The following is a 72,089-nucleotide window of genomic DNA, read 5'->3' on the forward strand; positions in this document are numbered from 1 at the left end:
ATATATTCACCCAAGTACAGAGATCTGGGTCTAAATCCATAGTTTTTTTGCTCATCATGTAATTCCATTTTGAACCCATCCATATGCAAATCAGTCTTGACCCTGTGCCTCATGGGAACTGTCCAGCCCGAACTGCCAAGCCAGGTCCTCCCTGGACTGGAAACAAGCATCGTAGGACTGGTTTCGGGGTTTCACCCTTCTTTAGCCAGGATAGCTTTATTCCAGTGGCATGGAAAGCAAGGGACCCACGTCTGGGCATAACCTTCCCACTCGGGGTGACAAATGCAAAAACAAAAGTTGATGGACAGAATGCAGAACAATGTCATACATTCACCCCAGTACAGAGATCGGGGCCTAAATCCATTTCTTTTTGCTCACCATGCCTTTTCAGTTTGAACCCAGCCATATGTAAATCAGTCCTGACCCTGTGCCTCGTGGGAACAGTCCAGCTCGAACTGCCAAGCCCGGTCCTCCCTGGACTGGAAACAATCTTCCAAGGACCGGTTTCGGGGTTTCACCCCTCTTCAGGCAGGATAGCTTGATTCTAGTGGCATGGAGAGCAAGGGACCCACGTCTGGACATAACCTTCCCACTTGGGGTGACAAATACAAAAAACACAGTTGATGGACAGAATGGAGAACAATGTCACACATTCACCCCAGTACAGAGATCTGGGCCTAAATCCATTTCTTTTTGCTCACCATGCCTTTTCAGTTTGAACCCAGCCATATGCAAATCAGTCCTGACCCTGTGCCTCGTGGGAACAGTCCAGCCCGAACTGCCAAACCAGGTCCTCCCTGGACTGGAAACAAGCATCCTAGGACCGATTTTGGGGTTTCACCCCTCTTCTGCCAGGATATCTTGATTCCAGTGGCATGGAGAGCACGGGACCACGTCTGGGCATACCCTTCCCACTCGGGGTGACAAATGGAAAAACAACAGTTGATGGACAGAATGCAGAACAATGTCATACATTCACCCCAGTACAGAGATCTGTGCCTAAATCCATTTCTTTTTGCTCACCATGCCTTTTCAGTTTGATCCCAGCCATATGCAAATCAGTCTTGACCCTGCGCCTCATGGGAACAGTCCAGCCCGAACTGCCAAGCCTGGTCCTCCCTGGATTGGAAGCAAGATTCCTAGGACCGGTTTTGGGGTTTCTCCCCTCTTCAGCGAATGGCTAGCTTGATTCCAGTGGCATGGAGAGCACGGGACCCACGTCTGGGCATACACCTCCCACTCGGGGTGACAAATGCAAAAACAAAAGTTGATGAACAGAATGCAGAACAATGTCATGCATTCACCCCAGTACAGAGATCTGGGCCTAAATCCATCTTTTTTTGCTCACAATGCCATTCCAGTTTGAACCCAGCCATATGCAAATCAGTCTTGACTCTGTGCCTCATGGGAACAGTCCAGCCCGAACTGCCAAGCCAGGTCCTCCCTGGACTGTAAACAAGCATCCTAGGAAAGGTTTTGGGGTTTCTCCCTCTTCAGCAGGTGGCTGGCTTGATTCCAGTGGCATGGAGAGCACGGGACCCATGTCTGGGCATACACCTCCCACTCTGGGTGACAAATGCAAAAACAGAAGTTGATGAACAGAATGCAGAACAATGTCATGCATTCACCCCAGTACAGAGATCTGGGCCTAAATCCATCTTTTTTTTCTCACCATGCCATTCCAGTTTGAACCCAGCCATATGCAAATCGGTCTTGACCCTGTGCCTCATGCGAACAGTCCAGCCCGGACTACCAAGCCAGGTCCTCCCTGGACTGGAAACAAGCATACTAGGACCGGTTTCGGGTTTGACCCATCTTCAGCCAGGATAGCTTTATTCCAGTGGCATGGAGAGCACGGGACCCACGTCTGGGCATACCCTTCCCACTCGGGGTGACAAATGCAAAAACAAAAGTTAATGGACAGAATGCAGAACAATGTCATACATTCACCCCAGTACAGAGATCTGGGCCTAAATCCATAGTTTTTTTGCTACCATGCCATTCCAGTTTGAACGTAGCCATATGCAAATCAGTCTTGACCCTGTGCCTCATGGTAACAGTCCAGCCCGAACTGCCAAGCCAGGTCCTCCCTGTACTAGAAACAAGCATCCTAGGACCGGTTTCGGGGTTTCACTCCTCTTCAGCCAGGATAGCTTGATTCCAGTGGCATGGAGAGCAAGGGACCCACATCTAGGCATAACCTTCCCACTCGGGGTGACAAATGCAAAAACAAAAGTTGATGGACAGAATGCAGAACAATGTCATAAATTCACCCCAGTACAGAGATCTGGGCCTACATCAATCGTTTTTGTACTCACCATGCCTTTCCAGTTTGAACTTAGCCATATGCAAATCAGTCTTCACCCTGTGCCTCATGGCAACAGTCCAGACTGAACAGCCAAGCCAGGTCCTCCCTGGACTGGAAACAAGCATCCTAGGACCGGTTTCGGCGTTTCACTCCTCTTCAGCCAGGATAGCTTGATTCCAGTGGCATGGAGAGCACGGGACCCACGTCTGGGCATACACTTTCCACTCGGGGTGACAAATGCAAAAACAAAAGTTGATGGACAGAATGCAGAACAATGTCATAAATTCACCCCAGTACAGAGATCTGGGCCTACATCAATCGTTTTTGTACTCACTATGCCACTCCAGTTTGAACCCAGCCATATGCAAAGCAGTCTTGACCCTGTGCCTCATGCGAACAGTCCAGCCCGGACTACCAAGCCAAGTCCTCCCTGGACTGGAAACAAGCATACTAGGACCGGTTTCGGGTTTGACCCATCTTCAGCCAGGATAGCTTTATTCCAGTGGCATGGAGAGCACGGGACCCACGTCTGGGCATACTCTTCCCACTCGGGTTGACAAATGCAAAAACAAAAGTTAATGGACAGAATGCAGAACAATGTCATACATTCACCCCAGTACAGAGATCTGGGCCTAAATCCATAGTTTTTTTGCTACCATGCCATTCCAGTTTGAACTTAGCCACATGCAAATCAGTCTTGACCCTGTGCCTCATGGTAACAGTCCAGGCCGAACTGCCAAGCCAGGTCCTCCCTGGACTGGAAACAAGCATCCTAGGACCGTTTTCGGGGTTTCACCCCTCTTCAGCAAGAATAGCTTGATTCCAGTGGCATGGAGAGCACGGGACCGACGTCTGGGCATACCCTTCCCACTCGCGGTGACAAATGCAAAAACAACAGTTGATGGACAGAATGCAGAACAATGTCATACATTCACCCCAGTATTGAGATCTGGGCCTAAATCCATCGTTTTTTTGCTTTACTATGCCATTCCAGTTTGATCCCAGCCATATGCAAAACAGTCTTGACACTGCGCCTCATGGAAACAGTCCAGCCCGAACTGCCAAGCCAGGTCATCCTTGGACTGGAAACAAACATCCTAGGACCAGTTTCGGGGTTTCACCCCGCTTCAGCCAGGATAGCTTGATTCCAGTGGCATGGAGAGCACGGGACCACGTGTGGGCATACCCTTCCCACTCGGGGTGACAAATACAAAAACAAAAGTTGATGGACAGAATGCATAACAATGTCATTTTCACCCCAGTACAGAGATCTGGGCCTAAATCCATCGTTTTTTTGCTCACCATGCCATTCCAGTTTGAACCCAGCCATATGCAAATCAGTCTTGACCCTGTGCCTCATGGGAACAGTCCAGCCCGAAATGCCAAGCCAGGTCCTCCCTGGACTGGAAACAAGCATTCTAGGACCGGTATTGGGGTTTCACCCCTCTTCACCCAGGATAGCTTGATTCCAGTGGAATGGAGAGCACGGGACCCACGTCTGGGCATAACCTTCCTACTCGGGGTGACAAATGCAAAAACAAAAGTTGATGTACAGAATGCAGAACAATGTCATACATTCACCCAAGTACAGAGATCTCGGCCTAAATCCATCGTTTTTTTGCTCACCATGCCATTCCAGTATGAACCCTGCCATATGCAAATCAGTCTTGACCCTGTGCCTCATGGGAACTGTCCAGCCTGAATTGCCAAGCCAGGTCCTCCCTGGACTGTAAACAAGCATCCTAGGACCGGTTTCGCGGTTTCACCCCTCTTCAGCTAGGATAGCTTTATTACAGTGGCATGGAGAGCAAGGGACCCACGTCTGGGCATAACCTTCCCACTCGGGGTGACAAATGCAAAAACAAAAGTTGATGTACAGAATGCAGAACAATGTCATATATTCACCCAAGTACAGAGATCTGGGTCTAAATCCATCGTTTATTTGCTCACCATGCCATTCCATTTTGAACCCAGCCATATGCAAATCAGTCTTGATCCTGTGCCTCATGGGAACAGTCCAGCCCGAACTCCAAAGCCAGGTCCTCCCTGGACTGGAAACAAGCATCCTATGACCGGTTTTGGGTTTTTACCCCTCTTCAGCCAGGGTAGCTTGATTCCCGTGGCATGGAGAGAACGGGACCCATGTCTGAGGATACCCTTCCCACTCGGGGTGACAAATGCAAAAACAACAGTTGATGTACAGAATGCAGAACAATGTCATACATTCACCCCAGTACAGAGATCTGGGCCTAAATCCATCCTTTTTATGCTCACCGTGCCATTCCAGTTTGAAACCAACCATATGCAAATCAGTCTTGACCCTGCGCCTCATGGGAACAGTCCAGCCCGAACTCCAAAGCCAGGTCCTCCCTGGACTGGAAACAAGCATCCTATGACCGGTTTTGGGTTTTCACCCCTCTTCAGCCAGGGTAGCTTGATTCCCGTGGCATGGAGAGAACGGGACCCACGTCTGGGCATACCCTTCCCACTCGGGGTGACAAATGCAAAAACAAAAGTTGATGGACAGTATGCAGAACAATGTCATGCATTCACCCCAGTACAGAGATCTGGGCCTAAATCCATTGCTTATTGCTCACCATACCTTTCCAGTTTGAACCCAGCCATATGCAAATCAGTCCTGACCCTGTGCCTCATGTGAACAGTCCAGCCCGAACTGCCAAGCCCGGTCGTCTCTGGACTGGAAACAATCTTCCGAGGACCGGTTTCGGGGTTTCACCCCTCTTCAGGCAGGATAGCTTGATTCCAGTGGCATGGAGAGCACGGGACCTACTTCCGGGCATACCCTTCCCACTCAGGGTGACAAATGCAAAAACAACAGGTGATGGACAGAATGCAGTACAATGTCATACATTCACCCCAGGTCTGAGATCTGGGCCTAAATCCATCGTTTTTTTGCTCACCATGCCCTTCCAGTTTGAACCCAGCCATATGCAAATCAGTCTTCACCCTGTGCCTCATGGAAACAGACCAGCCCGAATAGCCAAGCCAGGTCCCCACTGGACTGAAAACAAGCATCCTAGGACCGGTTCTGGGGTTTCATCCCTCTTCAGCCAGGATAGCTTGATTCCAGTGGCATGGAGAGCACGGGACCAACGTCTGGGCATACCCTTCCCACTCCGGGTCAGAAATGCAAAAACAAAAGTTGATGGACAGAATGCAGAACAATGTCATACATTCACCCCAGTACAGAGATCTGTGCCTAAATCCATCGTTTTTTTGCTCACCATGTCACTCAAGTTTGAACCCAGCCACATGCAAATCGGTCTTAACCCTGTGACTCATGGGAACAGTCCAGCCCGAACTGCCAAGCCAGGTCCTCCCTGGACAGGAAACAAGCATCCTAGGCCCGGTTTTGGGGTTTCACCCCTCTTCAGCCAGGATAGCTTGATTCCAGTGGAATGGAGATTACGGGACCCACGTCTGGGCATAACCTTCCCACTCGGGGTGACAAATGCAAAAACAAAAGTTGATGTACAGAATGCAGGACAATGTCATACATTCACCCAAGTACAGAGATCTGGGCCTAAATCCATTGTTTTTTTGCTCACCATGCCATTCCAGTTTGAACCCATCCATATGCAAATCAGTCTTGACCCTTTGCCTCATGGGAACTGTCCAGCCTGAACTGCCAAGCCAGGTCCTCCCTGGCCTGAAAACAAGCATCGTAGGACCGGTTTCGGGGTGTCACCCCTCTTCAGCCAGGATAGCTTGATTCTAGTGGCATGGAGATCAAGGGACTCACATCTAGGCATAACCTTCCCACTCGGGGTGACAAATGCAAAAACAAAAGTTGATGGAAAGAATGCAGAACAATTTCATACATTCACCCCAGTACAGAGATCTGGACCTAAATCCATTGTTTGTTTGCTCACCTTGCCATTCCAGTTTGAACCCAGCCATATGCAAATCAGTCTTGACCCTGTGCCTCATGGGAACAGTCGAGTCCGAACTGCCAAGCCAGGTCCTCCCTGGACTGGAAACAAGCATCCTAGGAACGGTTTCGGGATTTAACCCCTCTTGAGCCAGGATAGCTTGATTCCAGTGGCATGTAGAGTAGGGGACTCACGTATGAGGATACCCTTCCCACTCGGGGTGACATATGCAACAACAACAGTTGATGGACAGAATGCAGAACAATGTCATACATTCACCCCAGTACAGAGATCTGGGCCTAAATCCATCCTTTTTATGCTCACTGTGCCATTCCAGTTAGAAACCAGCCATGTGCACATCAGTCTTGACCCGGTGCCTCATGGGAACAGTCCTGCCCAAACTGCCAAACCAGGTCCTCCCTGGACTGGAAACAAGCATCCTAGGACCGGTTTTGGGGTTTCACCCCTCTTCAGCCAGGATAGCTTGATTCCAGTGGCATGGAGAGCACTGGACCCACGTCTGGGCATACCCTTCCCACTCGGGGTGACAAATGCAAAAACAAAAGTTGATGGACAGAATGCAGAACAATGTCATACATTCACCCCAGTACATCGATCTGGGCCTAAATCCATAGTTTTTTTGCTCACTATGCCACTCCAGTTTGAACCCAGGCATATGCAAATCAGTCTTGACCCTGTGCCTCATGGGAACAGTCCGGCCTGAACTGCCAAACCAGGTCCTCCCTGGACTGTAAACAAGCATCCTAGGACCGGTTTTGGGGTTTCACCCCTCTTCAGCTAGGATATCTTGATTCCAGTGGCATTGAGAGCAGGGGATGAGGATACCCTTCCCACTCGGGGTGACAAATGCAACAACAACAGTTGATGGACAGAATGCAGAACAATGTTATACCTTCACCCCAGTACAGAGTTCTGGGCCTAAATCCATCATTTTTTTGCTCACTATGCCACTCCAGTTTGAACCCAGCCATATGCGAATCAGTCTTGTCCCAGTGCCTCATGGGAACAGTCCGGCCTGAACTGCCAAGTCAGGTCCTCCCTGGACTGTAAACAAGCATCCTAGGACCGGTTTCGGGGTTTCACCCCTCTTCAGCCAGGATAGCTTGATTCCAGTGCCATTGAGAGCAGGGGACCCACGTTTGAGGATACCCTTCCCACTCGGGGTGACAAATTCAACAACAACAGTTGATGGACAGAATGCAGAACAATGTTATACATTCACCCCAGTACAGAGATCTGGGCCTAAATCCATAGCTTTTTGCTCACTATGCCTTTCCAGTTTGAACCCAGCCATATGCAAATCAGTCCTGACCCTGAGCCTCATGGGAACAGTCCAGCCTGAACTGCCAAGCCCGGTCCTCCCTGGACTGGAAACAAGCTTCCGAGGACCGGTTTCAGGGTTTCACCCCTCTTTAGGCAGGATAGCTTGATTCCAGTGGCATGGAGAGCACGGGACCCACGTCTGGGCATACCCTTCCCACTCGGGGTGACAAATGCAAAAACAACAGTTGATGAACAGAATGCAGAACACTGTCATACATTCACCCCAGTACAGAGATCTGGGCCTAAATCCATCGTTTTTTTGCTCACCATGCCATTCCAGTTTGAACCCAGCCACATGCAAATCGGTCTTAACCCTGTGCCTCATGGTAACAGTCCAGCCCGAACTGCCAATCCCGGTCCTCCCTGGACTGGAAGCAAGCATCCTAGGACCGGTTTCGGGGTTTCACCCCTCTTCCGCCAGGATAGCTTGATTCCAGTGGCATGGAGAGCACAGGACCCACGTCTGGGCATAACCTTCCCACTCGGGGTGACAAATGCAAAAACAAAAGTTGATGTACAGAATGCAGAACAATGTCATACATTCACCAAAGTACAGAGATCTGGGCCTAAATCCATCGTTTTTTTGCTCACCATGCCACTCCAGTTTGAACCCAGTCATATGCAAATCAGTCTTGACCCTGTGCCTCATGGGAACTGTCCAGACTGAATTGCCAAGCCAGGTCCTCCCTGGACTGGAAACAAGCATCGTAGGACCGGTTTCGGGGTTTCACCCATCTTCAGCCAGGATAGCTTGATTCCAGTGGCATGGAGAGCAAGGGACCCACGTCTGGGCACAACCTTTCCACTCGGAGTAACAAATACAAAAACAAAAGTTGATGGACAGAATGCAGAACAATGTCATACATTCACCCCAGTACAGAGATCTGGAACTAAATCCATCCTTTTTATGCTCACCATGCCATTCCAGTTTGAAACCAGCCATATGCAAATCAGTCTTGACCCTGTGCCTCATGGGAACAGTCGAGCCCGAACTGCCAAGCCAGGTCCTCCCTGGACTGGAAACAAGCATCCTAGGAACGGTTTTGGGATTTCACCCCTCTTGAGCCAGGATAGCTTGATTCCAGTGGCATGGAGAGCAGGGGACCCACGTCTGAGGATACCCTTCCCACTTGGGGTGACAAATGCAAAAACAAAAGTTGATGCAGAGAATGCAGAACAATGTCATACATTTCTCCCAGTATAGAGATCTGGGAATAAATCCATCCTTTTTATGCTCACCGTGCCATTCCAGTTTGAAACCAGTCATATGCAAATCAGTCTTGACCCTGTGCCTCATGGGAACAGTTCAGCCCAAACTGCCAAGCCAGGTCCTCCCTGGACTGTAGACAAGCATCCTAGGACCGGTTTAGGGGTTTCACCCCTCTTCAGTAAAGGATAGCTTAATTCGAGTGGCATGGAGAGCACTGGACCCACGTCTGGGTATACCCTTCCCACTCGGGGTGACAAATGCAAAAACAAAGTATGATGAACAGAATGTAGAACAATGTCATACATTCACCCCAGTACAGAGACTTGTGCCTAAATACATTGCTTTTTGCTCACCATGCCTTTCCAGTTTGAACTCAGCTATATGCAAATCAGCCATGACCCTGTGCCTCATGGGAACAGTCCAGCCTGAACTGCCAAGCCCGATCCTCCCTGGACTGGAAACAAGCTTCCGAGGACCGGTTTTGGGGTTTCACCCCTCTTCAGGCAGGATAGCTTGATTCCAGTGGCATAGAGGGCACGGGACCCACGTCTGGGCATACCCTTCCCAATCAGGTGACAAATGCAAAAACAAAAGTTGATGGACAGAATGCAGAACAATGTCATCAATTTACCCCAGTACAGAGATCTGGGCCTACATCAATCGTTTTTGTGCTCACCATGCCTTTCCAGTTTGAACCCAGCCATATGCAAATCAGTCCTGACCCTGTGCCTCATGGGAACAGTCCAGCCCGAACTGCAAAGCCAGGTCCTCCCTGGACTGGAAACAAGCATCCTAGGACCGGTTTTGGGGTTTCACCCCGCTTCAGCCAGGATAGCTTGATTCCACTGGCATGGAGAGCACGGGACCCACGTGTGGGCATACCCTTCCCACTCGGGGTGACAAATACAAAAACAAAAGTTGATGGACAGAATGTAGAACAATGTAAAACATTCACCCCAGTACAGAGATCTGGGCCTGAATCCATAGTTTTTTTGCTCAACATACCATTCTAGTTTGAACTCAGCCATATGCAAATCAGTCTTGACCCTGTGCCTCATGTGAACAGTCCGGCCTGAACTGCCAAGCCAGGTCCTCCCTGGACTGGAAACAAGCATCCTAGAACCAGTTTTGGGGTTTCACCTCTCTTCAGCCAGGGTAGCTTGATTCCAATGGCACGGAGAGCACGGGACCCACGTCTGGGCATACCCTTCCCACTCGGGGTGACTAATGCAAAAACAACAGTTGATGGACAAAATGCAGAACAATGTCATACATTCACCACAGTACAGAGATCTGGGCCTAAATCCATCTTTTTTTGCTCACCATATCATTCCAGTTTGAACCCAGCCATATGCAAATCAGTCTTGACCCTGTGCCTCATGGGAACAGTCTAGCCCAAACTGCCAAGCCAGGTCCTCCCTGGACTGGAAACAAGCATCCTAGGACCAGTTTCGGGGTTTCACCCCTCTTCAGCCAGGATAGCTTGATTCCAGTGGCATGGAGAGCACGGGACCCACGTCTGGGCATACCTTCCACACTCGGTGTGACAAATGCAAAAACAACAGTTGATGGACAGAATGCAGAACAATGTCATACATTCACCCCAGTACAGAGATCGGGGCCTAAATCCATCGTTTTTTTGCTCACTATGCCACTCCAGTTTGAACCCAGCCATATGCAAAAAAGTATTGACCCTGTGCCTCATGGGAACAGTCTAGCCCGAACTGCCAAGCCAGGTCTTCCCTGGACTGTAAACAAGCATTATAGGACCGGTTTTGGGGGTTCACCCCTCTTCAGCCAGGATAGCTTGATTCCAGTGGCATGGAGAGCACGGGACCACGTCTGGGCATACCATTCCCACTCGGGGTGACAAATGGAAAAACAACAGTTGATGGACAGAATGCATAACAATGTCATACATTCACCCCAGTACAGAGATCTGGGCCTAAATCCATTGCTTTTTGCTCACCATGCCTTTTCAGTTTGAACCCAGCCATATGCAAATCAGTCCTGACCCTGTGCCTCATGGGAACAGTCCATCCTGAACTGCCATACCCGGTCCTCCCTGGACTGAAAACAAGCATCCTTGGACCGGTTTCGGGGTTTCATACCTCTTCAGCCAGGATAGCTTGATTCCAGTGGCATGGAGAGCACGGGACCAACGTCTGGAAATACCCTTCCCACTCCGGGTGAGAAATGCAAAAACAAAAGTTGATGGACAGAATGCAGAACAATGTCCTACATTCAACCCAGTACAGAGATCTGTGCCTAAATCCATCGTTTTTTTGCTCACCATGCCACTCCAGTTTGAACCCAGCCATATGCAAATCAGTCTTGACCCTGTGCCTCATGGGAACAGTCCAGCCCGAACTGCCAAGCCAGGTCCTCCCTGGACTGTAAACAAGCCTCCTAGGACCAGTTTTGTGGTTTCATACCTCTTCAGCCCGGATAGCTTGATTCCAGTGGCATGGAGAGCACGGGACCAACGTCTGGAAATACCCTTCCCACTCCGGGTGAGAAATGCAAAAACAAACGTTGATGTACAGAATGCAGAACAATGTCATATATTCACCCAAGTACAGAGATCTGGGCATAAATCCATCGTTTTTTTGCATACCATGCCATTCCAGGTTGAACCCAGCCATATGCAAATCAGTTCTGACCCTGTGCCTCATGGGAACAGTCCAGCCCGAACTGCCAAGCCCGGTCCTCCCTGGACTGGAAACAAGCTTCCAAGGACCGGTTTTGAGGTTTCAACCCTCTTCAGCCAGGATAGCTTGATTCCAGTGGCATGGAGAGCACGGGACCCAATTCTGGGCATACCCTTCCCACTCGGGGTGACAAATGCAAAAACAAAAGTTGATGGACAGAATGCAGAACAATGTCATACATTCACCCCAGTACAGAGATCTGGGCCTAAATCCATCGTTTTTTTGCTCACTATGCCACTCCAGTTTGAACCTAGCCATATGCACATCAGCCTTGACCTTGTGCCTCATGGGAACAGTCCAGCCCGAACTGTCAAGCCAGGCCTCCCTGGACTGGAAGCAAGAATCCTAGGACCGGTTTCAGGGTTTCACCCCTCTTCAGCAAGTGGCTAGCTTGATTCCAGTGGCATGGAGAGCACGGGACCCACGTCTGGGCATACCCCTCCCACTCGGGGTGACAAATGCAAAAACAAAAGTTGATGAACAGAATGCAGAACAATGTCATGCATTCACCCCAGTACAGAGATCTGGGCCTAAATCCATCTTTTTTTGCTCACCATACTATTCCAGTTTGAACCCAGCCATATGCAAATCAGTCTTTAACCTGTGCCTCATGGGAACAGTCCAGCCCGAACTGCCAATCCAGGTCCTCCCTGGACTGTAAACAAGCATCCTAGGACCAGTTTTGGGGTTTCACCTCTCTTCAGCCAGGGTAGCTTGATTGCAGTGGCATGGAGAGCACGGGACCTACGTCTGGGCATACCCTTCCCACTCGGGGTGACAAATGCAAAAACAAAATTTGATGGACAGAATGTAGAACAATGTCATACATTCACCCCAGTACAGAGACTTGTGCCTAAATCCATTGCTTTTTGCTCACCATGCCATTCCAGTTTGAACCCAGCCATATGCAAATCAGTCTTGACCCTGTGCCTCATGGGAACTGTCCAGCCCGAACTGCCAAGCCAGGTCCTCCCTGGACTGGAAACAAGCATCCTAGGACCAGTTTTGGGGTTTCACCTCTCTTCAGCCAGGGTAGCTTGATTGCGGTGGCATGGAGAGCACGGGACCTACGTCTGGGCATACCCTTCCCACTCGGGGTGACAAATGCAAAAACAAAATTTGATGGACAGAATGTAGAACAATGTCATACATTCACCCCAGTACAGAGACTTGTACCTAAATCCATTGCTTTTTGCTCACCATGCCATTCCAGTTTGAACCCAGCCATATGCAAATCAGTCTTGACCCTGTGCCTCATGGGAACTGTCCAGCCCGAACTGCCAAGCCAGGTCCTCCCTGGACTGGAAACAAGCATCGTAGGACCGGTTTTTGGATTTCACCCCTCTTCAGCCAGGATAGCTTGATTCCAGTGGCATGGAGAGCACGGGACCCACGTCTGGGCATACCCTTCCCACTCGGGGTGACAAATGCAAAAACAAGAGTTGATAGACAGAATGCAGAACAATGTCATATATTCACCCCAGTACAGAGATTTGGGCCTAAATCCATTGTTTGTTTGCCAACCATGCCATTCCACTTTGAACCCAGCCATATGCAAATCAGTGTTGACCCTGTGCCTCATGGGAACAGTCCAGCCCGAACTGCCAAGCCAGGTCCTCCCTGGACTGGAAACAAATATCCTAGGAAGGTTTCAGGGTTTCACCCCTCTTCAGCCAGGATAGCGTTATTCCAGTTGAATGGAGAGCATGGGACCCATGTCTGGGCATACCCTTCCCACTCGGGGTGACAAATGCAAAAACAAAAGTTGATGGACAGAATGCAGAACAATGTCATAAATTCACCCCAGTACAGAGATCTGGGCCTACATGAATCGTTTTTGTACTCACCATGCCTTTCCAGTTTGAACTTAGCCATATGCAAATCATTCTTGACCCTGTGCCTCATGGGAACAGTCCAGCCCGAACTGCAAAGTCAGGTCCTCCCTGGATTGGAAACAAGCATCCTAGGACCGTTTTCGGGGTTATGCCCCTCTTCAGCCAGGATAGCTTGATTCCAGTGGCATAGAGAGCACAGGAACCACATCTGGGCATACCCTTCCCACTAGGGGTGACAAATGCAAAAACAAAAGTTGATGAACAGAATGGAGAACAATGTCATACATTCACCCCTGTACAGAGATCTGGGCCTAAATCCATCGTTTTTTGCTCACAATGCCATTCCAGAACGATCCCAGCCATATGCAAATCAGTCTTGACCCAGCGCCTCATGGGAACAGTCCAGCCCGAACTGCCAAGCCAGATCCTCCCTGGACTGGAAGCAAGAATCCTAGGACCGGTTTCAGGGTTTCACCCTTCTTCAGCAAGTGGCTAGCTCGATTCCAGTGGCTTGGAGAGCACGGGACCCACGTCTGGGCATACCCCTCCCACTCGGGGTGACAAATGCAAAAACAAAAGTTGATGAACAGAATGCAGAACAATGTCATGCATTCACCCCAGTACAGAGATCTGGGCCTAAATCCATCTTTTTTTGCTCACCATGCTATTCCAGTTTGAACCCAGCCATATGTAAATCAGTCTTCACCCTGTGCCTCATGGGAACAGTCCAGCCCGAACTGCCAATCCAGGTCCTCCCTGGACTGTAAACAAGCATCCTAAAACCGGTTTTAGGGTTTCACCCCTCTTCAGCCAGGATAGCTTGATTCCAGTGGAATGGAGAGTACGGGACCCACGTCTGGGCATAACCTTCCCACTCGGGGTGAAAAATGCAAAAACAAAATTTGATGGACAGAATGTAGAACAATGTCATACATTCACCCCAGTACAGAGACTTGTGCCTAAATCCATTGCTTTTTGCTCACCATGCCATTCCAGTTTGAACCCAGCCATATGCAAATCAGCCTTGACCTTGTGCCTCATGGGAACAGTCCAGCCCGAACTGTCAAGCCAGGCCTCCCTGGACTGGAAGCAAGAATCCTAGGACCGGTTTCAGGGTTTCACCCCTCTTCAGCAAGTGGCTAGCTTGATTCCAGTGGCATGGAGAGCACGGGACCCACGTCTGGGCATACCCCTCCCACTCGGGGTGACAAATGCAAAAACAAAAGTTGATGAACAGAATGCAGAACAATGTCATGCATTCACCCCAGTACAGAGATCTGGGCCTAAATCCATCTTTTTTTGCTCACCATACTATTCCAGTTTGAACCCAGCCATATGCAAATCAGTCTTTAACCTGTGCCTCATGGGAACAGTCCAGCCCGAACTGCCAATCCAGGTCCTCCCTGGACTGTAAACAAGCATCCTAGGACCAGTTTTGGGGTTTCACCTCTCTTCAGCCAGGGTAGCTTGATTGCAGTGGCATGGAGAGCACGGGACCTACGTCTGGGCATACCCTTCCCACTCGGGGTGACAAATGCAAAAACAAAATTTGATGGACAGAATGTAGAACAATGTCATACATTCACCCCAGTACAGAGACTTGTGCCTAAATCCATTGCTTTTTGCTCACCATGCCATTCCAGTTTGAACCCAGCCATATGCAAATCAGTCTTGACCCTGTGCCTCATGGGAACTGTCCAGCCCGAACTGCCAAGCCAGGTCCTCCCTGGACTGGAAACAAGCATCCTAGGACCAGTTTTGGGGTTTCACCTCTCTTCAGCCAGGGTAGCTTGATTGCGGTGGCATGGAGAGCACGGGACCTACGTCTGGGCATACCCTTCCCACTCGGGGTGACAAATGCAAAAACAAAATTTGATGGACAGAATGTAGAACAATGTCATACATTCACCCCAGTACAGAGACTTGTACCTAAATCCATTGCTTTTTGCTCACCATGCCATTCCAGTTTGAACCCAGCCATATGCAAATCAGTCTTGACCCTGTGCCTCATGGGAACTGTCCAGCCCGAACTGCCAAGCCAGGTCCTCCCTGGACTGGAAACAAATATCCTAGGAAGGTTTCAGGGTTTCACCCCTCTTCAGCCAGGATAGCGTTATTCCAGTTGAATGGAGAGCATGGGACCCATGTCTGGGCATACCCTTCCCACTCGGGGTGACAAATGCAAAAACAAAAGTTGATGGACAGAATGCAGCACAATGTCATAAATTCACCCCAGTACAGAGATCTGGGCCTACATGAATCGTTTTTGTACTCACCATGCCTTTCCAGTTTGAACTTAGCCATATGCAAATCATTCTTGACCCTGTGCCTCATGGGAACAGTCCAGCCCGAACTGCAAAGTCAGGTCCTCCCTGGATTGGAAACAAGCATCCTAGGACCGTTTTCGGGGTTATGCCCCTCTTCAGCCAGGATAGCTTGATTCCAGTGGCATAGAGAGCACAGGAACCACATCTGGGCATACCCTTCCCACTAGGGGTGACAAATGCAAAAACAAAAGTTGATGAACAGAATGGAGAACAATGTCATACATTCACCCCTGTACAGAGATCTGGGCCTAAATCCATCGTTTTTTGCTCACAATGCCATTCCAGAACGATCCCAGCCATATGCAAATCAGTCTTGACCCAGCGCCTCATGGGAACAGTCCAGCCCGAACTGCCAAGCCAGATCCTCCCTGGACTGGAAGCAAGAATCCTAGGACCGGTTTCAGGGTTTCACCCTTCTTCAGCAAGTGGCTAGCTCGATTCCAGTGGCATGGAGAGCACGGGACCCACGTCTGGGCATACCCCTCCCACTCGGGGTGACAAATGCAAAAACAAAAGTTGATGAACAGAATGCAGAACAATGTCATGCATTCACCCCAGTACAGAGATCTGGGCCTAAATCCATCTTTTTTTGCTCACCATGCTATTCCAGTTTGAACCCAGCCATATGTAAATCAGTCTTCACCCTGTGCCTCATGGGAACAGTCCAGCCCGAACTGCCAATCCAGGTCCTCCCTGGACTGTAAACAAGCATCCTAAAACCGGTTTTAGGGTTTCACCCCTCTTCAGCCAGGATAGCTTGATTCCAGTGGAATGGAGAGTACGGGACCCACGTCTGGGCATAACCTTCCCACTCGGGGTGAAAAATGCAAAAACAAAATTTGATGTACAGAATTCAGAACAATGTCATATATTCACCCAAGTACAGAGATCTGGGCGTAAATCCATTGTTTTTTTGCTCACCATGCCATTCCAGTTTGAACCCAGCCATATGCAAATCAGTCTTGACCCTGTGCCTCATGGGAACTGTCCAGCCCGAACTGCCAAGCCAGGCTTCCCTGGACTGTAAACAAGCATCCTAGGACCGGTTTTGGGGTTTCTCCCCTCTTCAGCCAGGATAGCTTGATTGCAGTGGCATGGAGAGCACGGGACCCCCGTCTGGGCATACCCTTCCCACTCGGGGTGACAAATGCAAAAACAAAGATTGATGGACAGAATGTAGAACAATGTCATACATTCACCCCAGTACTGAGACCTGGGCCTAAATCCATCGTTTTTTTGCTCACCATGCCATTCCAGTTTGAACCCAGCCATATGCAAATCAGTCTTGACCCTGTGCCTCATGGGAACAGTCCAGCCCGAACAGCCAAGCCAGGTCCTCACTGGACTGAAAACAAGCATCCTAGGACCGGTTTCAGGGTTTCATGCCTCTTCAGCCAGGATAGCTTGATTCCAGTGGCATGGAGAGCACAGGACCAATGTCTGGGCATACCCTTCCCACTCGGGGTGAGAAATGCAAAAACAAAAGTTGATGGACAGAATGCAGAACAATGTCATACATTCACCCCAGTACAGAGATATGTACCTACATCCATCGTTTTTTTGCTCACCATGCCACTCCAATTTGAACCCAGCCATATGCAAATCAGTCTTGACCCTGTGCCTCATGGGAACTGCCCAGCCCGAACTGCCAAGCCAGGTCCTCCCTGGACTGGAAACAAGCATCGTAGGACCGGTTTTGGGGTTTCACCCCTCTTCAGCCTGGATAGCGTTATTCCAGTTGCATGGAGAGGACGGGACCCACGTCTGGGCATACCCTTCCCACTCGGTGTGACAAATGCAAAAACAAAAGTTGATGGACAGAATGCAGAACAATGTCAAAAATTCACCCCAGTACCGAGATCTGGGCCTACATCAATCGTTTTTGTGCTCACCATGCCTTTCCAGTTTTAACCCAGCCATATGCAAATCAGTCCAGACCCTGTGCCTCATGGGAACAATCCAGCCCGAACTGCCAAGCCAGGTTCTCCCTGAACTGGAAACAAGCATCCTAGAACTGGTTTCGGGGTTTCACCCCTCTTCTGCCAGGATAGCTTGATGCCAGTGGCATGGAGAGCATGAGATTCACGTCTGGGCATACCCTTCACACTCAGGGTGACAAATGCAAAAACAAAAGTTAATGGACAGAATGCAGAACAATGTCATACATTCACCCCAGTACAGAGATCTGGGCCTAAATCTATCGTTTTTTTGCTTACCATGCTATTCCAGTTTGAACTTAGCCAAATGCCAATCAGTTTTGACCCTGTGCCTCATGGGAAATGTCCAGCCGGAACTGCAAAGCCAGTTCCTCCCTGGACTGGAAGCATGCATCCTAGGACCGGTTTCGTGGTTTCACCCCGCTTCAGCCAGGATAGCTTGATTCCAGTGGCACGGAGAGCATGGGACCCACGTCTGGGCATACCCTTCCCACTCGGGGTGACAAATGCAAAAACAACAGTTGATGGACAGAATGCAGAACAATGTCATACATTCACCCCAGTACAGAGATCTGGGCCTAAATCCATCGTTGTTTTGCTCTCTCTGCCATTCCAGGTTGAACCCAGCCATATGCAAATCAGTCTTGACCCTGTGCCTCATGGGAACAGTCCAGCCCGAACTGCCAAGCCATGTCCTCCCTGGACTGTAAACAAGCATCCTAGGACCGGTTTTGGGGTTTCACCCCTCTTCAGCCAGGATAGCTTGATTCCAGTGGAATGGAGAGTACGGGACCCACGTCTGGGTATAACCTTCCCACTCGGGGTAACAAATGCAAAAACAAAAGTTGATGTACCAAATGCAGAACAATGTCATATATTCACCCAAGTACAGAGATCTGGGTCTAAATTCATTGTTTTTTTGCTCACCATACCATTCCAGTTTGAACCCAGCCATATGCAAATCAGTCTTGACCCTGTGCCTCATGGGAACTGTCCAGCCCGAACTGCCAAGCCATGTCCTCCCTGGACTGGAAACAAGCATTGTAGAACCGGTTTCGGGGTTTCACCCCTCTTCAGCCAGGATAGCTTGATTCCAGTGGCATGGACAGCAAGGGACCCACGTCTGGGCATAACCTTCCCACTCGGGGTGAAAAATGCAAAAACAAAATTTGATGGACAGAATGCAGAACAATGTCATACATTAACCCCAGTACAGATATCTGGGCCTAAATCCATTGTTTGTTTGCCCACCATGCTATTCCAGTTTGAACCCAGCCATATGCAAATCAGTCTTGACCCTGTGCCTGATGGGAACAGTCGAGCCCGAACTGCCAAGCCAGGTCCTCCCTGGACTGGATACAAGCATCCTAGGAACGGTTTCGGGATTTCACCTCTCTTCAGCCAGAATAGCTTGATTCCAGTAGCATGGAGAGCAGGGGACCTACGTCTGAGGATACCCTTCCCACTCGGGGTGACAAATGCAAAAACAACAGTTGATCTACAGAATGCAGAACAATGTTATACATTCACCCCAGTACAGAGATCTGGGCCTAAATCCATCCTTTTTATGCTCACCGTGCCATTCCAGTTTGAAACCAGCCATATGCAAATCAGTCTTGACCCTGTGCCTCATGGGAACAGTCCAGTCCGAACTGCCAAACCTGGTCCTCCCTGGACTGGAAACAAGCATCCTAGGACAGGTTTTGGGGTTTCACCCCTCTTCTGCCAGGATAGCTTGATTCCAGTGGCATGGAGAGCACGGGACCCACGTCTGGGCATACCCTTCCCACTCTGGGTGACAAATGCAAAACAAAAAGTTGATGGACAGAATGCAGAACAATATCATACATTCACCCCAGTACAGAGATCTGAGCCTAAATAAATTCCTTTTTGCTCATCATGCCTTTCCAGTTTGAACCCAGATATATGCTAATCAGTCCTGACCCTGTGCCTCATGGGAACAGTCCAGCTCGAACTGCCAAGCCCGGTCCTCCCTGGACTGGAAACAAGCTTCCTAGGACCAGTTTCGGGGCTTCATCCCTCTTCAGCCAGGATAGCTTGATTCCAGTGGCATGGAGAGCATGGGACCAACGTCTGGGCATACCCTTCCCACTCGGGGTGACAAATGCAAAAACAAAAGTTGATGGACAGAATTCAGAACAATGTCATACATTCTACCCAGGCCAGAGATCTGGGCCTACATCCATCGTTTTTTTGCTCACCATGCCGCTCCCGTTTGAACCCAGCCATATGCAAATCAGTCTTGACCCTGTGCCTCATGGGAACAGTCCAGCCCGAACTGCCAGGCCAGGTCCTCCCTGGACTAGAAACAAGCATCGTAGGACCGGTTTTGGGGTTTCACCCCTCTTCAGCCAGGATAGCTTGGTTCCTGTGGCATGGAGAGCAAGGGACCTATGTCTGGGCATAACCTTCCCACTCGGGTGACAAATGCAAAAACAAAAGGTGATGGACAGAATGCAGAACAATGTCATATATTCACCCCAGTACAGAGATCTGGGCCTAAATCCATCGTTGTTTTGCCCACCATGCCATTCCAGTTTGAACCCAGCCATATGCAAATCAGTCTTGACCCTGTGCCTCATTGGAACAGTCCAGCCCGAACTGCCAAGCCAGGTCCTCCCTGGACTGAAAACAAGCATCCTAGGACCGGTTTTGGGGTTTCACCCCTCTTCAGCCAGGATAGCTTGTTTCCAGTGGCATGGAGAGCACTGGACCCACGTCTGGGCATACCCTTCCCACTCGGGGTGACAAATGCAAAAACAAAAGTTGATGGACAGAATGCAGAACAATGTCATACATTCACCCCAGTACAGAGATCTGAGCCTAAATCCATTGCTTTTTGCTCATCATGCCTTTCCAGTTTGAACCAAGCTATATGCTCATCAGTCCTGACCCTGTGCCTCATGGGAACAGTCCAGCTCGAACTGCCAAGCCCGGTCCTCCCTGGACTGGAAACAAGCTTCCTAGGACCGGTTTCGGGGCTTCATCCCTCTTCAGCCAGGATAGCTTGATTCCAGTGGCATGGAGAGCATGGGACCAACATCTGGGCATACCCTTCCCACTCGGGGTGACAAATGCAAAAACAAAAGTTGATGGACAGAATGCAGAACAATGTCATATATTCACCCCAGTACAGAGATCTGGGCCTAAATCCATCGTTGTTTTGCTCACCATGCCTTTCCAGTTTGAACCTAGCCATATGCAAATCAGTCCTGACCCTGTGCCTCATGGGAACAGTCCATTCCGAACTGCCAAACCTTGTCCTCCCTGGACTGGAAACAAGCATCCTAGGACCGGTTTTGGGGTTTCACCCCTCTTCTGCCAAGATAGCTTGATTCCAGTGGCATGGAGAGCATGGGACCCACGTCTGGGCATACCCTTCCCACTCGGGGTGACAAATGCAAAAACAAAAGTTGATGGACAGAATGCAGAACAATGTCATACATTCATCCCAGTACAGAGATCTGGGCCTAAATTCATCATTGTTTTGCTCACTATGCCACTCCAGTTTGAACCCAGCCATATGCAAATCAGTCTTGACCCTGTGCCTCATTGGAACAGTCCAGCCCGAACTGTCAAGCCAGGTCCTCCCTGGACTGTAAACAAGCATCCTAGGACCGGTTTTGGGGTTTCACCCCTCTTCAGCCAGGGTAGCTTGTTTCCAGTGGCATGGAGAGCACTGGACCCACGTCTGGGCATACCCTTCCCACTCGGGGTGACAAATGCAAAAACAAAAGTTGATGGACAGAATGCAGAACAATGTCATACATTCACCCCAGTACAGATATCTGGGCCTAAATCCATTGCTTTTTGCTCATCATGCCTTTCCAGTTTGAACCCAGTTATATGCAAATCAGTCCTGACCCTGTGCCTCATGGGAACAGTCCAGCTCGACCTGCCAAGCCCGGTCCTCCCTGGACTGGAAACAAGCTTCCGAGGACTGGTTTCGGGGCTTCATCCCTCTTCAGCCAGGATAGCTTGATTCCAGTGGCATGGAGAGCACGGGACCAACGTCTGGGCATACCCTTCCCACTCAGGGTGACAAATGCAAAAACAAAAGTTGATGAACAGAATGCTGAACAATGTCATACATTCACCCCAGGCCAGAGATCTGGGCCTAAATCCATCGTTTTTTTGCTCACCATGCCGCTCCAGTTTGAACCCAGCCATATGCAAATCAGTCTTGACCCTGTGCCTCATAGGAATAGTCCAGCCCGAACTGCCAGGCCAGGTCCTCCCTGGACTGGAAACAAGCATCGTTGGACCGGTTTTGGGGTTTCACCCCTCTTCAACCAGGATAGCTTGCTTCCAGTGGCATGGAGACCAAGGGACCCACGTCTGGGCATAACCTTCCCACTCGGGTGACAAATGCAAAAACAAAAGTTGATGGACAGAATGCAGAACAATGTCATATATTCACCCCAGTACAGAGATCTGGGCCTAAATCCATCGTTGTTTTGCTCACCATGCCTTTCCAATTTGAACCCAGCCATATGCAAATCAGTCCTGACCCTGTGCCTCATGGGAACAGTTCAGCCAAATCTGCCAAGCCAGGTCCTCCCTGGACTGTTAACAAGCATCCTAGTACCTGTTTTGAGGTTTCACCCCTCTTCAGCCAGGATAGCTTGATTCCAGTGGAATGGAGAGTACAGGCCCCACGTCTGGGCATAACCTTCCCACTCGGGGTGACAAATGCAAAAACAAAAGTTGAAGTACAGAAAGCAGAACAATGTCATATTTTGACCCAAGTACAGAGATCTGGACCTAAATCCATCGTTATTTTGCTCACCATGCCATTCCAGTTTGAACCCAGCGATATGCAAATCAGTCTTGACCCTGTGCCTCATGGGAACTGTCCAGCCCGAAATGCCAAGCCAGGTCCTGCCTGGACTGGAAACAAATATCCTAGGACCAGTTTCGGGGCTTCACCCCTCTTCAGCCAGGATAGCATTATTCCAGTTGCATGGAGAGGACGGGACCCACGTCTGGGCATACCCTTCCAACTCGGTGTGACAAATGCAAAAATAAAAGTTGATGGACAGAATGCAGAACAATGTCATAAATTCACCCCAGTACAGAGATATGGGCCTATATCAATCATTTTTGTGCTCACCATGCCTTTCCAGTTTGAACCCAGCCATATGCAAATCAGTCCTGACCCTGTGCCTCATGGGAACAGTCCAGCCCGAACTGCCAAGCCAGGTTCTCCCTGGACTGGAAACAAGCATCCTAGAACTGCTTTCGGGGTTTCACCCCTCTTCTGCCAGAATAGCTTTATTCAAGTGGCATGGAAAGCATGGGATTCACATCTGGGAATACCCTTCACACTCAGAGTGACAAATGCAAAAACAACAGTTGATGGACAGAATGGAGAACAATGTCATACATTCACCCCAGTACAAAGATCTGATCCTAAATCCATCGCTTTTTTGCTTACCATGCCATTCCAGTTTGAACTTAGCCATATGCAAATCAGTCTTGACCCTGTGCCTCATGGGAACAGTCCGACCCGAACTGCCAAGCCAGGTCCTCCCTGGACTGGAAGCATGCATCCTAGGACCGGTTTCATGGTATCACCCCGCTTCAGCCAGGATAGCTTGATTCCAGTGGCACGGAGAGCACGGGACCCACGTCTGGGCATACCCTTCCCACTCGGGGTGACAAATGCAAAAACAAAAGTTGATGTACCGAATGCAGAACAATGTCATATATTCACCCAAGTACAGAGATCTGGGTCTAAATTCATCGTTTTTTGCTCACCATGCCATTCCAATTTGAACCCAGTCATAGGCAAATCAGTCTTGACCCTGTGCCTCATGGGAACTGTCCAGCCCGAACTGCCAAGCCAGGTCCTCCCTGGACTGGAAACAAGCATTGTAGGACCGGTTTCGGGGTTTCACCCCTCTTCAGCCAGGATAGCTTGATTCCAATGGCATGGAGAGCAAGGGACCCACGTCTGGGCATACCCTTCCCACTCAGGGTGAAAAATGCAAAAACAAAGGTTGATGAACAGAATGCAGAACAATGTCATACATTAACCCCAGTACAGAGATCTGAACCTAAATCCATTGTTTGTTTGCCCACCATGCCATTCCAGTTTGAACCCAGCCATATGCAAATCACTCTTGACCCTGTGACTCATGGGAACAGTCGAGCCCGAACTGCCAAGCCAGGTCCTCCCTGGACTGGATACAAGCATCCTAGAAACGGTTTCAGGATTTCACCCCTCTTCAGCCAGGATAGCTTGATTCCAGTGACATGGAGAGCAGGGGACCCACGTCTGAGGATACCCTTCCCACTCGGGGTGACAAATGCAAAAACAACAGTTGATGTACAGAATGCAGAACAATGTTATACATTCAGCCCAGTACAGAGATCTGGGCCTAAATCCATCCTTTTTATGCTCACCGTGCCATTCCATATTGAAACCAGCCATATGCAAATCAGTCTTGACCCTGTGCCTCATGGGAACAGTCCAGTCAGAACTGCCAAACCAGGTCCTCCCTGGACTGGAAACAAGCATCCTATTACCAGTTTTGGGGTTTCACCCCTCTTCAGCCAGGATAGCTTGATTCCAGAGGAATGGAGAGCACGGGACCCACGTCTGGGCATAACCTTCCCACTCGGGGTGACAAATGCAAAAACAAAAGTTGATGTACCAAATGCAGAACAATGTCATATATTCATCCAAGTACAGAGATCTGGGTCTAAATTCATCGTTTTTTTTGCTCACCATGCCATTCCAGTTTGAACCCAGCCATATGCAAATCAGTCTTGACCCTGTGCCTCATGGGAACAGTCCAGCCCGAACTGCCAAGCCATGTCCTCCCTGGACTGTAAACAAGCATACTAGTACCGGTTTTGGGGTTTCACCCCTCTTCAGCCAGGATAGCTTGATTCCAGTGGAATGGAGAGCACGGGACCCACGTCTGGGCATAACCTTCCCACTCGGGGTGACAAATGCAAAAACAAAAGTTGATGTACCAAATGCAGAACAATGTCATATATTCATCCAAGTACAGAGATCTGGGTCTAAATTCATCGTTTTTTTTGCTCACCATGCCATTCCAGTTTGAACCCAGCCATATGCAAATCAGTCTTGACCCTGTGCCTCATGGAAACTGTCCAGCCCGAACTGCCACGCCAGGTCCTCCCTGGACTGGAAACAAGCATTGTAGGACCGGTTTCGGGGTTTCACCCCTCTTCAGCCAGGATAGCTTGATTCCAGTGGCATGGAGAGCAAGGGACCCACGTCTGGGCATAACCTTCCCACTCAGAGTGAAAAATGCAAAAACAAAGGTTGATGGACAGAATGCAGAAAAATGTCATACATTAACCCCAGTACAGAGATCTGGACCTAAATCCATTGTTTGTTTGCCAACCATGCCATTCCAGTTTGAACCCAGCCATATGCAAATCACTCCTGACCCTGTGACTCATGGGAACAGTCGAGCCCGAACTGCCAAGCCAGGTCCACCCTGGACTGGATACCAGCATCCTAGAAACGGTTTCGGGGTTTCACCCCTCTTCAATCAGGATAGCTTGATTCCAGTGGCATGGAGAGCAGGGTACCCACGTCTGAGCATACCCTTCCCACTCGGGGTGACAAATGCAAAAACAACAGTTGATGTACAGAATGCAGAACAATGTTATACATTCACCCCAGTACAGAGATCTGGGCCTAAATCCATCCTTTTTATGCTCACCGTGCCATTCCATATTGAAACCAGCCATATTCAAATCAGTCTTGACCCTGTGCCTCATGGGAACAGTCCAGTCCGAACTGCCAAACCAGGTCCTCCATGGACTGGAAACAAGCATCCTAGGACCGGTTTGGGGCTTCACCCCTCTTCAGCCAGGATAGCTTGTTTCCAGTGGCATGGAGAGCACTGGACCCACGTCTGGGCATACCCTTCCCACTCGGGGTGACAGTTGATGGACAGAATGCAGATCAATGTCATACATTCACCCAGTACAGAGATCTGGGCCTAAATTCATCATCGTTTTGCTCACTATGCCACTCCAGTTTGAACCCAGCCATATGCAAATCAGTCTTGACCCTGTGCCTCATGGGAACAGTCCAGCCCGAACTGCCAAGCCCAGTCCTCCCTGGACTGGAAACAAGCTTCCAAGGACCGGTTTCGGGGTTTCACCCCTCTTCAGGCAGGATAGCTTGATTCCAGTGGCATGGAGAGCACGGGACCCACGTTTGGGCATGCCCTTCCCACTCGGGTGACAAATGCAAAAACAACAGTTGATGGAGAGAATGCAGTACAATGTCATACATTCACCCCAGGCCAGAGATCTGGGCCTAAATCCATCGTTTTTTTGCTCACCATGCCGCTCCAGTTTGAACCCAGCCATATGCAAATCAGTCTTGACCCTGTGCCTTATGGGAACAGTCCAGCCCGAACTGCCAGGCCAGGTCCTCCCTGGACTGGAAACAAGCATCGTAGGACCGGTTTTGGGGTTTCACCCCTCTTCAGCCAGGATAGCTTGATTCCAGTGGCATGGAGAGCAAGGGAACCACGTCTGGGAATAACCTTCCCACTCGGGTGACAAATGCAAAAACAAAAGTTGATGGACAGACTGCAGAACAATGTCATATATTCACCCAAGTACAGAGATCTGGGCCTAAATCAATTGTTATTTTGCTCACCATGCCATTCCAGTTTGAACCCAGCGATATGCAAATCAGTCTTGACCCTGTGCCTCATGGGAACTGTCCAGCCCGAAATGCCAAGCCAGGTCCTGCCTGGACTGGAAACAAATATCCTAGGACCAGTTTCGGGGTTTCACCCCTCTTCAGCCAGGATAGCGTTATTCCAGTTGCATGGAGAGGACGGGACCCACGTCTGGGCATAGCCTTCCCACTCGGTGTGACAAATGCAAAAACAAAAGTTGATGGACAGAATGCAGAACAATGTCATATATTCACACAAGTACAGAGATCTGGGCCTAAATCAATTGTTTTTGTGTGCACCATGGCTTTCCAGTTTGAACCCAGCCATATGAAAATCAGTCCTGACCCTGTGCCTCATGGGAACAGTCCAGCCCGAACTGCCAAGCCAGGTTCTCCCTAGACTGGAAACAAGCATCCTAGAACTCGTTTCGGGGTTTCACCCCTCTTCTGCCAGGATAGCTTGATTCCAGTGGCATGGAGAGCATGGGATTCACGTCTGGGCATACCCTTCACACTCAGGGTGACAAATGAAAAAACAAAAGTTAATGGACAGAATGCAGAATAATGTCATACATTCACCCCAGTACAGAGATCTGGGCCTAAATCCATCGTTTTTTTGCTTACCATGCCATTCCAGTTTGAACTTACCCATATGCAAATCTGTTTTGACCCTGTGCCTCATGGGAACAGTCCAGCCGGAACTGTAAAGCCAGTTCCTCCCTGGACTGGAAACAAGCATCCTAGGACCGTTTTCAGGGTTTCACCCCTCTTCAATCAGGATAGCTTGATTCCAGTTGCATGGAGAGCAGGGGACCCACGTCTGAGGATACCCTTCCCACTCGGGGTGACAAATGCAAAAACAACAGTTGATGTACAGAATGCAGAACAATGTTATACATTCACCCCAGTACAGAGATCTGGGCCTAAATCCATCCTTTTTATGCTCACCGTGCCATTCCATATTGAAACCAGCCATATGCAAATCAGTCTTGACCCTGTGCCTCATGGGAACAGTCCAGTCCGAACTGCCAAACCAGGTCCTCCCTGGACTGGAAACAAGCATCCTAGGACCGGTTTGGGGCTTCACCCCTCTTCAGCCAGGATAGCTTGTTTCCAGTGGCATGGAGAGCACTGGACCCACGTCTGGGCATACCCTTCCCACTCGGGGTGACAAATGCAAAAACAAAAGTTGATGGACAGAATGCAGATCAATGTCATACATTCACCCAGTACAGAGATCTGGGCCTAAATTCATCATCGTTTTGCTCACTATGCCACTCCAGTTTGAACCCAGCCATATGCAAATCAGTCTTGACCCTGTGCCTCATGGGAACAGTCCAGCCCGAACTGCCAAGCCCAGTCCTCCCTGGACTGGAAACAAGCTTCCAAGGACCGGTTTCGGGGTATCACCCATCTTCAGGCAGGATAGCTTGATTCCAGTGGCATGGAGAGCACGGGACCCACGTTTGGGCATGCCCTTCCCACTCGGGTGACAAATGCAAAAACAACGGTTGATGGAGAGAATGCAGTACAATGTCATACATTCACCCCAGGCCAGAGATCTGGGCCTAAATCCATCGTTTTTTTGCTCACCATGCCGCTCCAGTTTGAACCCAGCCATATGCAAATAAGTCTTGACCCTGTGCCTCGTGGGAACAGTCCAGCCCGAACTGCCAGGCCAGGTCCTCCCTGGACTGGAAACAAGCATCGTAGGACCGGTTTTGGGGTTTCACCCCTCTTCAGCCAGGATTGCTTGATTCCAGTGGCATGGAGAGCAAGGGAACCACGTCTGGGAATAACCTTCCCACTCGGGTGACAAATGCAAAAACAAAAGTTGATGGACAGAATGTAGAACAATGTCATATATTCACCCAAGTACAGAGATCTGGGCCTAAATCAATCGTTATTTTGCTCACCCTGCCATTCCAGTTTGAACCCAGCGATATGCAAATCAGTCTTGACCCTGTGCCTCATGGGAACTGTCCAGCCGGAAATGCCAAGCCAGGTCCTGCCTGGACTGGAAACAAATATCCTAGGACCAGTTTCGGGGTTTCACCCCTCTTCAGCGAGGATAGCGTTATTCCAGTTGCATGGAGAGGACGGGACCCACGTCTGGGCATAGCCTTCCCACTCGGTGTGACAAATGCAAAAACAAAAGTTGATGGACAGAATGCAGAACAATGTCATATATTCACACAAGTACAGAGATCTGGGCCTAAATCAATCGTTTTTGTGCGCACCATGCCTTTCCAGTTTGAACCCAGCCATATGAAAATCAGTCCTGACCCTGTGCCTCATGGGAACAGTCCAGCCCGAACTGCCAAGCCAGGTTCTCCCTAGACTGGAAACAAGCATCCTAGAACTCGTTTCGGGGTTTCACACGTCTTCTGCCAGGATAGCTTGATTCCAGTGGCATGGAGAGCATGGGATTCACGTCTGGGCATACCCTTCACACTCAGGGTGACAAATCAAAAAACAAAAGTTAATGGACAGAATGCACAATAATGTCATACATTCATCCCAGTACAGAGATCTGGGCCTAAATCCATCGTTTTTTTGCTTACCATGCCATTCCAGTTTGAACTTACCCATATGCAAATCAGTTTTGACCCTGTGCCTCATGGGAACAGTCCAGCCGGAACTGTAAAGCCAGTTCCTCCCTGGACTGGAAACAAGCATCCTAGGACCGTTTTCGGGGTTTCACCCCTCTTCAATCAGGATAGCTTGATTCCAGTGGCATGGAGAGCAGGGGACCCACGTCTGAGGATACCCTTCCCACTAGGGGTGACAAATGCAAAAACAACAGTTGATGTACAGAATGCATAACAATGTTATACATTCACCCCAGTACAGAGATCTGGGCCTAAATCCATCCTTTTTATGCTCACCGTGCCATTCCATATTGAAACCAGCCATATGCAAATCAGTCTTGACCCTGTGCCTCATGGGAACAGTCCAGTCCGAACTGCCAAACCAGGTCCTCCCTGGACTGGAAACAAGCATCCTAGGACCGGTTTGGGGCTTCACCCCTCTTCAGCCAGGATAGCTTGTTTCCAGTGGCATGGAGAGCACTGGACCCACGTCTGGGCATACCCTTCCCACTCGGGGTGACAAATGCAAAAACAAAAGTTGATGGACAGAATGCAGATCAATGTCATACATTCACCCAGTACAGAGATCTGGGCCTAAATTCATCATCGTTTTGCTCACTATGCCACTCCAGTTTGAACCCAGCCTTATGCAAATCAGTCTTGACCCTGTGCCTCATGGGAACAATCCTGCCCGAACTGCCAAGCCAGGTTCTCCCTGGACTGGAAACAAGCATCCTAGAACTGGTTTCGGGGTTTCACCATTCTTCTGCCAGGATAGCAATATTCCAGTGGCATGGAGAGCATGAGATTCACGTCTGGGCATACCCTTCACACTCAGGGTGACAAATGCAAAAACTAAAGTTAATGGACAGAATGCAGAACAATGTCATACATTCACCCCAGTACAGAGATCTGGGCCTAAATCCATCGTTTTTTTGCTTACCATGCCATTCCAGTTTGAACTTAGCCAAATGCCAATAGATTTTGACCCTGTGCCTCATGGGAAACGTCCAGCCGGAACTGCAAAGCCAGTTCCTCCCTGGACTGGAAACAAGCATCCTAGGGCCGTTTTTGGGGTTTCACCCCTCTTCAGCCTTTATAGCTTGATTCCAGTGGCATGGAGAGCACAGGAACCACGTCTGGGCATACCCTTCCCACTTGGGGTGACAAATACAAAAACAACAGTTGATGGACAGAATGGAGAACAATGTCATACATTCACCCTAAAACAAAGATCTGGTCCTAAATACATCGTTTTTTTGCTTACCATGCCATTCCAGTTTGAACTTAGCCATATGCAAATCAGTCTTGACCCTGTGCCTCATGGGAACAGTCCAGCCCGAACTGCCAAGCCAGGTCCTCCCTGGACTGGAAGCATGCATCCTAGGACCGGTTTCGTGGTTTCACCCCGCTTTAGCCAGGATAGCTTGATTCCAGTGGCACGGAGAGCATGGGACCCACGTCTGGGCATACCCTTCCCACTCGGGGTGACAAATGCAAAAACAAAAGTTGATGGACAGAATGCAGAACAATGTCATATATTCACCCCAGTACAGAGATCTGGGCCTAAATCCATCGTTGTTTTGCTCTCTCTGCCATTCCAGGTTGAACCCAGCCATATGCAAATCAGTCTTGACCCTGTGCCTCATGGGAACAGTCCAGCCCGAACTGCCAAGCCATGTCCTCCCTGGACTGTAAACAAGCATCCTAGGACCGGTTTTGGGGTTTCAGCCCTCTTCAGCCAGGATAGCTTGATTCCAGTGGAATGGAGAATACGGGACCCACGTCTGGGTATAACCTTCCCACTCGGGGTAACAAATGCAAAAACAAAAGTTGATGTACCAAATGCAGAGCAATGTCAAATATTCACCCAAGTACAGAGATCTGGGTCTAAATTCATTGTTTTTTTGCTCACCGTGCCATTCCAGTTTGAACCCAGCCATATGCAAATCAGTCGTGACCCTGTGCCTCATGGGAACTGTCCAGCCCGAACTGCCAAGCCATGTCCTCCCTGGACTGGAAACAAGCATTGTAGAACCGGTTTCCGGGTTTCACCCCTCTTCAGCCAGGATAGCTTGATTCCAGTGGCATGGAGAGCAAGGGACCCACGTCTGGGCATAACCTTCCCACTCGGGGTGAAAAATGCAAAAACAAAAGTTGATGGACAGAATGCAGAACAATGTCATACATTAACCCCAGTACAGAGATCTGGACCTAAATCCATTGTTTGTTTGCCCACCATGCCATTCCAGTTTGAACCCAGCCATATGCAAATCAGTCTTGACCCTGTGCCTCATGGGAACAGTCGAGCCCGAACTGCCAAGCCAGGTCCTCCCTGGACTGGATACAAGCATCCTAGGAACGGTTTCGGGATTTCACCCCTCTTCAGCCAGGATAGCTTGATTCCAGCAGCATGGAGAGCAGGGGACCCACGTCTGAGGATACCCTTCCCACTCCGGGTGACAAATGCAAAAACAACAGTTGATCTACAGAATGCAGAACAATGTTATACATTCACCCCAGTACAGAGATCTGGGCCTAAATCCATCGTTTTTATGCTCACCGTGCCATTCCAGTTTGAAACCAGCCATATGCAAATCAGTCTTGACCCTGTGCCTCATGGGAACAGTCCAGTCCGAACTGCCAAACCTGGTCCTCCCTGGACTGGAAACAAGCATCCTAGGACCGGTTTGGGGGTTTCACCCCTCTTCTGCCAGGATAGCTTGATTCCAGTGGCATGGAGAGCACGGGACCCACGTCTGGGCATACCCTTCCCACTCGGGGTGACAAATGCAAAACCAAAAGTTGATGGACAGAATGCAGAACAATGTCATACATTCACCCCAGTACAGAGATCTGGGCCTAAATTCATCATTGTTTTGCTCACTATGCCACTCCAGTTTGAACCCAGCCATATGCAAATCAGTCTTGACCCTTTGCCTCATTGGAACACTCCAGCCCGAACTGCCAAGCCAGGTCCTCCCTGGACTGTAAACAAGCATCCTAGGACCGGTTTTGGGTTTCACCCCTCTTCAGCCAGGATAGCTTGTTTCCAGTGGCATGGAGAGCACTGGACCCACGTCTGGGCATACCCTTCCCTCTCGGGATGACAAATGAAAAAACAAAAGTTGATGGACAGAATGCAGAACAATGTCATACATTCTACCCAGGCCAGATATCTGGGCCTAAATCCATCGTTTTTTTGCTCACCATGCCGCTCCTGTTTGAACCCAGCCATATGCAAATCAGTCTTGACCCTGTGCCTCATGGTAACAGTCCAGCCCGAACTGCCAGGCCAGGTCCTCCCTGGACTAGAAACAAGCATCGTAGGACCGGTTTTGGGGTTTCACCCCTCTACAGCCAGGATAGCTTGATTCCAGTGGCATGGAGAGCAAGGGACCTACGTCTGAGCATAACCTTCCCACTCGGGTGACAAATGCAAAAACAAAAGTTGATGGACAGAATGCAGAACAATGTCATATATTCACCCCAGTACAGAGATCTGGGCCTAAATCCATCGTTGTTTTGCTCACCATGCCTTTCCAGTTTGAACCCAGCCATATGCAAATCAGTCCTGACCCTGTGCCTCATGGGAACAGTCCAGTCCGAACTGCCAAACCTTGTCCTCCCTGGACTGGAAACAAGCATCCTAGGACCGGTTTTGGGGTTTCACCCCTCTTCAGCCAGGATAGCTTGATTCCAGTGGCATGGAGAGCACTGGACCCACGTCTGGGCATACCCTTCCCACTCGGTGTGACAAATGCAAAAACAAAAGTTGATGGACAGAATGCAGATCAATGTCATACATTCACCCAGTACAGAGATCTGGGCCTAAATTCATCATCATTTTGCTCACTATGCCACTCCAGTTTGAACCCAGCCATATGCAAATCAGTCTTGACCCTGTGCCTCATGGGAACAGTCCAGCCCGAACTGCCAAGCCCGGTCCTCCCTGGACTGGAAACAAGCTTCCGAAGACCGGTTTCGTGGTTTCACCCCTCTTCAGGCAGGATAGCTTGATTCCAGTGGCATGGAGAGCACGGGACCCACGTTTGGGCATGCCCTTCCCACTCGGGTGACAAATGCAAAAACAACAGTTGATGGACAGAATGCAGTACAATTTCATACATTCACCCCAGGCCAGAGATCTGGGCCTAAATCCATCGTTTTTTTGCTCACCATGCCGCTCCAGTTTGAACCCAGCCATATGCAAATCAGTCTTGACCCTGTGCCTCATGGGAACAGTCCAGCCCGAACTGCCAGGCCAGGTCCTCCCTGGACTGGAAACAAGCACCGTAGGACCGATTTTGGGGTTTCACCCCTCTTCAGCCAGGATAGCTTGATTGCAGTGGCATGGAGAGCAAGGGAACCACGTCTGGGAATAACCTTCCCTCTCGGGTGACAAATGCAAAAACAAAAGTTGATGGACAGAATGCAGAACAATGTCATATATTCACCCCAGTACTGATATCTGGGCCTAAATCCATTGTTGATTTGCTCACCATGCCTTTCCAGTTTGAACCCAGTCATATGCAAATCAGTCCCGACCCTGTGCCTCATGGGAACTGTCCAGCCCGAACTGCCAAGCCAGGTCCTTCCTGGACTGGAAACAAGCATCATAGGACCGGTTTTCGGGTTTCACCCCTCTTCAGCCAGGATAGCTTGATTCCAGTGGCATGGAGAGCAAGGGACCTACATCTGGGCATAACCTTCCCACTCGGGGTGAAAAATGCAAAAACAAAAGTTGATGTACAGAATGCAGAACAATGTCATATATTCACCCAAGTACAGAGATCTGGGCCTAAATCAATCGTTATTTTGCTCACCATGCCATTCCAGTTTGAACCCAGCGATATGCAAATCAGTCTTGACCCTGTGCCTCATGGGAAATTGTCCAGCCCGAAAGGCCAAGCCAGGTCCTGCCTGGACTGGAAACAAATATCCTAGGACCAGTTTCGGGGTTTCACCCCTCTTCAGCCAGGATAGCGTTATTCCAGTTGCATGGAGAGGACGGGACCCACGTCTGGGCATACCCTTCCCACTCGGTGACAAATGCAAAAACAAAAGTTGATGGACAGAATGCAGAACAATGTCATATATTCACACAAGTACAGAGATCTGGGCCTAAATCAATCGTTTTTGTGCGCACCATGCCTTTCCAGTTTGAACCCAGCCATATGAAAATCAGTCCTGACCCTGTGCCTCATGGGAACAGTCCAGCCCAAACTGCCAAGCCAGGTTCTCCCTGGACTGGAAACAAGCATCCTAGAACTGGTTTCGGGGTTTCACCCCTCTTCTGCCAGGATAGCTTGATTCCAGTGGCATGGAGAGCATGGGATTCACGTCTGGGCATACCCTTCACACTCAGGGTGACAAATGCAAAAACAAAAGTTAATGGACAGAATGCAGAATAATGTCATACATTCACCCCAGTACAGAGATCTGGGCCTAAATCCATCCTTTTTATGCTCACCTTGCCATTCCATATTGAAACCAGCCATATGCAAATCAGTCTTGACCCTGTGCCTCATGGGAACAGTCCAGTCCGAACTGCCAAACCAGGTCCTCCCTGGACTGGAAACAAGCATCCTAGGACCGGTTTGGGGCTTCACCCCTCTTCAGCCAAGATAGCTTGTTTCCAGTGGCATGGAGAGCATGAGATTCACGTCTGGGCATACCCTTCACACTCAGGGTGACAAATGCAAAAACTAAAGTTAATGGACAGAATGCAGAACAATGTCATACATTCACCCCAGTACAGAGATCAGGGCCTAAATCCATCGTTTTTTTGCTTACCATGCCATTCCAGTTTGAACTTAGCCAAATGCCAATCGGTTTTGACCCTGTGCCTCATGGGAAAAGTCCCGCCGGAACTGCAAAGCCAGTTCTTCCCTGGACTGGAAACAAGCGTCCTAGGGCCGTTTTTGGGGTTTCACCCCTCTTCAGCCTTTATAGCTTGATTCCAGTGGCATGGAGACCACAGGAACCACGTCTGTGCATAACCTTCCCACTTGGGGTGACAAATGCAAAAACAACAGTTGATGGACAGAATGGAGAACAATGTCATACATTCACCCCAAAACAAAGATCTGGTCCTAAATCCATCGTTTTTTTGCTTACCATGCCATTCCAGTTTGAACTTAGCCATATGCAAATCAGTCTTGACCCTGTGCCTCATGGGAACAGTCCAGCCCGAACTGCCAAGCCAGGTCCTCCCTGGACTGGAAGCATGCATCCTAGGACCGGTTTTGGGGTTTCACCCCTCTTCTGCCAGGATAGCTTAATTCCAGTGGCATGGAGAGCACGGGACCCACGTCTGGGCATACCCTTCCCACTCGGGGTGACAAATGCAAAAACAAAAGTTGATGGACAGAATGCAGAACAATGTCATACATTCACCCAGTACAGAGATCTGGGCCTAAATCCATTGCTTTTTGCTCATCATGCCTTTCCAGTTTGAACCCAGCTATATGCAAATCAGTCCTGACCCTGCGCCTCATGGGAACAGTCCAGCTCGAACTGCCAAGCCCAGTCCTCCCTGGACTGGAAACAAGCTTTCGAGGACTGGTTTCAGGGCTTCATCCCTCTTCAGCCAGGATAGCTTGATTCCAGTGGCATAGAGAGCACGGGACCAACGTCTGGGCATACCCTTCCCACTCGGCGTGACAAATGCAAAAACAAAAGTTGATGGACAGAATGCTGAACAATGTCATACATTCACCCCAGGCCAGAGATCTGGGCCTAAATCCATCGTTTTTTTGCTCACCATGCCGCTCCAGTTTGAACCCAGCCATATGCAAATCAGTCTTGACCCTGTGCCTCATGGGAACAGTCCAGCCCGAACTGCCAGGCCAGGTCCTCCCTGGACTGGAAACAAGCATCGTAGGACCGGTTTTGGGGTTTCACCCCTCTTCAGCCAGGATAGCTTGATTCCAGTGGCATGGAGAGCAAGGGAACCACGTCTGGGAATAACCTTCCCACTCGGGTGACAAATGCAAAAACAAAAGTTGATGGACAGACTGCAGAACAATGTCATATATTCACCCAAGTACAGAGATCTGGGCCTAAATCAATTGTTATTTTGCTCACCATGCCATTCCAGTTTGAACCCAGCGATATGCAAATCAGTCTTGACCCTGTGCCTCATGGGAACTGTCCAGCCCGAAATGCCAAGCCAGGTCCTGCCTGGACTGGAAACAAATATCCTAGGACCAGTTTCGGGGTTTCACCCCTCTTCAGCCAGGATAGCGTTATTCCAGTTGCATGGAGAGGACGGGACCCACGTCTGGGCATAGCCTTCCCACTCGGTGTGACAAATGCAAAAACAAAAGTTGATGGACAGAATGCAGAACAATGTCATAAATTCACACAAGTACAGAGATCTGGGCCTAAATCAATTGTTTTTGTGTGCACCATGCCTTTCCAGTTTGAACCCAGCCATATGAAAATCAGTCCTGACCCTGTGCCTCATGGGAACAGTCCAGCCCGAACTGCCAAGCCAGGTTCTCCCTAGACTGGAAACAAGCATCCTAGAACTCGTTTCGGGGTTTCACCCCTCTTCTGCCAGGATAGCTTGATTCCAGTGGCATGGAGAGCATGGGATTCACGTCTGGGCATACCCTTCACACTCAGGGTGACAAATGAAAAAACAAAAGTTAATGGACAGAATGCAGAATAATGTCATACATTCACCCCAGTACAGAGATCTGGGCCTAAATCCATCGTTTTTTTGCTTACCATGCCATTCCAGTTTGAACTTACCCATATGCAAATCAGTTTTGACCCTGTGCCTCATGGGAACAGTCCAGCCGGAACTGTAAAGCCAGTTCCTCCCTGGACTGGAAACAAGCATCCTAGGACCGTTTTCAGGGTTTCACCCCTCTTCAATCAGGATAGCTTGATTCCAGTTGCATGGAGAGCAGGGGACCCACGTCTGAGGATACCCTTCCCACTCGGGGTGACAAATGCAAAAACAACAGTTGATGTACAGAATGCAGAACAATGTTATACATTCACCCCAGTACAGAGATCTGGGCCTAAATCCATCCTTTTTATGCTCACCGTGCCATTCCATATTGAAACCAGCCATATGCAAATCAGTCTTGACCCTGTGCCTCATGGGAACAGTCCACTCCGAACTGCCAAACCAGGTCCTCCCTGGACTGGAAACAAGCATCCTAGGACCGGTTTGGGGCTTCACCCCTCTTCAGCCAGGATAGCTTGTTTCCAGTGGCATGGAGAGCACTGGACCCACGTCTGGGCATACCCTTCCCACTCGGGGTGACAAATGCAAAAACAAAAGTTGATGGACAGAATGCAGATCAATGTCATACATTCACCCAGTACAGAGATCTGGGCCTAAATTCATCATCGTTTTGCTCACTATGCCACTCCAGTTTGAACCCAGCCATATGCAAATCAGTCTTGACCCTGTGCCTCATGGGAACAGTCCAGCCCGAACTGCCAAGCCCAGTCCTCCCTGGACTGGAAACAAGCTTCCAAGGACCGGTTTCGGGGTATCACCCATCTTCAGGCAGGATAGCTTGATTCCAGTGGCATGGAGAGCACAGGACCCACGTTTGGGCATGCCCTTCCCACTCGGGTGACAAATGCAAAAACAACGGTTGATGGAGAGAATGCAGTACAATGTCATACATTCACCCCAGGCCAGAGATCTGGGCCTAAATCCATCGTTTTTTTGCTCACCATGCCGCTCCAGTTTGAACCCAGCCATATGCAAATCAGTCTTGACCCTGTGCCTCATGGGAAAAGTCCCGCCGGAACTGCAAAGCCAGTTCTTCCCTGGACTGGAAACAAGCATCCTAGGGCCGTTTTTGGGGTTTCACCCCTCTTCAGCCTTTATAGCTTGATTCCAGTGGCATGGAGACCACAGGAACCACGTCTGTGCATAACCTTCCCACTTGGGGTGACAAATGCAAAAACAACAGTTGATGGACAGAATGGAGAACAATGTCATACATTCACCCCAAAACAAAGATCTGGTCCTAAATCCATCGTTTTTTTGCTTACCATGCCATTCCAGTTTGAACTTAGCCATATGCAAATCAGTCTTGACCCTGTGCCTCATGGGAACAGTCCAGCCCGAACTGCCAAGCCAGGTCCTCCCTGGACTGGAAGCATGCATCCTAGGACCGGTTTTGGGGTTTCACCCCTCTTCTGCCAGGATAGCTTAATTCCAGTGGCATGGAGAGCACGGGACCCACGTCTGGGCATACCCTTCCCACTCGGGGTGACAAATGCAAAAACAAAAGTTGATGGACAGAATGCAGAACAATGTCATACATTCACCCAGTACAGAGATCTGGGCCTAAATCCATTGCTTTTTGCTCATCATGCCTTTCCAGTTTGAACCCAGCTATATGCAAATCAGTCCTGACCCTGCGCCTCATGGGAACAGTCCAGCTCGAACTGCCAAGCCCAGTCCTCCCTGGACTGGAAACAAGCTTTCGAGGACTGGTTTCAGGGCTTCATCCCTCTTCAGCCAGGATAGCTTGATTCCAGTGGCATGGAGAGCACTGGACCCACGTCTGGGCATACCCTTCCCACTCGGTGTGACAAATGCAAAAACAAAAGTTGATGGACAGAATGCAGATCAATGTCATACATTCACCCAGTACAGAGATCTGGGCCTAAATTCATCATCATTTTGCTCACTATGCCACTCCAGTTTGAACCCAGCCATATGCAAATCAGTCTTGACCCTGTGCCTCATGGGAACAGTCCAGCCCGAACTGCCAAGCCCGGTCCTCCCTGGACTGGAAACAAGCTTCCGAAGACCGGTTTCGTGGTTTCACCCCTCTTCAGGCAGGATAGCTTGATTCCAGTGGCATGGAGAGCACGGGACCCACGTTTGGGCATGCCCTTCCCACTCGGGTGACAAATGCAAAAACAACAGTTGATGGACAGAATGCAGTACAATTTCATACATTCACCCCAGGCCAGAGATCTGGGCCTAAATCCATCGTTTTTTTGCTCACCATGCCGCTCCAGTTTGAACCCAGCCATATGCAAATCAGTCTTGACCCTGTGCCTCATGGGAACAGTCCAGCCCGAACTGCCAGGCCAGGTCCTCCCTGGACTGGAAACAAGCACCGTAGGACCGATTTTGGGGTTTCACCCCTCTTCAGCCAGGATAGCTTGATTGCAGTGGCATGGAGAGCAAGGGAACCACGTCTGGGAATAACCTTCCCTCTCGGGTGACAAATGCAAAAACAAAAGTTGATGGACAGAATGCAGAACAATGTCATATATTCACCCCAGTACTGATATCTGGGCCTAAATCCATTGTTGATTTGCTCACCATGCCTTTCCAGTTTGAACCCAGTCATATGCAAATCAGTCCCGACCCTGTGCCTCATGGGAACTGTCCAGCCCGAACTGCCAAGCCAGGTCCTTCCTGGACTGGAAACAAGCATCATAGGACCGGTTTTCGGGTTTCACCCCTCTTCAGCCAGGATAGCTTGATTCCAGTGGCATGGAGAGCAAGGGACCTACATCTGGGCATAACCTTCCCACTCGGGGTGAAAAATGCAAAAACAAAAGTTGATGTACAGAATGCAGAACAATGTCATATATTCACCCAAGTACAGAGATCTGGGCCTAAATCAATCGTTATTTTGCTCACCATGCCATTCCAGTTTGAACCCAGCGATATGCAAATCAGTCTTGACCCTGTGCCTCATGGGAAATTGTCCAGCCCGAAATGCCAAACCAGGTCCTGCCTGGACTGGAAACAAATATCCTAGGGCCAGTTTCGGGGTTTCACCCCTCTTCAGCCAGGATAGCGTTATTCCAGTTGCATGGAGAGGACGGGACCCACGTCTGGGCATACCCTTCCCACTCGGTGTGACAAATGCAAAAACAAAAGTTGATGGACAGAATGCAGAACAATGTCATATATTCACACAAGTACAGAGATCTGGGCCTAAATCAATCGTTTTTGTGCGCACCATGCCTTTCCAGTTTGAACCCAGCCATATGAAAATCAGTCCTGACCCTGTGCCTTATGGGAACAGTCCAGCCCAAACTGCCAAGCCAGGTTCTCCCTGGACTGGAAACAAGCATCCTAGAACTGGTTTCGGGGTTTCACCCCTCTTCTGCCAGGATAGCTTGATTCCAGTGGCATGGAGAGCATGGGATTCACGTCTGGGCATACCCTTCACACTCAGGGTGACAAATGCAAAAACAAAAGTTGATGGACAGAATGCAGAACAATGTCATACATTCACCCAGTACAGAGATCTGGGCCTAAATCCATTGCTTTTTGCTCATCATGCCTTTCCAGTTTGAACCCAGCTATATGCAAATCAGTCCTGACCCTGCGCCTCATGGGAACAGTCCAGCTCGAACTGCCAAGCCCAGTCCTCCCTGGACTGGAAACAAGCTTTCGAGGACTGGTTTCAGGGCTTCATCCCTCTTCAGCCAGGATAGCTTGATTCCAGTGGCATGGAGAGCACTGGACCCACGTCTGGGCATACCCTTCCCACTCGGTGTGACAAATGCAAAAACAAAAGTTGATGGACAGAATGCAGATCAATGTCATACATTCACCCAGTACAGAGATCTGGGCCTAAATTCATCATCATTTTGCTCACTATGCCACTCCAGTTTGAACCCAGCCATATGCAAATCAGTCTTGACCCTGTGCCTCATGGGAACAGTCCAGCCCGAACTGCCAAGCCCGGTCCTCCCTGGACTGGAAACAAGCTTCCGAAGACCGGTTTCGTGGTTTCACCCCTCTTCAGGCAGGATAGCTTGATTCCAGTGGCATGGAGAGCACGGGACCCACGTTTGGGCATGCCCTTCCCACTCGGGTGACAAATGCAAAAACAACAGTTGATGGACAGAATGCAGTACAATTTCATACATTCACCCCAGGCCAGAGATCTGGGCCTAAATCCATCGTTTTTTTGCTCACCATGCCGCTCCAGTTTGAACCCAGCCATATGCAAATCAGTCTTGACCCTGTGCCTCATGGGAACAGTCCAGCCCGAACTGCCAGGCCAGGTCCTCCCTGGACTGGAAACAAGCACCGTAGGACCGATTTTGGGGTTTCACCCCTCTTCAGCCAGGATAGCTTGATTGCAGTGGCATGGAGAGCAAGGGAACCACGTCTGGGAATAACCTTCCCTCTCGGGTGACAAATGCAAAAACAAAAGTTGATGGACAGAATGCAGAACAATGTCATATATTCACCCCAGTACTGATATCTGGGCCTAAATCCATTGTTGATTTGCTCACCATGCCTTTCCAGTTTGAACCCAGTCATATGCAAATCAGTCCCGACCCTGTGCCTCATGGGAACTGTCCAGCCCGAACTGCCAAGCCAGGTCCTTCCTGGACTGGAAACAAGCATCATAGGACCGGTTTTCGGGTTTCACCCCTCTTCAGCCAGGATAGCTTGATTCCAGTGGCATGGAGAGCAAGGGACCTACATCTGGGCATAACCTTCCCACTCGGGGTGAAAAATGCAAAAACAAAAGTTGATGTACAGAATGCAGAACAATGTCATATATTCACCCAAGTACAGAGATCTGGGCCTAAATCAATCGTTATTTTGCTCACCATGCCATTCCAGTTTGAACCCAGCGATATGCAAATCAGTCTTGACCCTGTGCCTCATGGGAAATTGTCCAGCCCGAAATGCCAAACCAGGTCCTGCCTGGACTGGAAACAAATATCCTAGGGCCAGTTTCGGGGTTTCACCCCTCTTCAGCCAGGATAGCGTTATTCCAGTTGCATGGAGAGGATGGGACCCACGTCTGGGCATACCCTTCCCACTCGGTGTGACAAATGCAAAAACAAAAGTTGATGGACAGAATGCAGAACAATGTCATATATTCACACAAGTACAGAGATCTGGGCCTAAATCAATCGTTTTTGTGCGCACCATGCCTTTCCAGTTTGAACCCAGCCATATGAAAATCAGTCCTGACCCTGTGCCTTATGGGAACAGTCCAGCCCAAACTGCCAAGCCAGGTTCTCCCTGGACTGGAAACAAGCATCCTAGAACTGGTTTCGGGGTTTCACCCCTCTTCTGCCAGGATAGCTTGATTCCAGTGGCATGGAGAGCATGGGATTCACGTCTGGGCATACCCTTCACACTCAGGGTGACAAATGCAAAAACAAAAGTTGATGGACAGAATGCAGAACAATGTCATACATTCACCCAGTACAGAGATCTGGGCCTAAATCCATTGCTTTTTGCTCATCATGCCTTTCCAGTTTGAACCCAGCTATATGCAAATCAGTCCTGACCCTGCGCCTCATGGGAACAGTCCAGCTCGAACTGCCAAGCCCAGTCCTCCCTGGACTGGAAACAAGCTTTCGAGGACTGGTTTCAGGGCTTCATCCCTCTTCAGCCAGGATAGCTTGATTCCAGTGGCATGGAGAGCACTGGACCCACGTCTGGGCATACCCTTCCCACTCGGTGTGACAAATGCAAAAACAAAAGTTGATGGACAGAATGCAGATCAATGTCATACATTCACCCAGTACAGAGATCTGGGCCTAAATTCATCATCATTTTGCTCACTATGCCACTCCAGTTTGAACCCAGCCATATGCAAATCAGTCTTGACCCTGTGCCTCATGGGAACAGTCCAGCCCGAACTGCCAAGCCCGGTCCTCCCTGGACTGGAAACAAGCTTCCGAAGACCGGTTTCGTGGTTTCACCCCTCTTCAGGCAGGATAGCTTGATTCCAGTGGCATGGAGAGCACGGGACCCACGTTTGGGCATGCCCTTCCCACTCGGGTGACAAATGCAAAAACAACAGTTGATGGACAGAATGCAGTACAATTTCATACATTCACCCCAGGCCAGAGATCTGGGCCTAAATCCATCGTTTTTTTGCTCACCATGCCGCTCCAGTTTGAACCCAGCCATATGCAAATCAGTCTTGACCCTGTGCCTCATGGGAACAGTCCAGCCCGAACTGCCAGGCCAGGTCCTCCCTGGACTGGAAACAAGCACCGTAGGACCGATTTTGGGGTTTCACCCCTCTTCAGCCAGGATAGCTTGATTGCAGTGGCATGGAGAGCAAGGGAACCACGTCTGGGAATAACCTTCCCTCTCGGGTGACAAATGCAAAAACAAAAGTTGATGGACAGAATGCAGAACAATGTCATATATTCACCCCAGTACTGATATCTGGGCCTAAATCCATTGTTGATTTGCTCACCATGCCTTTCCATTTTGAACCCAGTCATATGCAAATCAGTCCCGACCCTGTGCCTCATGGGAACTGTCCAGCCCGAACTGCCAAGCCAGGTCCTTCCTGGACTGGAAACAAGCATCATAGGACCGGTTTTCGGGTTTCACCCCTCTTCAGCCAGGATAGCTTGATTCCAGTGGCATGGAGAGCAAGGGACCTACATCTGGGCATAACCTTCCCACTCGGGGTGAAAAATGCAAAAACAAAAGTTGATGTACAGAATGCAGAACAATGTCATATATTCACCCAAGTACAGAGATCTGGGCCTAAATCAATCGTTATTTTGCTCACCATGCCATTCCAGTTTGAACCCAGCGATATGCAAATCAGTCTTGACCCTGTGCCTCATGGGAAATTGTCCAGCCCGAAATGCCAAGCCAGGTCCTGCCTGGACTGGAAACAAATATCCTAGGACCAGTTTCGGGGTTTCACCCCTCTTCAGCCAGGATAGCGTTATTCCAGTTGCATGGAGAGGACGGGACCCACGTCTGGGCATACCCTTCCCACTCGGTGTGACAAATGCAAAAACAAAAGTTGATGGACAGAATGCAGAACAATGTCATATATTCACACAAGTACAGAGATCTGGGCCTAATTCAATCGTTTTTGTGCGCACCATGCCTTTCCAGTTTGAACCCAGCCATATGAAAATCAGTCCTGACCCTGTGCCTCATGGGAACAGTCCAGCCCAAACTGCCAAGCCAGGTTCTCCCTGGACTGGAAACAAGCATCCTAGAACTGGTTTCGGGGTTTCACCCCTCTTCTGCCAGGATAGCTTGATTCCAGTGGCATGGAGAGCATGGGATTCACGTCTGGGCATACCCTTCACACTCAGGGTGACAAATGCAAAAACAAAAGTTAATGGACAGAATGCAGAATAATGTCATACATTCACCCCAGTACAGAGATCTGGGCCTAAATCCATCCTTTTTATGCTCACCTTGCCATTCCATATTGAAACCAGCCATATGCAAATCAGTCTTGACCCTGTGCCTCATGGGAACAGTCCAGTCCGAACTGCCAAACCAGGTCCTCCCTGGACTGGAAACAAGCATCCTAGGACCGGTTTGGGGCTTCACCCCTCTTCAGCCAAGATAGCTTGTTTCCAGAGGCATGGAGAGCATGAGATTCACGTCTGGGCATACCCTTCACACTCAGGGTGACAAATGCAAAAACTAAAGTTAATGGACAGAATGCAGAACAATGTCATACATTCACCCCAGTACAGAGATCAGGGCCTAAATCCATCGTTTTTTTGCTTACCATGCCATTCCAGTTTGAACTTAGCCAAATGCCAATCGGTTTTGACCCTGTGCCTCATGGGAAAAGTCCCGCCGGAACTGCAAAGCCAGTTCTTCCCTGGACTGGAAACAAGCGTCCTAGGGCCGTTTTTGGGGTTTCACCCCTCTTCAGCCTTTATAGCTTGATTCCAGTGGCATGGAGACCACAGGAACCACGTCTGTGCATAACCTTCCCACTTGGGGTGACAAATGCAAAAACAACAGTTGATGGACAGAATGGAGAACAATGTCATACATTCACCCCAAAACAAAGATCTGGTCCTAAATCCATCGTTTTTTTGCTTACCATGCCATTCCAGTTTGAACTTAGCCATATGCAAATCAGTCTTGACCCTGTGCCTCATGGGAACAGTCCAGCCCGAACTGCCAAGCCAGGTCCTCCCTGGACTGGAAGCATGCATCCTAGGACCGGTTTTGGGGTTTCACCCCTCTTCTGCCAGGATAGCTTAATTCCAGTGGCATGGAGAGCACGGGACCCACGTCTGGGCATACCCTTCCCACTCGGGGTGACAAATGCAAAAACAAAAGTTGATGGACAGAATGCAGAACAATGTCATACATTCACCCAGTACAGAGATCTGGGCCTAAATCCATTGCTTTTTGCTCATCATGCCTTTCCAGTTTGAACCCAGCTATATGCAAATCAGTCCTGACCCTGCGCCTCATGGGAACAGTCCAGCTCGAACTGCCAAGCCCAGTCCTCCCTGGACTGGAAACAAGCTTTCGAGGACTGGTTTCAGGGCTTCATCCCTCTTCAGCCAGGATAGCTTGATTCCAGTGGCATAGAGAGCACGGGACCAACGTCTGGGCATACCCTTCCCACTCGGCGTGACAAATGCAAAAACAAAAGTTGATGGACAGAATGCTGAACAATGTCATACATTCACCCCAGGCCAGAGATCTGGGCCTAAATCCATCGTTTTTTTGCTCACCATGCCGCTCCAGTTTGAACCCAGCCATATGCAAATCAGTCTTGACCCTGTGCCTCATGGGAACAGTCCAGCCCGAACTGCCAGGCCAGGTCCTCCCTGGACTGGAAACAAGCATCGTAGGACCGGTTTTGGGGTTTCACCCCTCTTCAGCCAGGATAGCTTGATTCCAGTGGCATGGAGAGCAAGGGAACCACGTCTGGGAATAACCTTCCCACTCGGGTGACAAATGCAAAAACAAAAGTTGATGGACAGACTGCAGAACAATGTCATATATTCACCCAAGTACAGAGATCTGGGCCTAAATCAATTGTTATTTTGCTCACCATGCCATTCCAGTTTGAACCCAGCGATATGCAAATCAGTCTTGACCCTGTGCCTCATGGGAACTGTCCAGCCCGAAATGCCAAGCCAGGTCCTGCCTGGACTGGAAACAAATATCCTAGGACCAGTTTCGGGGTTTCACCCCTCTTCAGCCAGGATAGCGTTATTCCTGTTGCATGGAGAGGACGGGACCCACGTCTGGGCATAGCCTTCCCACTCGGTGTGACAAATGCAAAAACAAAAGTTGATGGACAGAATGCAGAACAATGTCATATATTCACACAAGTACAGAGATCTGGGCCTAAATCAATTGTTTTTGTGTGCACCATGCCTTTCCAGTTTGAACCCAGCCATATGAAAATCAGTCCTGACCCTGTGCCTCATGGGAACAGTCCAGCCCGAACTGCCAAGCCAGGTTCTCCCTAGACTGGAAACAAGCATCCTAGAACTCGTTTCGGGGTTTCACCCCTCTTCTGCCAGGATAGCTTGATTCCAGTGGCATGGAGAGCATGGGATTCACGTCTGGGCATACCCTTCACACTCAGGGTGACAAATGAAAAAACAAAAGTTAATGGACAGAATGCAGAATAATGTCATACATTCACCCCAGTACAGAGATCTGGGCCTAAATCCATCGTTTTTTTGCTTACCATGCCATTCCAGTTTGAACTTACCCATATGCAAATCAGTTTTGACCCTGTGCCTCATGGGAACAGTCCAGCCGGAACTGTAAAGCCAGTTCCTCCCTGGACTGGAAACAAGCATCCTAGGACCGTTTTCAGGGTTTCACCCCTCTTCAATCAGGATAGCTTGATTCCAGTTGCATGGAGAGCAGGGGACCCACGTCTGAGGATACCCTTCCCACTCGGGGTGACAAATGCAAAAACAACAGTTGATGTTCAGAATGCAGAACAATGTTATACATTCACCCCAGTACAGAGATCTGGGCCTAAATCCATCCTTTTTATGCTCACCGTGCCATTCCATATTGAAACCAGCCATATGCAAATCAGTCTTGACCCTGTGCCTCATGGGAACAGTCCAGTCCGAACTGCCAAACCAGGTCCTCCCTGGACTGGAAACAAGCATCCTAGGACCGGTTTGGGGCTTCACCCCTCTTCAGCCAGGATAGCTTGTTTCCAGTGGCATGGAGAGCACTGGACCCACATCTGGGCATACCCTTCCCACTCGGGGTGACAAATGCAAAAACAAAAGTTGATGGACAGAATGCAGATCAATGTCATACATTCACCCAGTACAGAGATCTGGGCCTAAATTCATCATCGTTTTGCTCACTATGCCACTCCAGTTTGAACCCAGCCATATGCAAATCAGTCTTGACCCTGTGCCTCATGGGAACAGTCCAGCCCGAACTGCCAAGCCCAGTCCTCCCTGGACTGGAAACAAGCTTCCAAGGACCGGTTTCGGGGTATCACCCATCTTCAGGCAGGATAGCTTGATTCCAGTGGCATGGAGAGCACAGGACCCACGTTTGGGCATGCCCTTCCCACTTGGGTGACAAATGCAAAAACAACGGTTGATGGAGAGAATGCAGTACAATGTCATACATTCACCCCAGGCCAGAGATCTGGGCCTAAATCCATCGTTTTTTTGCTCACCATGCCGCTCCAGTTTGAACCCAGCCATATGCAAATCAGTCTTGACCCTGTGCCTCGTGGGAACAGTCCAGCCCGAACTGCCAGGCCAGGTCCTCCCTGGACTGGAAACAAGCATCGTAGGACCGGTTTTGGGGTTTCACCCCTCTTCAGCCAGGATAGCTTGATTCCAGTGGCATGGAGACCAAGGGACCCACGTCTGGGCATAACCTTCCCACTCGGGTGACAAATGCAAAAACAAAAGTTGATGGACAGAATGCAGAACAATATCATATATTCACTCCAGTACAGAGATCTGGGCCTAAATCCATCGTTGTTTTGCTCACCATGTCTTTCCAGTTTGAACCCAGCTATATGCAAATCAGTCCTGACCCTGTGCCTCATGGGAACAGTTCAGCCCAATCTGCCAAGCCAGGTCCTCCCTGGACTGTTAACAAGCATCCTAGTACCTGTTTTGAGGTTTCACCCCTCTTCAGCCAGGATAGCTTGATTCCAGTGGAATGGAGAGTACAGGCCCCACGTCTGGGCATAACCTTCCCACTCGGGGTGACAAATGCAAAAACAAAAGTTGAAGTACAGAATGCAGAACAATGTCATATTTTGACCCAAGTACAGAGATCTGGACCTAAATCCATCGTTATTTTGCTCACCATGCCATTCCAGTTTGAACCCAGCGATATGCAAATCAGTCTTGACCCTGTGCCTCATGGGAACTGTCCAGCCCGAAATGCCAAGCCAGGTCTTCCCTGGACTGGAAACAAGCATTGTAGGACCGGTTTCGGGGTTTCACCCCTCTTCAGCCAGGATAGCTTAATTCCAGTGGCATAGAGAGCAAGGGACCCACGTCTGGGCATAACCTTCCCACTCAGGGTGAAAAATGCAAAAACAAAGGTTGATGGACAGAATGCAGAACAATGTCATACATTAACCCCAGTACAGAGATCTGAACCTAAATCCATTGTTTGTTTGCCCACCATGCCATTCCAGTTTGAACCCAGCCATATGCAAATCACTCTTGACCCTGTGACTCATGGGAACAGTCGAGCCCGAACTGCCAAGCCAGGTCCTCCCTGGACTGGATACAAGCATCCTAGAAACGGTTTCGGGATTTCACCCCTCTTCAGCCAGGATAGCTTGATTCCAGTGGCATGAAGAGCAGGGACCCACGTCTGAGGATACCCTTCCCACTCGGGGTGACAAATGCAAAAACAACAGTTGATGTACAGAATGCAGAACAATGTTATACATTCAGCCCAGTACAGAGATCTGGGCCTAAATCCATCCTTTTTATGCTCACCGTGCCATTCCATGTTGAAACCAGCCATATGCAAATCAGTCTTGACCCTGTGCCTCATGGGAACAGTCCAGTCCGAACTGCCAAACCAGGTCCTCCCTGGACTGGAAACAAGCATCCTATTACCAGTTTTGGGGTTTCACCCCACTTCAGCCAGGATAGCATGTTTCCAGTGGCATGGAGAGCACTGGACCCACGTCTGGGCATACCCTTCCCACTCGGGGTGACAAAGGCAAAAACAAAAGTTGATGGACAGAATGCAGAACAATGTCATACATTCACCCCAGTACAGAGATCTGGGCCTAAATCCATTGTTGTTTTGCTCACTATGCCACTTCAGTTTGAACCCAGCCATATGCAAATCAGTCTTGACCCTGTGCCTCATGGGAACAGTCCAGCCCGAACTGCCAAGCCATGTCCTCCCTGGACTGTAAACAAGCATCCTAGTACCGGTTTTGGGGTTTCACCCCTCTTCAGCCAGGATAGCTTGATTCCAGTGGAATGGAAAGCACAGGACCTACGTCTGGGCATAACCTTCCCACTCGGGGTGACAAATGCAAAAACAAAAGTTGATGTACCAAATGCAGAACAATGTCATATATTCATCCAAGTACAGAGATCTGGGTCTAAATTCATCGTTTTTTTTGCTCACCATGCCATTCCAGTTTGAACCCAGCCATATGCAAATCAGTCTTGACCCTGTGCCTCATGGAAACTGTCCAGCCCGAACTGCCAAGCCAGGTCTTCCCTGGACTGGAAACAAGCATTGTAGGACCGGTTTCGGGGTTTCACCCCTCTTCAGCCAGGATAGCTTGATTCCAGTGGCATGGAGAGCAAGGGACCCACGTCTGGGCATAACCTTCCCACTCAGAGTGAAAAATGCAAAAACAAAGGTTGATGGACAGAATGCAGAACAATGTCATACATTAACCCCAGTACAGAGATCTGGACCTAAATCCATTGTTTGTTTGCCAACCATGCCATTCCAGTTTGAACACAGCCATATGCAAATAACTCTTGACCCTGTGACTCATGGGAACAATCGAGCCCGAGCTGCCAAGCCACGTCCACCCTAGACTGGATACCAGCATCCTAGAAACGGTTTCGGGGTTTCACCCCTCTTCAATCAGGATAGCTTGATTCCAGTGGCATGGAGAGCAGGGGACCCACGTCTGAGGATACCCTTCCCACTCAGGGTGACAAATGCAAAAACAACAGTTGATGGACAGAATGCAGAACAATGTCATACATTCACCCCAGTACAGAGATCTGAGCCTAAATCCATTGCTTTTTGCTCATCATGCCTTTCCAGTTTGAACCAAGCTATATGCTAATCAGTCCTGACCCTGTGCCTCATGGGAACAGTCCAGCTCGAACTGCCAAGCCCGGTCCTCCCTGGACTGGAAACAAGCTTCCTAGGACCGGTTTCGGGGCTTCATCCCTCTTCAGCCAGGATAGCTTGATTCCAGTGGCATGGAGAGCATGGGACCAACATCTGGGCATACCCTTCCCACTCGGGGTGACAAATGCAAAAACAAAAGTTGATGGACAGAATGCAGAACAATGTCATATATTCACCCCAGTACAGAGATCTGGGCCTAAATCCATCGTTGTTTTGCTCACCATGCCTTTCCAGTTTGAACCCAGCCATATGCAAATCAGTCCTGACCCTGTGCCTCATGGGAACAGTCCATTCCGAACTGCCAAACCTTGTCCTCCCTGGACTGGAAACAAGCATCCTAGGACCGGTTTTGGGATTTCACCCCTCTTCTGCCAGGATAGCTTGATTCCAGTGGCATGGAGAGCACGGGACCCACGTCTGGGCATACCCTTCCCACTCTGGGTGACAAATGCAAAAACAAAAGTTGATGGACAGAATGCAGAACAATGTCATACATTCACCCCAGTACAGAGATCTGGGCCTAAATTCATCATTGTTTTGCTCACTATGCCACTCCAGTTTGAACCCAGCCATATGCAAATCAGTCTTGACCCTGTGCCTCATTGGAACAGTCCAGCCCGAACTGTCAAGCCAGGTCCTCCCTGGACTGTAAACAAGCATCCTAGTACCGGTTTTGGGGTTTCACCCCTCTTCAGCCAGGATAGCTTGTTTCCAGTGGCATGGAGAGCACTGGACCCACGTCTGGGCATACCCTTCCCACTCGGGTTGACAAATGCAAAAACAAAAGTTGATGGACAGAATGCAGAACAATGTCATACATTCACCCCAGTACAGATACTCGGGCCTAAATCCATTGCTTTTTGCTCATCATGCCTTTCTAGTTTGAACCCAGCTATATGCAAATCAGTCCTGACCCTGTGCCTCATGGGAACAGTCCAGCTCGAACTGCCAAGCCCGGTCCTCCCTGGACTGGAAACAAGCTTCCGAGGACTGGTTTCGGGGCTTCATCCCTCTTCAGCCAGGATAGCTTGATTCCAGTGGCATGGAGAGCACGGGACCAACGTCTGGGCATACCCTTCCCACTCAGGGTGACAAATGCAAAAACAAAAGTTGCTGGACAGAATGCTGAACAATGTCATACATTCACCCCAGGCCAGAGATCTGGGCCTAAATCCATCGTTTTTTTGCTCACCATGCCGCTCCAGTTTGAACCCAGCCATATGCAAATCAGTCTTGACCCTGTGCCTCATAGGAACAGTCCAGCCCGAACTGCCAGGCCAGGTCCTCCCTGGACTGGAAACAAGCATCGTTGGACCGGTTTTGGGGTTTCACCCCTCTTCAGCCAGGATAGCTTGATTCCAGTGGCATGGAGACCAAGGGACCCACGTCTGGGCATAACCTTCCCACTCGGGTGACAAATGCAAAAACAACAGCTGATGGACAGAATGCAGAACAATGTCATACATTCACCCCAGTACAGAGATCTGGGCCTAAATCCATCGTTTTTTTGCTCACCATGCCGTTCCAGTTTGAACCCAGACATATGCAAATCAGTCTTGACCCTGTGCCTCATGGGAACTGTCCAGCCCGAAATGCCAAGCCAGGTCCTGCCTGGACTGGAAACAAATATCCTAGGACCAGTTTCGGGGCTTCACCCCTCTTCAGCCAGGATAGTGTTATTCCAGTTGCATGGAGAGGATGGGACCCACGTCTGGGCATACCCTTCCAACTCGGTGTGACAAATGCAAAAATAAAAGTTGATGGACAGAATGCAGAACAATGTCATAAATTCACACCAGTACAGAGATCTGGGCCTACATCAATCATTTTTGTGCTCACCATGCCTTTCCAGTTTGAACCCAGCCATATGCAAATCAGTCCTGACCCTGTGCCTCATGGGAACAGTCCAGCCCGAACTGCCAAGCCAGGTTCTCCCTGGACTGGAAACAAGCATCCTAGAACTGCTTTCGGGGTTTCACCCCTCTTCTGCAAGGATAGCTTTATTCCAGTGGCATGGAAAGCATGGGATTCACATCTGGGAATACCCTTCACACTCAGAGTGACAAATGCAAAAACAACAGTTGATGGACAGAATGGAGAACAATGTCATACATTCACCCCAGTACAAAGATCTGATCCTAAATCCATCGCTTTTTTGCTTACCATGCTATTCCAGTTTGAACTTAGCCATATGCAAATCAGTCTTGACCCTGTGCCTCATGGGAACAGTCCAACCCGAACTGCCAAGCCAGGTCCTCCCTGGACTGGAAACAAGCATTGTAGGACCGGTTTCGGGGTTTCACCCCTCTTCAGCCAGGATAGCTTGATTCCAATGGCATGGAGAGCAAGGGACCCACGTCTGGGCATACCCTTCCCACTCAGGGTGAAAAATGCAAAAACAAAGGTTGATGGACAGAATGCAGAACAATGTCATACATTAACCCCAGTACAGAGATCTGAACCTAAATCCATTGTTTGTTTGCCCACCATGCCATTCCAGTTTGAACCCAGCCATATGCAAATCACTCTTGACCCTGTGACTCATGGGAACAGTCGAGCCCGAACTACCAAGCCAGGTCCTCCCTGGACTGGATACAAGCATCCTAGAAACGGTTTCGGGATTTCACCCCTCTTCAGCCAGGATAGCTTGATTCCAGTGGCATGGAGAGCAGGGGACCCACGTCTGAGGATACCCTTCCCACTCGGGGTGACAAATGCAAAAACAACAGTTGATGTACAGAATGCAGAACAATGTTATACATTCAGCCCAGTACAGAGATCTGGGCCTAAATCCATCCTTTTTATGCTCACCGTGCCATTCCATATTGAAACCAGCCATATGAAAATCAGTCTTGACCCTGTGCCTCATGGGAACAGTCCAGTCCGAACTGCCAAACCAGGTCCTCCCTGGACTGGAAACAAGCATCCTATTACCAGTTTTGGGGTTTCACCCCTCTTCAGCCAGGATAGCATGTTTCCAGTGGCATGGAGAGCACTGGACCCACGTCTGGGCATACCCTTCCCACTCGGGGTGACAAATGCAAAAACAAAAGTTGATGGACAGAATGCAGAACAATGTCATACATTCACCCCAGTACAGATATCTGGGCCTAAATCCATCGTTGTTTTGCTCACTATGCCACTTCAGTTTGAACCCAGCCATATGCAAATCAGTCTTGACCCTGTGCCTCATGGGAACAGTCCAGCCCGAACTGCCAAGCCATGTCCTCCCTGGACTGTAAACAAGCATACTAGTACCGGTTTTGGGGTTTCACCCCTCTTCAGCCAGGATAGCTTGATTCCAGTGGAATGGAGAGCACGGGACCCACGTCTGGGCATAATCTTCCCACTCGGGGTGACAAATGCAAAAACAAAAGTTGATGTACCAAATGCAGAACAATGTCATATATTCATCCAAGTACAGAGATCTGGGTCTAAATTTATCGTTTGTTTTGCTCACCATGCCATTCCAATTTGAACCCAGCCATATGCAAATCAGTCTTGACCCCGTGCCTCATGGAAACTGTCCAGCCCGAACTGCCACGCCAGGTCCTCCCTGGACTGGATACCAGCATCCTAGAAATGGTTTCGGGGTTTCACCCCTCTTCAATCAGGATAGCTTGATTCCAGTGGCATGGAGAGCAGGGGACCCACGTCTGAGCATACCCTTCCCACTCGGGGTGACAAATGCAAAAACAACAGTTGATGTACAGAATGCAGAACAATGTTATACATTCACCCCAGTACAGAGATCTGGGCCTAAATCCATCCTTTTTATGCTCACAGTGCCATTCCATATTGAAACCAGCCATATGCAAATCAGTCTTGACCCTGTGCCTCATGGGAACAGTCCAGTCCGAACTGTCAAGCCCAGTCCTCCCTGGACTGGAAACAAGCTTCCAAGGACCGGTTTCGGGGTTTCACCCCTCTTCAGGCAGGATCGCTTGATTCCAGTGGCATGGAGAGCACGGGACCCACGTTTGGGCATGCCCTTCCCACTTGGGTGACAAATGCAAAAACAACAGTTGATGGACAGAATGCAGTACAATGTCATACATTCACCCCAGGCCAGAGATCTGGGCCTAAATCCATCGTTTTTATGCTCACCATGCCGCTCCAGTTTGAACCCAGCCATATGCAAATCAGTCTTGACCCTGTGCCTCATGGGAACAGTCCAGCCCGAACTGCCAGGCCAGGTCCTCCCTGGACTGGAAACAAGCATCGTAGGACCGGTTTTGGGGTTTCACCCCTCTTCAGCCAGGATAGCTTGATTCCAGTGGCATGGAGAGCAAGGGAACCACGTCTGGGATTAACCTTCCCACTCGGGTGACAAATGCAAAAACAAAAGTTGATGGACAGAATGCAGAACAATGTCATATATTCACCCAAGTACAGAGATCTGGGCCTAAATCAATCTTTATATTGCTCAACATGCCATTCCAGTTTGAACCCAGCGATATGCAAATCAGTCTTGACCCTGTGCCTCATGGGAACTGTCCAGCCCGAAATGCCAAGCCAGGTCCTGCCTGGACTGGAAACAAATATCCTAGGACCAGTTTCGGGGTTTCACCCCTCTTCAGCCAGGATAGCGTTATTCCAGTTGCATGGAGAGGACGGGACCCACGTCTGGGCATAGCCTTCCCACTCGGTGTGACAAATGCAAAAACAAAAGTTGATGGACAGAATGCAGAACAATGTCATATATTCACACAAGTACAGAGATCTGGGCCTAAATCAATCGTTTTTGTGCGCACCATGCCTTTCCAGTTTGAACCCAGCCATATGAAAATCAGTCCTGACCCTGTGCCTCTTGGGAACAGTCCAGCCCAAACTGCCAAGCCAGGTTCTCCCTAGACTGGAAACAAGCATCCTAGAACTCGTTTCGGGGTTTCACCCCTCTTCTGCCAGGATAGCTTAATTCCAGTGGCATGGAGAGCATGGGATTCACGTCTGGGCATACCCTTCACACTCAGGGTGACAAATGAAAAAACAAAAGTTAATGGACAGAATGCAGAATAATGTCATACATTCACCCCAGTACAGAGATCTGGGCCTAAATCCATCGTTTTTTTGCTTACCATGCCATTCCAGTTTGAACTTACCCATATGCAAATCAGTTTTGACCCTGTGCCTCATGGGAACAGTCCAGCCGGAACTGTAAAGCCAGTTCCTCCCTGGACTGGAAACAAGCATCCTAGGACCGTTTTCGGGGTTTCACCCCTCTTCAATCAGGATAGCTTGATTCCAGTGGCATGGAGAGTAGGGGACCCACGTCTGAGGATACCCTTCCCACTCGGGGTGACAAATGCAAAAACAACAGTTGATGTACAGAATGCAGAACAATGTTATACATTCACCTCAGTACAGAGATCTGAGCCTAAATCCATCCTTTTTATGCTCACCGTGCCATTCCATATTGAAACCAGCCATATGCAAATCAGTCTTGACCCTGTGCCTCATGGGAACAGTCCAGTCCGAACTGCCAAACCAGGTCCTCCCTGGACTGGAAACAAGCATCCTAGGACCGGTTTGGGGCTTCACCCCTCTTCAGCCAGGATAGCTTGTTTCCAGTGGCATGGAGAGCACTGGACCCACGTCTGGGCATACCCTTCCCACTCGGGGTGACAAATGCAAAAACAAAAGTTGATGGACAGAATGCAGATCAATGTCATACATTCACCCAGTACAGAGATCTGGGCCTAAATTCATCATCGTTTTGCTCACTATGCCACTCCAGTTTGAACCCAGCCATATGCAAATCAGTCTTGACCCTGTGCCTCATGGGAACAATCCTGCCCGAACTGCCAAGCCAGGTTCTCCCTGGACTGGAAACAAGCATCCTAGAACTGGTTTCGGGGTTTCACCATTCTTCTGCCAGGATAGCTTGATTCCAGTGGCATGGAGAGCATGAGATTCACGTCTGGGCATACCCTTCACACTCAGGGTGACAAATGCAAAAACTAAAGTTAATGGACAGAATGCAGAACAATGTCATACATTCACCCCAGTACAGAGATCTGGGCCTAAATCCATCGTTTTTTTGCTTACCATGACATTCTAGTTTGAACTTAGCCAAATGCCAATCGGTTTTGACCCTGTGCCTCATGGGAAAAGTCCAGCCGGAACTGCAAAGCCAGTTCCTCCCTGGACTGGAAACAAGCATCCTAGGGCCGTTTTTGGGGTTTCACCCCTCTTCAGCCTTTATAGCTTGATTCCAGTGGCATGGAGAGCACAGGAACCACGTCTGGGCATACCCTTCCCACTTGGGGTGACAAATACAAAAACAACAGTTGATGGACAGAATGGAGAACAATGTCATACATTCACCCCAAAACAAATATCTGGTCCTAAATCCATCGTTTTTTTGCTTACCCTGCCATTCCAGTTTGAACTTAGCCATATGCAAATCAGTCTTGACCCTGTGCCTCATGGGAACAGTCCAGCCCGAACTGCCAAGCCAGGTCCTCCCTGGACTAAAAGCATGCATCCTAGGACCGGTTTCGTGGTTTCACCCCGCTTTAGCCAGGATAGCTTGATTCCAGTGGCACGGAGAGCATGGGACCCACGTCTGGGCATACCCTTCCCACTCGGGGTAACAAATGCAAAAACAACAGTTGATGGACAGAATGCAGAACAATGTCATACATTCACCCCAGTACAGAGATCTGGGCCTAAATCCATCGTTGTTTTGCTCTCTCTGCCATTCCAGGTTGAACCCAGCCATATGCAAATCAGTCTTGACCCTGTGCCTCATGGGAACAGTCCAGCCCGAACTGCCAAGCCATGTCCTCCCTGGACTGTAAACAAGCATCCTAGGACCGGTTTTGGGGTTTCAGCCCTCTTCAGCCAGGATAGCTTGATTCCAGTGGAATGGAGAACACGGGACCCACGTCTGGGTATAACCTTCCCACTCGGGGTAACAAATGCAAAAACAAAAGTTGATGTACCAAATGCAGAACAATGTCAAATATTCACCCAAGTACAGAGATCTGGGTCTAAATTCATTGTTTTTTTGCTCACCATGCCATTCCAGTTTGAACCCAGCCATCTGCAAATCAGTCGTGACCCTGTGCCTCATGGGAACTGTCAAGCCCAAACTGCCAAGCCATGTCCTCCCTGGACTGGAAACAAGCATTGTAGAACCGGTTTCCGGGTTTCACCCCTCTTTAGCCAGGATAGCTTGATTCCAGTGGCATGGAGAGCAAGGGACCCACGTCTGGGCATAACCTTCCCACTCGGGGTGAAAAATGCAAAAACAAAAGTTGATGGACAGAATGCAGAACAATGTCATACATTAACCCCAGTACAGAGATCTGGACCTAAATCCATTGTTTGTTTGCCCACCATGCCATTCCAGTTTGAACCCAGCCATATGCAAATCAGTCTTGACCCTGTGCCTCATGGGAACAGTCGAGCCCGAACTGCCAAGCCAGGTCCTCCCTGGACTGGATACAAGCATCCTAGGAACGGTTTCGGGATTTCACCCCTCTTCAGCCAGGATAGCTTGATTCCAGTGGCATGGAGAGCACGGGACCCACGTCTGGGCATACCCTTCCCACTCGGGGTGACAAATGCAAAACCAAAAGTTGATGGACAGAATGCAGAACAATGTTATACATTCACCCCAGTACAGAGATCTGGGCCTAAATTCATCATTGTTTTGCTCACTATGCCACTCCAGTTTGAACCCAGCCATTTGCAAATCAGTCTTGACCCTGTGCCTCATTGGAACAGTCCAGACCGAACTGCCAAGCCAGGTCCTCCCTGGACTGTAAACAAGCATCCTAGGACCGGTTTTGGGGTTTCACCCCTCTTCAGCCAGGATAGCTTGTTTCCAGTGGCACGGAGAGCACTGGACCCAAGTCTGGGCATACCCTTCCCACTCGGGATGACAAATGCAAAAACAAAAGTTGATAGACAGAATGCAGAACAACGTCATACATTCACCCCAGTACAGAGATCTGAGTCTAAATCCATTGCTTTTTGCTCATCATGCCTTTCCAGTTTGAACCCAGCTATATGCTAATCAGTCTTGACCCTGTGCCTCATGGGAACAGTCCAGCCCGAACTGCCAGGCCAGGTCCTCCCTGGACTAGAAACAAGCATCGTAGGACCGGTTTTGGGGTTTCACCCCTCTACAGCCAGGATAGCTTGATTCCAGTGGCATGGAGAGCAAGGGACCTACGTCTGAGCATAACCTTCCCACTCGGGTGACAAATGCAAAAACAAAAGTTGATGGACAGAATGCAGAACAATGTCATATATTCACCCCAGTACAGAGATCTGGGCCTAAATCCATCGTTGTTTTGCTCACCATGCCTTTCCAGTTTGAACCCAGCCATATGCAAATCAGTCCTGACCCTGTGCCTCATGGGAACAGTCCATTCCGAACTGCCAAACCTTGTCCTCCCTGGACTGGAAACAAGCATCCTATGACCGGTTTTGGGGTTTCACCCCTCTTCAGCCAGGATAGCTTGATTCCAGTGGCATGGAGAGCATGGGACCCACGTTTGGGCATGCCCTTCCCACTCGGGTGACAAATGCAAAAACAACAGTTGATGGACAGAATGCAGTACAATGTCATACATTCACCCCAGGCCAGAGATCTGGGCCTAAATCCATCGTTTTTTTGCTCACCATGCCGCTCCAGTTTGAACCCAGCCATATGCAAATCAGTCTTGACCCTGTGCCTCATGGGAACAGTCCAGCCCGAACTGCCAGGCCAGGTCCTCCCTGGACTGGAAACAAGCACCATAGGACCGATTTTGGGGTTTCACCCCTCTTCAGCCAGGATAGCTTGATTCCAGTGGCATGGAGAGCAAGGGAACCACGTCTGGGAATAACCTTCCCTCTCGGGTGACAAATGCAAAAACAAAAGTTGATGGACAGAATGCAGAACAATGTCATATATTCACCCCAGTACTGATATCTAGGCCTAAATCCATTGTTGATTTGCTCACCATGCCTTTCCAGTTTGAACCCAGTCATATGCAAATCAGTCCCGACCCTGTGCCTCATGGGAACTGTCCAGCCTGAACTGCCAAGCCAGGTCCTTCCTGGACTGGAAACAAGCATCATAGGACCGGTTTTCGGGTTTCACCCCTCTTCAGCCAGGATAGCTTGATTCCAGTGGCATGGAGAGCACTGGACCCACGTCTGGGCATACCCTTCCCACTCGGGGTGACAAATGCAAAAACAAAAGTTGATGGACAGAATGCAGATCAATGTCATACATTCACCCAGTACAGAGATCTGGGCCTAAATTCTTCATCGTTTTGCTCACTATGCCACTCTAGTTTGAACCCAGCCATATGCAAATCAGTCTTGACCCTGTGCCTCATGGGAACAGTCCAGCCCGAACTGCCAAGCCCGGTCCTCCCTGGACTGGAAACAAGCTTCCGAAGACCGGTTTCGGGGTTTCACCCCTCTTCAGACAGGATAGCTTGATTCCAGTGGCATGGAGAGCATGGGACCCACGTTTGGGCATGCCCTTCCCACTCGGGTGACAAATGCAAAAACAACAGTTGATGGACAGAATGCAGTACAATGTCATACATTCACCCCAGGCCAGAGATCTGGGCCTAAATCCATCGTTGTTTTGCTCACCATGCCGCTCCAGTTTGAACCCAGCCATATGCAAATCAGTCTTGACCCTGTGCCTCATGGGAACAGTCCAGCCCGAACTGCCAGGCCAGGTCCTCCCTGGACTGGAAACAAGCACCATAGGACCGATTTTGGGGTTTCACCCCTCTTCAGCCAGGATAGCTTGATTCCAGTGGCATGGAGAGCAAGGGAACCACGTCTGGGAATAACCTTCCCTCTCGGGTGACAAATGCAAAAACAAAAGTTGATGGACAGAATGCAGAACAATGTCATATATTCACCCCAGTACTGATATCTAGGCCTAAATCCATTGTTGATTTGCTCACCATGCCTTTCCAGTTTGAACCCAGTCATATGCAAATCAGTCCCGACCCTGTGCCTCATGGGAACTGTCCAGCCTGAACTGCCAAGCCAGGTCCTTCCTGGACTGGAAACAAGCATCATAGGACCGGTTTTCGGGTTTCACCCCTCTTCAGCCAGGATAGCTTGATTCCAGTGGCATGGAGAGCAAGGGACCCACGTCTGGGCATAACCTTCCCACTCGGGGTGAAAAATGCAAAAACAAAAGTTGATGTACAGAATGCAGAACAATGTCATATATTCACCCAAGTACAGAGATCTGGGCCTAAATCAATCGTTATTTTGCTCACCATGCCATTCCAGTTTGAACCCAGCGATATGCAAATCAGTCTTGACCCTGTGCCTCATGGGAACTGTCCAGCCCGAAATGCCAAGCCAGGTCCTGCCTGGACTGGAAACAAATATCCTAGGACCAGTTTCGGGGTTTCACCCCTCTTCAGCCAGGATAGCGTTATTCCAGTTGCATGGAGAGGACGGGACCCACGTCTGGGCATACCCTTCCCACTCGGTGTGACAAATGCAAAAACAAAAGTTGATGGACAGAATGCAGAACAATGTCATACATTCACCCCAGTACAGAGATCTGGGCCTAGATCCATTGTTTGTTTGCCCACCATGCTATTCCAGTTTGAACCCAGCCATATGCAAATCAGTCTTGACCCTGTGCCTGATGGGAACAGTCGTGCCCGAACTGCCAAGCCAGGTCCTCCCTGGACTGGATACAAGCATCCTAGGACCGGTTTCATGGTATCACCCCGCTTCAGCCAGGATAGCTTGATTCCAGTGGCACGGAGAGCACGGGACCCAAGTCTGGGCATACCCTTCCCACTCGGGGTGACAAATGCAAAAACAAAAGTTGATGTACCGAATGCAGAACAATGTCATATATTCACCCAAGTACAAAGATCTGGGTCTAAATTAATCGTTTTTTGCTCACCATGCCATTCCAATTTGAACCCAGTCATAGGCAAATCAGTCTTGACCCTGTGCCTCATGGGAACTGTCCAGCCCGAACTGCCAAGCCAGGTCCTCCCTGGACTTGAAACAAGCATTGTAGGACCGGTTTCGGGGTTTCACCCCTCTTCAGCCAGGATAGCTTGATTCCAATGGCATGGAGAGCAAGGGACCCACGTCTGGGCATAACCTTCCCACTCAGGGTGAAAAATGCAAAAACAAAGGTTGATGGACAGAATGCAGAACAATGTCATACATTCACCCCAGTACAGAGATCTGGGCCTAAATCGATTGTTTTTTTGCTTACCATTCCATTCCAGTTTGAACTTAGCCAAATGCCAATCGGTTTTGACCCTGTGCCTCATGGGAAAAGTCCAGCCGGAACTGCAAAGCCAGTTCCTCCCTGGACTGGAAACAAGCAACCTAGGGCCGTTTTTGGGGTTTCACCCCTCTTCAGCCTTTATAGCTTGATTCCAGTGGCATGGAGACCACAGGAACCACGTCTGTGCATAACCTTCCCACTTGGGGTGACAAATGCAAAAACAACAGTTGATGGACGGAATGGAGAACAATGTCATACATTCACCCCAAAACAAAGATCTGGTCCTAAATCCATCGTTTTTTTGCTTACCATGCCATTCCAGTTTGAACTTAGCCATATGCAAATCAGTCTTGACCCTGTGCCTCATGGGAACAGTCCAGCCCAAACTGCCAAGCCAGGTCCTCCCTGGACTGGAAGCATGCATCCTAGGACCGGTTTTGGGGTTTCACCCCTCTTCTGCCAGGATAGCTTGATTCCAGTGGCATGGAGAGCACGGGACCCACGTCTGGGCATACCCTTCCCACTCGGGGTGACAAATGCAAAAACAAAAGTTGATGGACAGAATGCAGAACAATGTTATACATTCACCCCAGTACAGAGATCTGGGCCTAAATTCATCATTGTTTTGCTCACTATGCCACTCCAGTTTGAACCCAGCCATATGCAAATCAGTCTTGACCCTGTGCCTCATTGGAACAGTCGAGCCCGAACTGTCAAGCCAGGTCCTCCCTGGACTGTAAACAAGTATCCTAGGACCGGTTTGGGGGTGTCACCCCTCTTCAGCCAGGATAGCTTGTTTCCAGTGGCATGGAGAGCACTGGACCCACATCTGGGCATACCCTTCCCACTCGGGGTGACAAATGCAAAAACAAAAGTTGATGGACAGAATGCAGAACAATGTCATACATTCACCCAGTACAGAGATCTGGGCCTAAATCCATTGCTTTTTGCTCATCATGCCTTTCCAGTTTGAACCCAGCTATATGCAAATCAGTCCTGACCCTGCGCCTCATGGGAACAGTCCAGCTCGAACTGCCAAGCCCGGTCCTCCCTGGACTGGAAACAAGCTTCCGAGGACTGGTTTCGGGGCTTCATCCCTCTTCAGCCACGATAGCTTGATTCCAGTGGCATGGAGAGCACGGGACCAACGTCTGGGCATACCCTTCCCACTCGGCGTGACAAATGCAAAAACAAAAGTTGATGGACAGAATGCTGAACAATGTCATACATTCACCCCAGGCCAGAGATCTGGGCCTAAATCCATCGTTTTTTTGCTCACCATGCCGCTCCAGTTTGAACCCAGCCATATGCAAATCAGTCCTGACCCTGTGCCTCATGGGAACAGTTCAGCCCAGTCTGCCAAGCCAGGTCCTCCCTGGACTGTTAACAAGCATCCTAGTACCTGTTTTGAGGTTTCACCCCTCTTCAGCCAGGATAGCTTGATTCCAGTGGAATGGAGAGTACAGGCCCCACGTCTGGGCATAACCTTCCCACTCGGGGTGACAAATGCAAAAACAAAAGTTGAAGTACAGAATGCAGAACAATGTCATATTTTGACCCAAGTACAGACATCTGGACCTAAATCCATCGTTATTTTGCTCACCATGCCATTCCAGTTTGAACCCAGCGATATGCAAATCAGTCTTGACCCTGTGCCTCATGGGAACTGTCCAGCCCGAAATGCCAAGCCAGGTCCTGCCTGGACTGGAAACAAATATCCTAGGACCAGTTTTGGGGCTTCACCCCTCTTCAGCCAGAATAGCGTTATTCCAGTTGCATGAAGAGGACGGGACCCACGTCTGGGCATACCCTTCCAACTCGGTGTGACAAATGCAAAAACAACAGTTGATGGACAGAATGGAGAAGAATGTCATACATTCACCCCAGTACAAAGATCTGATCCTAAATCCATCGCTTTTTTGCTTACCATGCCATTCCAGTTTGAACTTAGCCATATGCAAATCATTCTTGACCCTGTGCCTCATGGGAACAGTCCAACCCGAACTGCCAAGCCAGGTCCTCCCTGGACTGGAAGCATGCATCCTAGGACCGGTTTCATGGTATCACCCCGCTTCAGCCAGGATAGCTTGATTCCAGTGGCACGGAGAGCACGGGACCCAAGTCTGGGCATACCCTTCCCACTCGGGGTGACAAATGCAAAAACAAAAGTTGATGTACCGAATGCAGAACAATGTCATATATTCACCCAAGTACAAAGATCTGGGTCTAAATTAATCGTTTTTTGCTCACCATTCCATTCCAATTTGAACCCAGTCATAGGCAAATCAGTCTTGACCCTGTGCCTCATGGGAACTGTCCAGCCCGAACTGCCAAGCCAGGTCCTCCCTGGACTGGAAACAAGCATTGTAGGACCGGTTTCGGGGTTTCACCCCTCTTCAGCCAGGATAGCTTGATTCCAATGGCATGGAGAGCAAGGGACCCACGTCTGGGCATAACCTTCCCACTCAGGGTGAAAAATGCAAAAACAAAGGTTGATGGACAGAATGCAGAACAATGTCATACATTAACCCCAGTACAGAGATCTGAACCTAAATCCATTGTTTGTTTGCCCACCATGCCATTCCAGTTTGAACCCAGCCATATGCAAATCACTCTTGACCCTGTGACTCATGGGAACAGTCGAGCCCGAACTGCCAAGCCAGGTCCTCCCTGGACTGGATACAAGCATCCTAGAAACGGTTTCGGGATTTCACCCCTCTTCAGCCAGGATAGCTTGATTCCAGTGGCATGGAGAGCAGGGGACCCACGTCTGAGGATACCCTTCCCACTCGGGGTGACAAATGCAAAAACAACAGTTGATGTACAGAATGCAGAACAATGTTATACATTCAGCCCAGTACAGAGATCTGGGCCTAAATCCATCCTTTTTATGCTCACCGTGCCATTCCATGTTGAAACCAGCCATATGCAAATCAGTCTTGACCCTGTGCCTCATGGGAACAGTCCAGTCCGAACTGCTCAACCAGGTCCTCCCTGGACTGGAAACAAGCATCCTATTACCAGTTTTGGGGTTTCACCCCGCTTCAGCCAGGATAGCATGTTTCCAGTGGCATGGAGAGCACTGGACCCACGTCTGGGCATATCCTTCCCACTCGGGGTGACAAATGCAAAAACAAAAGTTGATGGACAGAATGCAGAACAATGTCATACATTCACCCCAGTACAGAGATCTGGGCCTAAATCCATCGTTGTTTTGCTCACTATGCCACTTCAGTTTGAACCCAGCCATATGCAAATCATTCTTGACCCTGTGCCTCATGGGAACAGTCCAGCCCGAACTGCCAAGCCATGTCCTCCCTGGACTGTAAACAAGCATCCTAGTACCAGTTTTGGGGTTTCACCCCTCTTCAGCCAGGATAGCTTGATTCCAGTGGAATGGAGAGCACAGGACCCACGTCTGGGCATAACCTTCCCCCTCGGGGTGACAAATGCAAAAACAAAAGTTGATGTACCAAATGCAGAACAATGTCATATATTCATCCAAGTACAGAGATCTGGGTCTAAATTCATCGTTTTTTTGCTCACCATGCCATTCCAGTTTGAACCCAGCCATATGCAAATCAGTCTTGACCCTGTGCCTCATGGAAACTGTCCAGCCCGAACTGCCAAGCCAGGTCCTCCCTGGACTGGAAACAAGCATTGTAGGACCGGTTTCGGGGTTTCACCCCTCTTCAGCCAGGATAGCTTGATTCCAGTGGCATGGAGAGCAAGGGACCCACGTCTGGGCATAACCTTCCCACTCAGAGTGAAAAATGCAAAAACAAAGGTTGATGGACAGAATGCAGAACAATGTCATACATTCACCCCAGTACAGAGATCTGGACCTAAATCCATTGTTTGTTTGCCAACCATGCCATTCCAGTTTGAACACAGCCATATGCAAATCACTCTTGACCCTGTGACTCATGGGAACAGTCGAGCCCGAGCTGCCAAGCCAGGTCCACCCTGGACTGGATACCAGCATCCTAGAAACGGTTTCGGGGTTTCACCCTTCTTCAATCAGGATAGCTTGATTCCAGTGGCATGGAGAGCAGGGGACCCACGTCTGAGGATACCCTTCCCACTCAGGGTGACAAATGCAGAAACAACAGTTGATGTACAGAATGCAGAACAATGTTATACATTCACCCCAGTACAGAGATCTGGGCCTAAATCCATCCTTTTTATGCTCACCATGCCACTCCATATTGAAACCAGCCATATGCAAATCTGTCCTGACCCTGTGCCTCATGGGAACAGTCCAGTCCGAACTGCCAAACCAGGTCCTCCCTGGACTGGAAACAATCATCCTAGGACCGGTTTGGAGCTTCACCCCTCTTCAGCCAGGATAGCTTGTTTCCAGTGGCATGGAGAGCACTGGACCCACGTCTGGGCATACCCTTCCCACTCGGGGTGACAAATGCAAAAACAAAAGTTGATGGACAGAATGCAGATGAATGTCATACATTCACCCAGTACAGAGATCTGGGCCTAAATTCATCATCGTTTTGCTCACTATGCCACTCCAGTTTGAACCCAGCCATATGCAAATCAGTCTTGACCCTGTGCCTCATGGGAACAGTCCAGCCCGAACTGCCAAGCCCGGTCCTCCCTGGACTGGAAACAAGCTTCTGAGGACCGGTTTCGGGGTTTTGCCCCTCTTCAGGCAGGATAGCTTGATTCCAGTGGCATGGAGAGCACGAGACCCACTTTTGGGCATGCCCTTCCCACTCGGGTGACAAATGCAAAATCAACAGTTGATGGACAGAATGCAGTACAATGTCATACATTCACCCCAGGCCAGAGATCTGGGCCTAAATCCATTGTTTTTTTGCTCACCATGCCGCTCCAGTTTGAACCCAGCCATATGCAAATCAGTCTTGACCCTGTGCCTCATGGGAACAGTCCAGCCCAAACTACCAGGCCAGGTCCTCCCTGGACTGGAAACAAGCATCGTAGGACCGGTTTTGGGGTTTCACCCCTCTTCAGCCAGGATACCTTGATTCCAGTGGCATGGAGAGCAAGGGAACCACGTCTGGGAATAACCTTCCCACTCGGGTGACAAATGCAAAAACAAAAGTTGATGGACAGAATGCAGAACAATGTCATATATTCACCCCAGTACTGATATCTGGGCCTAAATCCATCGTTGATTTGCTCACCATTCCTTTCCAGTTTGAACCCAGTCATATGCAAATCAGTCTCGACCCTGTGCCTCATGGGAACTGTCCAGCCCGAACTGCCAAGCCAGGTCCTTCCTGGACTGGAAACAAGCATCATAGGACCGTTTTTCGGGTTTCACCCCTCTTCAGCCAGGATAGCTTGATTCCAGTGGCATGGAGAGCAAGGGACCCACGTCTGGGCATAACCTTCCCACTCGGGGTGACAAATGCAAAAACAACAGTTGATAGACAGAATGGAAAACAATGTCTTACATTCACCCAGTACAGAGATCTGGGCCTAAATTCATCATCGTTTTGCTCACTATGTCACTCCAGTTTGAACCCAGCCATATGCAAATCAGTCTTGACCCTGTGCCTCATGGGAACAGTCCAGCCCGAACTGTAAAGCCAGTTCCTCCCTGGACTGAAAACAAGCATCCTAGGACCGTTTTCAGGGTTTCACCCCTCTTCAGCCAGGATAACTTGATTCCAGTGGCATGGAGAGCACAGGAACCATGTCTGGGCATACCCTTCCCACTTGGGGTGACAAATACAAAAACAACAGTTGATAGACAGAATGGAAAACAATGTCATACATTCATCCCAGTACAAAGATCTGGTCCTAATTCCATTGTTTTCTTGCTTACCATGCCGTTCCAGTTTGAATTTAGCCATATGCAAATCAGTCTTGACCCTGTGCCTCATGGGAACAGTCCAATCCGAACTGCCAAGCCAGGTCTTCCCTGGACTGGAAGCATGCATCCTAGGACCGGTTTCGGGGTTTCACCCCGCTTCAGCCAGGATAGCATGATTCCAGTGGAACGGAGAGCACGGGACGCACGTCTGGGCATACCCTTCCCACTCGGGGTGACAAATGCAAAAACAAAAGTTGATGGACAGAATGCAGAACAATGTCATCCATTCACCCCAGTACAGAGATCTGGGCCTAAATCCATCTATTTTTTGCTCACTATGCCACTCCAGTTTGAACCCAGTCATATGCAAATCAGTCTTGACCCTGAGCCTCATGTGAACAGTCCAGCCCGAACTGCCAAGCCAGGTCCTCCCTGGACTGTAAACAAGCATCGTAGGACTGGTTTTGTGGTTTCACCCCTCTTCAGCCAGGATAGCTTAATTCCAGTGGCAAGGAGATCAAGGGGGCGACGTCTGGGCATAACCTTCTCACTCGGGTGACAAATGCAAAAACAAAAGTTGATGGACAGAATGCAGAACAATTTCATATATTCACCCCAGTACTGAGATTTGGGCCTAAATCTATTCTTTGTTTGCCCACCATGCCATTCCAGTTTGAACCCAGCCATATGCAAATCAGTCTTGACCCTGTGCCTCATGCGAACAGTCCAGCCCAAACTGCAAAGCAAGGTCCTCCCTGGACTGGAAGCAAGCATCCTAGGACCGGTTTCGGGGTTTCACCCTTCTTCAGCCAGGATAGCTTGATTCCAGTAGCATGGAGAGCATGGGACCACGTCTGGACATACCCTTCCCAATCGGGGTGACAAATGGAAAAACAAGAGTTGATGGACAGAATGCAGAACAATGTCATACATTCACCCCCGTACAGAGATCTGGGCCCAAATCCATTGCTTTTTGCTCACCATGCCTTTACAGTTTGAACCCAGCCATATGCAAATCAGTCTTGACCCTGTGCCTCATGGGAACTGTCCAGCCTGAACTGCCAAGCCAGGTCCTCCCTGGACTGGAAACAAACATCGTAGGACCGGTTTTGGGGTTTCACCCCTCTTCAGCCAGGATAGCGTTATTCCAGTTGCATGGAGAGCACGGGACCCATGTCTGGGCGTACCCTTCCCGTTCTGGGTGACAAATGCAAAAACAAAAGTTAATGGACAGAATGCAGAACAATGTCATACATTCACCCCAGTACAGAGATCTGGGCCTAAATCCATCGTTTTTTTGCTTACCATGCCATTCCAGTTTGAACTTAGCCATATGCAAATCAGTCTTGACCCTGTGCCTCATGGGAACAGCCAGCCCAAACTGCCAAGCCAGGTCCTCCCTGGACTGGAAACAAGCATCCTAGGACCGTTTTCGGGGTTTCACCCCTCTTCTGCCAGGATAGCTTGATTCCAGTGGCATGGAGAACACGGGCCCCACGTCTGGGCATACGCTTCCCACTCAGGGTGACAAATGTAAAAACAACAGTTGATGGATAGAATGCAGAGCAATGTCATACATTCACCCCAGTACAGAGATCTGGGCCTAAATCCATTGCTTTTTTCTCACCATGCCTTTCCAGTTCTAACACAGCCATATGCAAATCAGTCCTGACCCTGTGCCTCATGGGAACAGTCCAGCCCGAACTGCCAAGCCAGGTCCTCCCTGGACTGGAAACAAACATCGTAGGACCAGTTTTGGGGTTTCACCCCTCTTCAGCCAGGATAGCGTTATTCCAGTTGCATGGAGAGCACGGGACCCATGTCTGGGCGTACCCTTCCCACTCTGGGTGACAAATGCAAAAACAAAAGTTGTTGGACAGAATGCAGAACAATGTCATAAATTCACCCCAGTACAGAGATCTGGGCCTACATCAATCGTTTTTGTGCTCACCATGCCTTTCCAGTTTGAACCCAGCCATATGCAAATCTGTCCTGACCCTTTGCCTCATGGGAACAGTCCAGCCAGAACTACCAAGCCAGGTTCTCCCTGGACTGGAAACAAGCATCCTAGAATCGGTTTCGGGGTTTCACCCCTCTTCAGCCAGGATAGCTTGATTTCAGTGGCATGGAGAGCATGGGACCCACGTCTCAGCATACCCTTCCCACTCGGGGTGACAAATGCAAAAACAAAAGTTAATGGACAGAATGCAGAACAATGTCATATATTCACCCCAGTACAGAGATCTGGGCCTAAATCCATCGTTTTTTTGCTTACCATGCCATTCCAGTTTGAACTTAGACATATGCAAATCAGTCTTGACCCTGTGCCTCATGGGAACAGCCAGCCCGAACTGCCAAGCCAGGTCCTCCCTGGACTGGAAACAAGCATCCTAGGACCATTTTCGGGGTTTCACCCCTCTTCTGCCAGGATAGCTTGATTCCAGTGGCATGGAGAACACGGGCCCCACGTCTGGGCATACGCTTCCCACTCAGGGTGACAAATGTAAAAACAACAGTTGATGGATAGAATGCAGAGCAATGTCATACATTCATCCCAGTACAGAGATCTGGGCCTAAATCCATTGCTTTTTTTTCACCATGCCTTTCCAGTTCTAACACAGCCATATGCAAATCAGTCCTGACCCTGTGCCTCATGGGAACAGTCCAGCCCGAACTGCCAAGCCAGGTCCTCCCTGGACTGGAAACAAATATCCTAGGACTGGTTTCGGGGTTTCACCCCTCTTCAGCCAGGATAGCTTGATTCCAGTTGAATGGAGAGCACAGGACCCACGTCTGAGCATAACCTTCCCACTCGGGGTGACAAATGCAAAAACAAAAGTTGATGTACAGAATGCACAACAATGTCATATATTCATCCCAGTATAGAGATTTGGGCCTAAATCCATTGTTTGTTTTCCCAAAATGCCATTCCAGTTTGAACCCAGCCATATTCAAATCAGTCTGACCCTGTGCGTCATGGGAACAGTCCAGCACGAACTGCCAAGCCAGGTCCTCCCTGGACTGGAAACAAACATCGTACGACCGGTTTCGGGGTTTCACTCCTCTTCAGCCAGGATAGCTTGATTCCAGTGGCATGGAGAGCTAGGGACCCATGTCTGGGTATAACCTTCCCACTCGGGGTGACAAATGCAAAAACAAAAGTTGATGGACAGAATGCAGAACAATGTCATATATTCACCCCAGTATAGAGATTTGGGCCTAAATCCATTGTTTGTTTTCCCAAAATGCCATTCCAGTTTGAACCCAGCCATATTCAAATCAGTCTTGACCCTGTGCGTCATGAGAACAGTCCAGCCCGAACTGCCAAGCCAAGTCCTCCCTGGACTGGAAACAAATATCCTAGGACCGGTTTCGGAGTTTCACCCCTCTTCAGCCAGGATAGCGTTATACCAGTTGCATGGAGAGCACGGGACCCACGTCTGGGCGTACCCTTCCCACTCGGGGTGACAAATGCAAAAACAAAAGTTGTTGGACAGAATGCAGAACAATGTCATAAATTCACCCCAGTACAGAGATCTGGGCCTACATCAATCGTTTTGGTGCTCACCATGCCTTTCCAGTTTGAACCCAGCTATATGCAAATCTGTCCTGACCCTGTGCCTCATGGGAACAGTCCAGCCTGAACTACCAAGCCAGGTTCTCCCTGGACTGGAAACAAGCATCCTAGAACCGGTTTCGGGGTTTCACTCCTCTTCAGCCAGGATAGCTTGATTTCAGTGGCATGGAGAGCATGTGACCCACGTCTGAGCACACGCTTCCCACTCGGGGTGACAAATGTAAAAACAACAGTTGATGGATAGAACGCAGAGCAATGTCATACATTCACCCCAGTACAGAGATATGGGCCTAAATCCATTGTTTGTTTGCTCACCATGCCATTCTAGTTTGAACCCAGCCAATTGCAAATCAGTCTTGACCCTGTGCCTCTTGGGAACAGTCCAGCCCGAACTACCAAGCCAGGTCTTCCCTGGACTGGAATCAAGCATCCTAGGACCGGTTTCGGGTTTCACCCCTCTTAAGCTAGGATAGCTTGATTCCAGTGGTATGTAGAGCACGAGACCCACGTCTGGGCATACCCTTCCCACTCGGGATGACAAATGCAAAAACAAAAGTTGATGGACAGAATACAGAACAATGTCATACATTCACCCCAGTACAGAGATCTGGACCTAAATCCATTGTTTGTTTGCCCACCATGCCTTTCCAGTTTGAACCTAGCCATATGCAAATAAGTCCTGACCCTGTGCCTCATGGGAACAGTTCAGCCCGAACTGCCAAGCCAGGTCCTCCCTGGACTGGAAACAAGCATTGTAGGACCGGTTTTCGGGTTTCACCCCTCTTCAGCCAGGATTGCTTGATTTCAGTGGCATGGAGAGCAAGGGACCCACGTCTGGGATTAAACTTCCTACTCGTTGACAAATGCAAAAACAAAAGTTGATGGACAGAATGCAGAACAATGTCATAAATTCACCCCAGTACAGAGATCTAGGCCTACATCAATTGTTTTTGGGCTCACCATGCCTTTCCAGTTTGAACCCAGCCATATGCAAATCAGTGATGACCCTGTGCCTCATGGGAACAGTCCAGCCCGAACTGCCAAGTCAGGTTCTCCCTGAACTGGAAACAAGCATCCTAGAAGTGGTTTCGGGGTTTCACCCCTCTTCTGCTAGGATAGCTTGATTCCAGTGGAATGGAGAGCACGGGAGCCACGTCTGGGCATAACCTTCCCACTCGGGGTGACAAATGCAAAAACAAAAGTTGACGTACCGAATGCAGAACAATGTCATATATTCACCCAAGTACAGAGATCTGGGTCTAAATCCATCACTTTTTTGCTCACCATGCCATTCCAGTTTGAACCCAGCCATATGCAAATCAGTCTTGACCCTGTGCCTCATGGGAACTGTCCAGCCTGAACTGGCAAGGCAGGTCCTCCATGGACTGGAAACAAGCATCGTAGGACCGGTTTCGGGGTTTCACCCCTCTTCAGCCAGGATAGCTTGATTCCAGTGGCATGGAGAGCAAGGGACCCACGTGTGGGCATAACCTTCCCACTAGGGGTGACAAATGCA

The sequence above is a fragment of the Triturus cristatus genome, chromosome 1_1 (genome assembly GCF_964204655.1).
Source record: "Triturus cristatus chromosome 1_1, aTriCri1.1, whole genome shotgun sequence".
NCBI lineage: Eukaryota > Metazoa > Chordata > Amphibia > Caudata > Salamandridae > Triturus > Triturus cristatus.